The sequence below is a fragment of the Aythya ferina genome (genome assembly GCF_964211825.1).
Source record: "Aythya ferina genome assembly, chromosome: 1".
NCBI classification, from domain to species: Eukaryota; Metazoa; Chordata; class Aves; order Anseriformes; family Anatidae; genus Aythya; species Aythya ferina.
Window position 1 is genome coordinate 37,950,281 of NC_140296.1, and position 72,089 is coordinate 38,022,369.

Sequence of the window (72,089 nt, forward strand, 5' to 3'; positions counted from 1 at the left end):
TAACCTCAATCAAATGGAGATTTGATTCTGATTTTTATCAGAAGTACTGTGATCGGTGAGAATTTCAGATGCTCAATATTGTTCAAAATATGTCTCTGATTCAAGTTCCAGATTTTTCACATTCGAGCAGACTAAAAGGATTTTAATCTTCATTATCAGCTCATGAACGATATCTTACAGAAGCAGTACTGAAGTTAAAATTCAACCAATAATTCATCCTGGTGACATTTATAGGCCTTACCCATGATCAGACTTATTAAACCAGATGCTATACAAATTATAGAAAGACACATACTGTGCTTTGAAAAGCTTAATATTTTAAAGTTCAGTACATGCTTGGAGATTATCCAAAATGCTGGAGATACCTGTGATATTATATTTTCTCACATTTGGAAAAAATAAAATAAAAATAAAAACAGATAACAGGAAAATATTAAAGACAGCTACAGCTCATACAGAATCAGAGGCACAAGAAGATAGATAAAAAGAATTTACCCCAGCAGCGTCTCCCCAGTTAAGGACACTGCTTATGATCAACACTGATAATTTTAGGCTTGAAAATTCCAAGCCTAAGAATGATAAAGAAATATTTATAATATAATAATGTACAAAATATAAAGATATTATTTCCCCTCCCTCCCTCCCTCCCTCCCTCCCTCCCTCCCTCCCTCCCTCCCTCCCTCCCTCCCTCCCTCCCTCCCTCCCTCCCTCCCTCCCTTCCTTCCTTCCTTCCTTCCTTCCTTCCTTCCTTCCTTCCTTCCTTCCTTCCTTCCTTCCTTCCTTCCTTCCTTCCTTCCTTCCCCTCTAACCCTAAGAGCAACTCTATCCAGCTCTCAAGTCTGCATTACTATATGGAGTTTCTGATTACATGCCCATGGATTTCTGCTACCATCCAGTGCTTGTACTCTCAGGAACTCTGATAAAATAGAAAAATAGAATAAAGAAAAAATATTCAATATGGTCTTAACCATAGTGACCCTTAGAAGAGGTCCTGTAAGATGGATCTTTGTATTTTTGTCTTACAGAAAGTTAAATGGAATGGAACCATCCAGTGGTTAACTGGAATTTGAGTGGAGTTTAGGAGTAACCTAAAAATAAGTCATACATAGGACAGGGATAAGGATTGTGCTCTCTCTTTTGGTTAAAGGTGTACTTATATTCTTTATATTCTTTACATGTTCGCTCACATATACAAACAAATCAATAAAAAGTCATTGGAGACATGAAATCTGTTCAGGTGTTCTGTACTTTTGGAATTGATGGAACCATGCAACGGTCTATCACTTCTTAATCTTGTTAAGGTGTAAATAAAGAGGCAGTACTCAAGAAAAAAAAAAAAAAAAAAAAAAAAAAAGTAACCATAAATTGTTCATGTACAGACAGTCCTTAGAGAACAAACATAAAAACTTTTTTAAGTTTTTTTCTAACCTAGAATCATTGCTTACTCCTGTAACTACTCAGTTAAGCCTCTTTTTTTTTTTTTTTTTGTTGTTGTTGTTGTTGTTTGTTTGTTTTGTTTGTTTGTTTGTTTTCAAAGCTCCTCTGATGATTTTTGGACTTCACAATACTATGAAGGCTATGTAAGCAAAGACAGTCATTTATAACTTTTCTACATGGCTGGCTTCTCTAGATTTTTAGCATAAAATATAGCACATTGCTTATATTCCTTACACAAAAACGTAAGTCCAATATTTCCATAACAAGGAATAGTATATATGAGGTAAGTTTGTTCTGAAAATTTTTGGAAGTAATGGCTTGATATAATTAATAAAGCTGATGCAATTTACTAGCTGAATAGACTTTTTCTCCTTGTATCTTACTGAAACCAATGATTATTAGCTGATCTTTGTCTAATATTGAGCATGTCATTAGAAACAAAAGATTTTATTATCACTGGAATATCACCTGCCGTGTGGGTAGACTTAATATACCATAAAATTATGATTTGAATAGAAATGTAATGTCTGAAAATGGAAAATGACCTAATGGAAGAGAATGTCTCTGTGCCTCAAATGCTAGTGGCTGTTAAAATACTGTGTAAACATATTTATGGGAAGATTACCACTCATCTTTGACAAGCAGAGAACAATAGTCTTTTCTACAAGTATCCGTATCTTTTTCCATTACTTAGTGATAAAAGATTGGAGGAATGCAGTTAAGTGGACAATCAACTAATATCCACATTTTTAAGGAAAGTAAAAAACAAAACAAAACAAAACAAAACAAAAACACAGCATGCTGCAGAAGAAAGTTAATGTCTGTTAACTTAGATTGAGTAGTATTTCCACTGTAAATTTAAAAATACATCCTGAAAAAAAAAAAATCTATGAAAAAATATTCAAGAGAGACAAATATTTAGAATATTACCATCTCACCTAATTACAATTTCATTTTAAAATTGAATATGGGATTAGGTTTTACATTGTTAGTCTTTGCATTATGGTTAATTAAGTCAGTCACTGGACAAAAAGACTCAATAGGATTAAATTTTACAGCTGCTTTGGGGTAAAAGAGAGAACAAAACCACATTTCCTTCTTTTCAGGTCCTAATTACAATTTAGTAGTATTAGCAAGCAAAATCTATTTGGGGACAATCACAAACAATCAGAAAAATGGATTTTTATTCAAACTGCATTCCATAGTGTAAAATTTCTCATGTAGTTACAGGATTGCTTCTTAATAGGTCAGAACTATGTCCCCTCCCTACCCCACACCCCCAAAAACAAACAAACAAACAAAAAAAAAATGTTTTCAACAATTCTATAATAGACAACAAAACTGACAAATCTATATGGACAAACTTGAAAAAAGATGAGTTGACAGCCAGTGATAGTCAGCAAATCAAAATGATCCCAAAAAGTATTTACAAATCCACTACCCTCACATTTTTCAAAAGCTGAATAAAATAAATTAGGTAGTGTTATAAACTTTGCTTTTCATTACTATTATTTGCAGCATGAGCTGTATGTCTACAGTTGTTCTCACATACTGAGTTCTTAAAAATAGATCTCAACAAGGGCATTTCCTGATATAGCATTATGATTTGCAAATTCTTCTCTGCTTACAAGACTAAAGGAAGAAGTGGAGTACAATCCTGAAAATCTTGCTGGTTTCTTTCATTCATTCATGCAGACCAGAAGGGGAAGAAACACCATAGAAGGATAAACAGTAATATGTACAGCTTCTAAAAATACTTATTTTGCAAAGAGGTCAGGTCGGTGATGGCAATCTATGAGAACAGTTGTATATAAAAAGCAAAACAAGCAAACAACCAAAAACCCTCAACCACCAGCTAACCAAAAACCAAAACCAACAACCACCACAACAAAAGACAGTGTGTTGAATTATACCAAAGTTAAGGGAACATTATTGTGATTTCTATAATATCTAGATTAATACAAAACAGATCTTTAGGTACCTACACATGGACTGAAGCCTACACTGAAGCATTCATATGAATAATTTTTTTCTCTTAATATAAGAAGAAATATATAAATAAATTGCTTACAGAGTCAGACCAAAAACTCTCTTTGAAACACCAGTACATATTTCAAACTCAGTTACGTACAGAACACAATTTCATTTGATATTTATTGAAACTGAATGCAGAAACCATAAAATATTAAAGATTTACATTTAGAGATCCATATTATATTTTTTTCTTACATTGGGAAAGAAAACCTTTCTGAAGAATTGTACCTTTATAAAGAATTTTACTCTGAAAGTCCAGAAAAACAAACTATTCCACATGACTCAACCTATCAGCCTCATATTAAATCAGAAATAGTGAATCAGGTGTAGTTAGTGTAAGTGTCTGAGAACAGTAATCTGAGTTTTACTCATAGGTTAAATCCCATGCAACAATTTAACAGAAGAATTGTTGCTAAGTAAACAAACTTGTGTAAGTCAAAATCCATTATAATTTACAATATACAGGTTTAAAGACAATTTTCTGTTTCTATTTATGTGAACTCTGTAGATGAAAACTTGGCTGTGGCTCATACAGGATAACCAATTTTTCATCTAGCTACTCTGAATTTCATTACTATAATGAAATGTTCAGGTACTGAACATTTCTAAATAAGGTAATAAAATATAAATTTCTAAGTCTGAGATAATAATCATGGAATTATGTATTAGCCAGTGAGAAATAAGAACCTCCTGAAGTGATTTCAACATAATTTTTAATTTTATTGTGAGATAAATCAGTTACTGAGGACACCTGTTTCTTTCTGATGGCTGTAAAAAGACAAATCAGACTTTAACCTGATAAACTCAGGTTTAGATTTCTAATTTTTATATAGTTAGAGATGGTTTAATGAAAGTCAGTCTCATCCAACACCTTTGGCAGAAAAGGGAGAAGTAAGGGAAGGAATAAAACAGAGGACATAGTAAGGTCTCACTTGTGACTGTGGTCATACTGCTAAGATGATTACAAATACTACTTGAATATGGCTGTGGAAGCTATAATCACAATTCCTGACTATAATGTTAAGCCCTGCTTTATGTAATTAATGGTTAGTCAGAGAAATAAGTTCATGAGGTTCTGGAATATAGTTTCATAGTTGCATATTAAACTCCTTGAGATTTTCCAGTCTGAAACATTGGAATTTATATGTCATAATTCATCTTTCAGAAGACAAGAAGTAAAAAGGTGACACAGAATATCAGGAACAAAGACATTTGGAAAAAGTGCTTATACAACAGAATAGTTCTGTGACATTTTTCTCCAAATGTGAGCAATATGGACTCATATCCAAATCTACAGATGGGTACCAGACTAAAAAAGCTCTTAAATTCAAGGGAGATCTTACAAACACTGTCATATTCCTAAAAAATAAAGATTAACTAGTATAAATGTGTTAGATTTGTATCCAATAGATAAAATACACTAGATGAATTTAATAAATATATACAATCAAATTGCAAACTTATGTAAATAAATGTATCTCAATTGTACTTCTATAGATGCACACTGATTTGTTGTTGGTGAGATTTTATACCGTTGTCTGAAAGTCTTTATTAATACCTTGGCTAGAAAGCAGCCTAGTCGTTTCGCTTGTTCACCCTGGGCCAATATTCTGATAATAGAACTTCATGTAAACATAATCACTTTAAGAACTAAAATGACAGATATGTTAATAACAACATGACAGTAGTTTGCAGGCAATGCATGTTATGAATTGTTAATGAATTATTTTATATAGAAAAAACTAACTATTCTACTGAATTACTTTGAATGTTATTACCTTTTTTTAAATTAAAAAAAAAAAAAAAACTTGTATCTAATTCTAATATTTTGTGTATCAACCAGAAATAAACAGTATTTCTCTACTTCTCTTATTTTTCCATTCATTTACCTTCAATTTAATTGAATGAAAAGTATGGAAGCACTTTCAGAAATTACTAGAGGGATGGCTGATATCCAAAATTTTCCTATAAATTTAGAGACAATCAGAGTCAGATGGATATTTTGCAGTGCCCTCACATTGGACCAGACATATTCTGAAATAGTATTAAAAGCAAAGCTTCAGTGTGCCACTGGTGTTCTAATGTCAAGAAAAAAATGAGGGTATTATTTATTAGGATTCATTGTTCTACGCAAAGCTGGCAATAATTTCAGAAATTATTGGTCATTTTTCATAATAAGCTGTGATGGCTTAGGAACAAACCCTGAAACTGTAATACCTGTAAAAGAATTGCCAGGAGGCACTAAGCCAAAGGAGTAACAATATATCTTATCCTTTAGCATTTATTATTTAATGCTGTATTAGTTTTATGGTTATAATATGTGTTTGTAGGTGATATACACTAGTCTAAGAAGATAAAAGAGATGACAATCTAAAGGTAAAATAAAAACAGGAAGCAGCGATTTTACAAGAGTCTTTGTTAATTATAAATGTGCACAAATAAAAGCAAGCAAAAAAAAAATACTCAAAAACATTCTTCTATGAACATGGGAAAACCATAGAATTTGTACTTGTAATTTCAAGGATTGTATGCTCATTTAATTAATAATCAAATTATATGTGTAAAACTGCTAAAGTTAAATAAATAAAGCAACTTCCGTGTTATTTCATTTTATATATCTGTTTATAATTAAGAGAATAACTGCACATAAATGAGAGAAGACCAGAAGACTCTTGTAAATACTGCAATTGTTGCAGTATTTTGTGAAACTAAATGATTTTAACATAGTATTAATCATACATGCTGTTAAGAGACATATGAAGCAAACTTTAAAGGAACAAAAGTTTTTATTATTCTGTTTTCCACACCTCTGTTTCTCTCTGTTTCTATTATTTTGGTGAGAAATCATTAACTGAGTGAAATAATGTGTATTTTTTTGAATGATATCTGAAATATATACATGTATATATATATTTATGTATATATATACATATATACCTTTAAGTCTTTGTAACATATAATTACATAAAGTTCTGTAAGGCCCTTGTTATGTTTGTATCTGACCTAACACGGAAACCAAGTAAGTTGGTTTTCCTTATGTTTAAAGTGAGGTGAAATAAATACCTAATAATGGTTATGATGAATATCCCATTGCAAATCTCTCTCTATTTTTTTTTCCCATCAACATTATTGCCAATGGTATTTAAATATTTAAAATCACAACAAAATATCAAGAGTAACCTATGTTTTATTTTTTTCAGTGGGAAATGCTGCATAGAAATAGATTAAAAGCATCCTGTTAGATATATTTTTCTTCTATGCATTTATCTCTTTACTGACTTTTCTCTGACAGTCATCACCATAGCTGCATAATAGCTCACAGTCATTAATATTCTTATTCCCATAAAGATGTGCTAAGATTTTTTTTGTCTTTCTTGTTGCTGTTGTTGTTATTGTTAATAAGTCTAAATCACATGCAGTCTCTATTTAGCTTCTGAGGTTTGAGAACTTAATTCCCAGTTTAGATCTACAATTAGATTATATCAAAAATCCATATCAGAATGAGAACCTCCTTTTTTCATGTCTTTTTCTTGTGACACACGTAGCCAGTCTGTGTAGAAAAATAAGACTTTAACTGTTAAAGGGGCTTAAAAGGCTATAAGCAAAATTTGTAATGTCATTGTGAGGAGAACTAGTGTCTCTGAGCTACTGACCAGAACAATATCAAAGCATGAGCTCAAATACCAATCCATTATTGTTTGTTCTGTGTAAGTGTTAGTACTACTAGCAGTTAGTACTACTGCTGTCTGGCACCTAGACAATCCCCTGTTTTGAGAACACTATATGCCAGTGAACTGTTTTAATCTCTGACATGAAATTTGGTTGCAAGCAATATATGGGGCAGGAGAGCTGAGCTGTGTAAATGTAAGTCATGCTGTGCTCCAAGGCCTCTGGGACTGCTTCTGATTTCCTTTACTAAGTGATGTAGATATAATCCTCAAAGACTAGTCTACAGTAGTCTACATGCTTGTTGGTACTCATAGCATTGATGGATTGAGAAGATAATGGGTTGTATCCAGAGATTCCTTACAGTGTTTAACAAAGGAATAATTATATACCTAACCAGAAGGAAATCTATGATACTAACTAAAATTCTTAGGACTAGGTTCACCTCACTATTTTCATGAACCAACTTATACGGCTTAAAGACAGAAATCAGGGTGGGAAAATCATGCAATTAATAAGAATACATATATGAATGTATACAAGCACACTTCATCTATGACAAGTGTATGGTAACACATTCAAACCACTTGTAGATCATGCTAATAAGCTTAGAGTATAACACCAAATCTTTTTACATATACCATAGCTGGTTATCTAGACACATCTTATAATTTAATATATATATACATGTATATATATATAACTTAAAGGAAGGTCAAAAATATGGTTGAACCACCTACATGTGGCTTTGGAAAAAGACTAGAAACCTATATAGGGCAATTAAATTATATTGAACAGTACATAGGAAGCTGTTAAGACTTAGCCTAGGAATGCTACAGAATAATTTCACTATTTTATTGAAGTAAATAACTGCTTACATTAAAACTTATGTATTGCTAGATTTCCAGTATAGACAGTGGAGAAAAATGATTCCTTAAGATAGTGATATAAAGAAACTTTTACTGATCTGAATCATAGAATCATTAAGGTTGTAAAAGTCCTTCAAGATCATCACCTTCTACCAATGTCACCCACTAAACCATGTCCATAAGCACCAGGTCCAACCTTTCCTTGAGCACCCCCAGGGACGTTGACTTCACCACTTCCTTGGCAACCCATTCCAATGCCTGACTACTCTTTCTGAGAAAAAATGTCTCCTAATTTCCGATCTAAACTTTTCCCGGCGCAACGTGAGGCCATTCCCTCTAATCCTATCACCTGTTATCTGTGAGAAAAGGCTGATTCCTAGATCCCAACAACTTCCTTTCACGTAGTTGTAGAAAGCAATAAGGTCTTCCCTGAGCCTCCACTTCTCCAGAGTAAAGAACCCCAGTTCCCTCAACTGCTCCTCACAGGACTTGTGTTCCAGGCCCTTCACCAAATTCGTAGCTCTTCTCTGGACAGGTTCCAGGGCCTCATTGTCCTTCTTGAAGTGAGGGGCCCAAAACTGAACACAGTACTTGAGGTGTGGCCTCACCAGAGTGGAGTACAGGGGAACAATTACTTCCTGGTCCTGATGGCTACACTATTCCTGATACAGGCCAGGATGCCATTGGCCTTCTTGGCCACCTGGGCACACTGCTGGCTCACGTTCAGGTGACCATCAGTCAGCACCCCCAGATCCTGCACAGCTTTCAAGTCACTCTTCCGCAAACCTGTAGCGTTGCATGGGATTGCTGTGGCCAAAGTGCAGGACCCGGCACTTAGCCATGTTGAACCTCTTATTGGCCTCTGCCCATTGATCCATTCTGTCGAGGTCCTTCTTCAAGGCCTTCCTACCCTCTGGCAGATTGACACTTCCCTCCACCTTGTTGTCACCTGCAAACTTACTGAGACTGCACCTAATTACCTCCTCCAAATCATCAATAAAGATATTAAAGAGGATGGGTCCCAACAGCAACCCCTGAGGAACAACACTGGTGACAGCTGCATTTCACTCTGGTCACCACTATTCTCTGGGCAGTCATCCAGCCAGTTTATAACCCAGCAAAGAGAGTACCTGTCCAAGCCATGGGCTGCCAGCTTCTCCAGGAGAATACTGTGGGAGACCTTGTCAAAGGCCTTGCTGAAGTCTAGGTAGACTCTGTCAACAGCCTTCCCCTCATTCATTAGGTGGGTCTTCCTGTCATAGAAGGAGATAAGGTTGGTCAGGCAAGTCTTGCCTTTCATGAATCCATGCTGACTGAGCCTGATCCCTCAGCTGACCCACATATGTTGTGTGATTGCGTTCAAGATGACCTGTTCTATCGCCTTTCCTGGCACCCAGGTCAGGCTGACAGGCCTGTAGTTCCCCAGATCCTCCTTACGACCCTTCTTATAGATGGGTGTCACATTAGCAAGCCTCCAGTTATCTGGGACCTTTCCGGATGACCATGACTGCTGACAGATGATAGAAAGCTGCCCAGCAACCACATCTGCCAAGTCCCTCAGCACCCTTGGGTGGATTCCATTTGGCCCCATGGACTTGTGACAGTCCTGGTGGAGCAGCAGTTGTCTAACTGTTTCCACCTGAACTGTGGGGGGTTTCTTCTGCTCCATGTCCCACATGTCCAGGTCGGGAGGCTGAGTACCCCGAGGATAAGTGGTCTGGCAAGTAAAGACATGTGCAGAGAAGGCATTAAGAACCTCAGCCTTTTTCTTATCCTCAGTAGTCATGTTCCCCCCTGCATCCAGTAAAGCATGGAGATTCTCCTTGGCCCTTCTCTTGCAATTAATATATTTATAAAAACATTTATTTTTATCCTTAACCGTAGTAGCCAGGTTGAGCTTGTGCTGGGCTTTGGTCTTCGTGGTTTTTTTCTCTGCATAATCTGGCATCTTCCTTGTACTCTCCCTGAGTTTTCTGCCTTGTCTTCCACCTCTGTTTCTCCTGGACACTCAGCAAAAAATTCCCGTTCAGCCACATCGGTCTTCTTTCCCGCCGGCTCATCTTACGGCACATGGGGCAGCCTACTTCTGCACCATTAAGACTTCCTTCTTGAGGAGCATCCAGCCTTCCTGGACCCCTCTGCCCTTCAGGATGGACTCCCAACAACCCTCCCTACCAGTGCCCTGAACAATTCCAAGTCTGCCCTCTGGAAGTCCAAGATAGCAGTTTTACTGACCCCCTCCTGACTTCACCATAAATAGTGAACTCTACCATGTCAGGGTCAATCTGCCCAAGACAATTCCCTATCCCCACATCTCCCACCAGCCCTTCTCTGTTCATGAACAGCAGGTCTAGTGGGGCACCCCCTCTACTCACTAACCAGCTGAGTCAGGAAGCTATCCTCCATGTACTCCAGGAACCTTCTACACTGCTTCCACAGGGCTGTATTGTATTTCCAGCATATGTCTGTGAAGTTAATGTCCCCCATGAGCACAGGCGCTGGTGGTTGAGTGACTTCCACCAGCTGCTTATAGAATGCCTCATTCATCTCTTCATCCTGGTTTGGTGGTCTATAGCAGACCCCCACCACGATGTCTACATTGTTGGCCAATCCCCTGATCCTTATACACAAGGACTCCACTTTTTCATTCCTAAACCCAATCCCAACAACATCGAAACAGTATTATAAAAAGCCACGCTGCCACCCCTTCTGAAGAGCTCGCAGTCTAAGCTTTCCCTTTTACTTTGAATTAGGAAATGTGGAGAAGGTAGTTGTTTTTCAGGACTTTGAGTGCACCAAGAGACCTTTATTTCCCTGCCTGCTTCCTCATGGGGCCTGCCCCCACCACTGCCTGTGGGTCTATTTCAGCTCAGCCCATAGCTGTCAGTCCCAGTCTTGGTGATGCCACTATAAAAATTGCTTGTTCCCAGTTCAGTTCTGAATTGTTTGGATGTCCTGGGCTGATTTTAGACTTGAGCTATTATCTGCTTTCACCTGCTGATGAGGGGACCATTGATGTGAGCTACAGAATTCTGCTTAATTTCATAAACATAGCATCTAATGCCATCTGAGACTGAAGAATACCAGGACTTCCAAAATTAATGGGTATTTTCCACCCATGAAAAATGCACCCTTTGGAGGTACTGCAGGAGTAAGTTGTGAGATATAAGGATAAATATCAAGTGTGTGTTATAATTATGATACAGATGGTTATTAGGGCCATGCTGGTGTGCACAGCAAGTTCACTCAGATATTTTTTTATTTTTATTTTTCCCGGAGTGCTCCAGAAACTCCTCAGCTTTTCGTCCTATAGATGAGATAGTGGACCAACTGGAAATCTATCACCTGAACTTCTGCCACCTTTAAGTATTTGTCAGACAGAACCCAGATGGAAATATTGGAGAGTCCAAGAGATTTTCCTAACTCTTTCTATGACTAGACTTATAGAAAGGCAACTTTTTTATGCTTCATTTCATTGATACTATCTATGCAATGTCACAGATAAATCTTGACTATACAAGATACTATCTTGTGTAGTGAATGAGACCATCCTAGAGACTTTCCTAGGTTGCTCCTGCTACATAATTGATCAATCTGTACATATTTAAGATCCTTGCAAATAGTTAGCAAGTGAAAGAATGTTCCTGTACATAGTATTCTGTACATAGTTCAGTAAGGAGAGGCTTTGTTCAATGTTTAAGATAAAAAACTAACATGAAAAAACACATGCACACAACAAACAAGAAACAACCAAACAAAAAAGATTGACCTATTGGGCAGGAATTCACTAGAACAATGTTTCTGGGAAGTATCATTCACTTGGTCGAGGTGAAGATGTTATCGCAAGCAGAATACTATCACCATCACCACAATACTATCACCAGTTACTAATCATCCTGTCCAAAGAGAATTACTATGAGCTGCTACTACTACTATTATTATTATTATTATTAAAAAAAAAAAAAAAAAAAAAAAAAAAGTTACTCCAAGAGCTATGCAACAGAAGTAATAGCTAGAGGCTAGAAATTGTACTTACAGGCATCTCAAAAGACACTAGATAGCTGTGTTTTGGCAATAGAAAGTACTGCCTCTGGACAGGTGATTTATTGCATACTGGTTGACTTCACCCACTTGGAACTTAAAATACTAATATATTTTCTGAGGACATCATATCACTGAGAAAGTAGCAGCAACAGTATTTGTGTAACAACCTGTTGGATGAAGTACCTTCCCAGGATACAGGAGAGATCTGGGAATACAGAAATGTAAAATCAAATGGAGTTGAATTAGTTAGATGCCAAACCCAGCAGTCATGGGGCTGTTTTACAATATTTTTAATGAAGTCAGGCCATCATGCAAATAAATGGCTGAAAAGCTTTCAAGATGAAGAAAGGAACAAGGAAGAAGAACCTAACTACCCACTGAAGACATAAGTGTCTCTGGGAGTCCTCAGTTTAAAAAAAAAAAAAAAAGAAAGAAAAAAAAAGAAACAAACAAAAAATAAGAAAAACATTTGCATATTTTATTTAGTCTTTTTAATGCACAAATAGTCAGTTTAGAACAAGGACTTTACTGTCTCTCATAAACAATTATACGTATAGGGGAAAAAAAAAGTCTATATTCTACCAAAAATAGGCAATGGTTAACAGTGACCCACTGAATAAAAGGATTGTTTATGATCCATACTTTGGCTCATTACTTCTACTTTTATAATGAATTTAACTTATGTTCAATTATCTGAAATTGTATTTCTGTTTTCTTTTTTATTAGTATTATTAATTTATTATTTATTTTTATGATGATGATGATGATTATTATTATTATTTTTATTATTATTTTACTATCTAACCATTCCCCAGTAGTCCAGCTATGCAATGACAGTGGAAGAGTGAAAAATGACAGACCTCAGTTGTTGAGGGATTTTTGAAACAGCAAAGATCCCATGGCTTGCTGCAGCTGAGCAAACCAAGCTACCAGGGCAGCTATGAGAAGTTCCCGTGACAGTGTTCCCACATCGCCCAATTGAGGAATTTAGAAAAATATTGTTGCCAGTAGTTGGCTTCAAGGACAAGGTCTACGTGACTGCTAATCACAAGGGGGTTGTTTTCTTGTAGTTGTTTGTCTGAGTGCTTTTGACCAATAATCTTGTGTGAGACTCTATCCGCCCTTGTTATGTTCACTATAAAAGCTAGGCTATTCAGGAAATAAAATGGAGAATGATCTGACCATACTGGTGTCTGTCATGCTTTCAAACGTTCTTCCTGCAACACTCAGTGACTGCTGTTTACATGACAAATAATTGTCATTTTTGCACATTTTGTCTTTTAATAGCAGAGATGCCTAGTTCCCAGGAGGTTATGTATATAGGTAGTAAATATTAGCCATATTAGCCTTTAGGATTCTGTTTGTTTTCTATGTTTACATTTATTCTTGTTAAACTTTTGTTTTAGATGTATGTGGTCATGGTTTTGTTTGTGTCTAACGACTAGATAATTTATTCTTTGGATCTGTGATGTTAAAGAGTTTTTTTAAGTCCTACTGCAGAACTGACTGTATATTCCCTGTAGATTTGCATCAATGAATACTATTATTCACCCTTTATATACAGTTTTGGGATTTGTCAGAGTTTACAGTAAGTGATAAGGCGTAGGGTAAGGGGAAGCAGGAAGGAACAAAGAGACAGAGAGGCAGAAAGTGGTATGAAAGGGGCGAGGCAGTACACTCATCTGGTTGAGCCCTGTGCCTGATCACCATAGTCTGTTCCGCCTTCTTACTTTGTTATTAAATCTTTTCTAAATGCTCTCTGTTATCTCACTCCCTGCCCCATGTGTAGTACTGCACAGTGATGCCAGCTGTTGGAGTCAGGCCAGGGTCTGGGAGCCCCAGCCTGCTAGGGCGGGTGGAGGTCTGAATGTCTGCTCCTGGAGAGGGAAGAGCCCTCTCCAGGGGTGACCTTCAGGGTAACCTTCCTTCAGGGTAATCCTGGGCTAACCTTCAGCCCCCAGGACCAGAGCACTGTGTGATAACACACCAGCTGCTGGGGGATGGGAGTGAGTGAGGTGAGTGAAGGGCTCCATGCTGACAGCTGAGTGGGACCACGGCTCACAGCCCATGTGCCTGGTGCCAGCCAGCTGCTGGGCAGCGTGTCTGCCCCAAACATGGGGTGTGCATGTGCATTTGCTGTCAAACTCCACACTGGAGCAGCCATTGAGTAGGGGGCTCTTGGAGTAGGTGAGAGGGGCTGGGATATGAACAGGGGTGCAGGGTGGGGAGAGGGGCTGTGCTAGTGCTTGGGTCACCTGTGAGTGTGTGTGTGCTGGTGGGCCTGAAGGCGTGTGTGCGCGCGCCTGCATCAGGGAGCTGCTGTCTGTTGCCAGCTCAAAGGGAGGAGGGTACTGGGCTGTTTGTGCTGGTGTAGTGTGCAAGCCTGTGTGTGGGTCCCGCTGAAGGCAGCACCTAGTCTGTGGCAGACTCTGTGACTATTCATGTCAGTGTTCTTCCTGCGTGTCTCTGGGATATGTGCTCAGTTTTCTACTGGTTGAACCTGCAAAGATGAAAGTGGCAGATGCCAGAAAGTGGCCCCCTAGCCTGGGCGGAGACTAAGCTTCCCTGGGTATGGAGCTAGGCCCCAGCTAGCAGGAGCAGGAGTAGTCCTAGGCTACAGAAGCTGGAGAAGGTCACTACTTTTAGCTTTCCTTAACAATTTCACCTGGCAAGAAATTATTTTCCCCAAATTGAATCTGTTTTGCCAACAATGGTAAGTGACTCTGTCTTTATCTTGACCTATGAGCCTTTTTATCCTGTTTTCTGCCCTGCCCTATTGAAGAGGAGTGAGGAAGTGGCTGGGTGCACATATGGCAGCACATGGCTGTGAAGGAAGAACCTTGTAGTTAAGAACACAGAAGTAAAAAATGGAGCAGAAAGTGTCATGTATTTGAGAGCAGTAACCTGAAGTAAAAAAATCTCAAAATTGAGTTCTTGTGTACTTTGTGTTGCATATATGGCTAGGGTTACAGTCTGTTAGGAATAGCTAATATATGTAGAAGTGCTGTTTTTTTCCTTCCCTATGCAGTCTAAAGGATATTATAATTCCAAATAAGAGATGTTTTACAACAAAATTAAAAATTAAATGCACGTCATGTCACTGATTTTTCAGACATCATAAAACATTATAGTGTGTTGATTTTCATTTTTGAAAAACTGTTCCTTTATTTTCTAAAAAGAATCCAAAAGAAAACACCATCCTTCTATACTCTAAAGATGTTTTCTTTTACTGTGCACTGTCATCACATGAGAAACACACAGAAATATTACTTCTTAGAGAAAACATTAAACAGTTTTTCAGGACAGATAATAGTGGCATGTTTTTAATAGTTTAAAAAAAATGTTAAATATGAAATTTAGAGTAAATGACTTTGCAAAGTATCTAAAACATTGAGTTCTACTCTTTGTATTTCTGCTGTTCCAGGTATGTTTTCCATGAGTTATATTATTACACTGATATACAAATGAGCATGGATCTATCTAATCCTTCGGTTTTAAAAAAACATTTTTTTAATAAGCGAGACTTAAATACCTGTTCCACAATTAATAGGCTAGTGGAGAGATAAATAAATTCACTAAGGAAGGCATTAAAAAAATTCCAGGGCAGTAAAGCTATATACATACTAAATATACCATTTATTTTAGATAATAGCTTCAAAAATGGTATCACAATAAAGGAAATTCTCATTACAGGGGAAAGTGAGGCAAATGATCTGGTCATTTGGCTATGATCAGAAGATATAGCAGAACAGAAAAGAGAATATAATTCTTATAAACTCCTTACTTTGAACTACCCGCTAGACCAGGCTCTGAAGTGTTTCCATGAAGAGTGGACTTCACAGACTGTGAACAGACAGAACTTTAAATGATGAAAAATGAAGTCAAGACTCATAAGCTGTAAGAGCACTCAACACCCATTGCATGCAGAAATGCTAGATGTCTCATTTACCTTCAGAAATAACATGGTTTGTTGGTCATTTTTGCAGAGGGAAGAGTGCTAAAGGAGAGCAAGAATAAAAACATAATCACGAAAGGTAAATATATTTCCTAACAGTACTTCTTGCATTCCATATGAAGATGAAAACTCATGCCATCCATAACTCCAGAACTCAGACTATCATATTTGTCTCATTCTTGGCTTTTCAGTTAAAAAAGGAGTCAGGGAAATATTTTCTTTGGATTCAAAACCTGAAGTTTTTAATTTCATATATGAAATTGTGATTCACTTCAATCTTTTCTTTTCATCAAGGGCTAAGAAGGCAGCATGGCAGAGCTGCTGGCATGCAATATTTCTGTTTTCAGGGCAGAGAAGATGCCTCTGAGCAACTGAGTTTCATATCATACTTATTTTATCAATGTTGAATAGGTTCTACAATCTGTGGCTTGGCAGAAAATGAGCATGGGGGAATACCTGGACATAGAGCAGATGAATATTGCTATAGAGCAGATGAATATTGCTGTATTTTATTTAGAATGTTTTATTCTCACCAACTTAACCTCATGAATTTAATGAATAGGACAGGTGCATGCATGACTTAACATTTTGAAGAGTGAGATTTTTCTGCTTTCTTCTGGGACTCAATTTTTATTTGATTTGGGCTTGCTTCATAATCATTAAGTCTGTTGCCAGCTGAGTATTTGGATGAAAGCAAATTTCTATACCTTTGCTGATGTTCTAGAGAATATGTAAAAATGGTACCACAAATTATTGCCAATTTACAGAGGACTAAAAAGAAGGAAAATATGTTTTAAAAACACTACTTTACTGTAATAACTGCTGCATAAATCATGAAAGCAATTATTAAAGCTACAGCATTTTTTCCTTATTACTTGTAGAGCATATTGCAGGAAACAACCAGTAAAATGTTTAAATGAAAATGAAAACAGCAGTAATACTACTGCTCTATTTAAAAAATAAAAATAAATAAAAATAAATAATAATAATAAAAAAAAATCCAACCCTTGAATTTGCCCACAAACAAAAACAATTTAGCACAAAGAATTGTTTTCACTGTTGTGCAAAATCTGTTTAATGTTTTTTTACTAATGATTGTGTATTTATGAAAAGGCAATATATTGTTCAAGAATAAACTAAAACAAGCTTTGGCAATACATCAAGCTTCTGTGCTATTATTAATCTTCTGGATAAATGTTGTTCATTTTCATACTAGGACTTTTTTTTTTTTTGCATTCTGTGCCACCTATAGAGAAGAGGTTTTATACAAAATCCTCTCACAAATAAATGAATATTCATCTCTAACTTTATCATTGGGAAAGATTCCTGGTGGCAGTCCTTCTCGCTAAGAGAATGTTTAGTTTTCTGTCTTAAGAGCATTATTATACTTAGTTCCTTCTAGTTCAGGGCACTTTTGCATCATAACCTTCATGAAAGTTAAGGATGCAAAACAGTTACAAATATTTGTGAAGCCAATAGCAAGTATTATTTCTTTTCCTTGCAAGTTGCACATGCTAATATATTCACCAATTATAGTTCATAACAAAGGGAAAATTACACTTCTGTATCTTGAGACCATAGCTGTTTTATTATTGCTGCTGTTCATTTAGGATGGTCTAAAACAGTTTTTACTCTAATGAATTCCACAGGCCAAGTTTTCAACAACTTTAAGCCTGCTGGGCATATGGTGGCACTGCATTTCTTTATACAAATATGATCTTCAATTTTCTGTAGCTACCTGGGGCAGTATATGTGTGGAAGTAACACTGTAAGTGGAATGTCTGTCAGACAAAAAAAGTAAAAAGTCATTTGTAAGTTGATGATTTTCCAGCTTGTGAGTTCTGCATCTCTTCTCAAGTGCAAACTTTTTAGGAATATAATTGTCATTATGACAGTATTTGAGGACTTTTCCTGCATAGGATTTCCTAGTACTTACACAATTTAATTGTGCCTTCATTTTATTCAATTTACTTTTTTTTTTTTTTTTTTTTAGCATAAATGAAAACAAACAAAAAACCACTTCAGCCACCTTGTTAGGAAAATATTATTCATCTTCTTTATGCTGTTTTTATGAACAGCTTATTTAAAATGAATTATTTCAGCATTTCATTTTAAAGTGGAATTTCCCCTTTATTTTACTAAATATAATGATCAATTTGATTATGGTAAATTTCAGAAGTGCTGTTTTCTACTTCATTTGAATACATATTGAGAGAGACATTATTTTTATCGGCAAGTAGTTCAACAATTAAAATAAACTGATTCAAAAATAAACTGCACAACCTTTTAAAATAGACTGTTTGGAAAAAATGTCAGTCTTTTCATTAAGTGCATTCTTGACTGTAATGGGATAAATAATTTTAACAATCTGTTTACGTAGTTATATATTAGCCATATATCTCTACAGACCAAAAATGAAGACATTGGTAAAGTTAAAAACACAGCAACAACAAACTCAGCATTTTGTTAATGACTAAAACTTTGCATCTTAACCTTCAACCTATTCACAGAATCACAGAATCACAGAATGGCCAATGTTGGAAAGGACCTCTGAAGATCACTTAGTCCAACCGCCCTGCCAAGCAGGATCACCTAAAGCATGTTGCACAGGATGGCATCCAGGTAGGTTTTGAATCTCCACAGAAGGAGATTCCACAACCTCTCTGGGCAGTCTGTTCCAGTGCTCTGTCACCCTTACAGTAAATAAAGGCCTTCTCATACTCAGCCAGAATCTCCTGTGCTTCAGTTTGTGCTTGTTGTCTCTTGTGCCCATTGTCACTGGGAACAACTGAAGAGACTGGCTCCACCCTCTTGACTGCCCCACCCTCCCATGCCCCCATTATTTGTAAACATTGATGAGGTCTCCCCTCAGTCTTCACTTTTCCAGGCTAAACAGGCCCAGTTCTCTTGCCTGTCCTCATACATCAGGTGCTCCTGTCCTCTAATCATCTTCACAGCCCTCCTCTGGACTCACTCCAGTAGTTCTGTGTCTCTCTTGCACTGGGAGCCCAGAAGTAGACACAGTACTCCAGGTGTGACCTCACAAGGGCTGAGTAGAGGGGGAGGATCACCTCCCTCCAACTGCTGGCAACACTATTCCAAATGCAGCCCAGCACACCATTGGCCTTCTGTCCACCAGGACTCCCAGATCACTCTCTGCAGTGCTGCTCTCCACCAGGTCATCCCCCAGCCTGTAATGGTGCTTGGGGTTATTCCTTCCTAGGTGCAGGACCCTGCACTTGCCCCTGTTGAACTTCATGAGGTTGCTCTCAGCCCATCCCTCCAGCCTGTTGAGGTCCCTCTGAATGGCAACACAGCCCTCTCGCATATCAACCACTCCTCCGAGCTTTGTGTCATCAGCAAACTTGCTGAGGGTGCACTCTGTTCCATTGTCCAGGTTGTTGATGAGTATGTTGAACAAGACTGGACCTAGTATTGACCCCTGGGGGACACCACTAGGTATAGGCCTCCAACTAGATTCCGCACCACTGAGCACAACCCTCTGAGCTCTGCCATGCAGCCAATTAACAGTCCACTTCATTGTCCCCTCATCTAGGCCACACTTCATGAGCTTGTCCTTGAGAATGCTCATAAGACATATGTCATCATTTAAGTCATCATGTAAGTCATCATTCATCTATGTGTTTCAAAATGCATTATTATCATTTTACCCAGGTGCTGTATACATAATACAACCCAAATTTATAAAAATAATGAATAGTTAATGATCGATAATTTTGATATTTTAGTATTTGTTTAGGTAGTATGCACATTTTTACCCTTGAAGATACTGATTCAAGCCCAGTTCACATGATAGCTACTGTAAGTAATTATCTTTCAGTGATTAATGTGGAATGAATGGGTAATATCAGTCTATTTCTCTGTACAAATCATAAAACTGTCAAAACCACCATTAATTCATTATACCAGTAAAGAAAACCAAGGTTTAAATATTCTTGAGTGAACCACTATTTTAAGCTCTGGCATAACACTGCCAATTTATGACTGAGGCTCTGCTACTCAGTGGCTGCATTTACCTACTCCAGACAGATTTGTTTCTTAACCTTTGACTTCATATTCTACCCATTCTTCATTCTGAACAACAGCTTGCAGTTTTCTTTTCAAAATATTTACAGATGCCAGGGCAAAAAACATATGGGATATTGTCTACAAATAAGTCAGTGCTAAACAATTGTGACTGGTATCAGGCTATTTTATTCGTGTCAGTATGTATGCCCTTACATAGCAGGTGTACTACAGATGGAGACTACTTGCTGGTTCAAAAAATGGATTCAAGATTTAAGTTGAATTATCCATTCTTTGTAGACATTCAATGCAGATAATTCCTGGCTCTCTTTATAGCTCTGTTTTTTTTTTTTTTTTTGGTGTTTTTTTTTTTTTTTTATGCCAAAAAAGACTGAAAATAATCATTTGCTGAAATCTTACAAAGCTCTTTCAAACATCTTTCAAACAAGTCTTTCAATACATTTCAAGTATTCCAGAAGAAATGGATTACTTAAGAAGCAAAATGCTAAGTCTTCTAGATATAAATGTTTTTATCACAGATGCTTGGGCTTAAGCATGAAGGTGGAGGTTAGGGAAAGGTTATTGCAAATAAATTTTGTATAGTTAATGATACAAATATTGTAAACATATATTAGCATCTTTAGCTTTACAGATTAGTCTCTGTCGGTATGTTACTCTGGAATGCAAATTATAACTTGAAAAAGTGTAACGGTGTTTTGATCTTCTTTAGATTGAATTCCTAGCCTGAATTTCATATTTCCTACTTAGGTTACAGAACCCCCAGTGGAGAAAAAAAAAAAAAAAAAAGTACAACAAAACAAAACTGCTTTAATTTTCCCATCCAGCAATGGCTTTTATGCCTTAGGATAGGATAAAGGATGTGTAACTTGTTATTAGATTGCTAGAAGATTAAAAGAAAGCACTCTACTGAGAACCTGTATAATGATGACTCTAAGGACACTCAAGGAATTTGTTCCACATGTATGCATCAGGGTTTTTTAATTTTGCTGTCACCCACAGGGACTATTCTCTTTCAGTTACTATTTAAAAAAAAATCACAGACAAGTAGTCTGACTCTCATTTCTCATATTGTGGAGTACGTTAATAGCAAGTCTCCTGATGTTAATAGAATTACAGTAATGAGAAGAAGAAATCCAGTGCAGATTTGGGGTTTGGAATATAAAAATGGTGTTTTTATTTGCTTTTGTTTTGTTTTTCCCTTCAGGGAGTTCCATGCAACTCAGAAATTCCAATACTTTGTATGTGGAATCAAATGTCAAAGCAGATAAACAGCATCATAGGAATAGCAGTGTTGTAACTGAATAAAGTTTTCTGCTATATCATCCATGAGACGTGATTTTTTTAGAAGATTCTCAATACCATTTTTGAAACCAGAAATAGATTTAGGTGAGCTTTTTTGTTTAGATCTGTTTCCAGTGGGCTGCAATATTTATTTATTTATTTATTTCTGCCCGAGTGGAAGAGTGTAAATTGAAAGAGAACTTTGAGGTTTAACAGACATGCTGGAGAGCCAAAGGGAATGAGTTCAATTTATCACCACTGTGTGAAGGGTAAAATGTGTAGCAGGGAAGAGATAGAGGTCATAGGGGATTTTGGAGAAAGTGATCCTTCAGAGCAATTTCTAGCCTTATGGGGGGGGGAAAGTATATTTTATTTTATTGTTTTAGATCTATTTTCTCTCCTTTTGTTCAAATTCTGTTTAAAATTCAATTTCATTTAAGACATAATGAAAGGGTTGTCATAGGCTAATTCTTATGTCTAAGTGGTTTTTCCAGAGTGGTTTCTGTGTGAGACTCTATGAAAAAAATTAACTCTAGAGTTTCCTCAAGGTGCCACCATCTTGGCTACTGGGCTCACCTATGCCCTGCAGTGAGTCCATTGGAGCTGGCTGGAACACCTGTGCCTAACATGGGACAGCCCCTGCTTCTCCTCATCGAGGCTGTCCCTGCAGCCCCCCACCAACTCCTTTCCATGTAAACACAATACAAGCAAGAAGTCAACATGTTTTCAAAAGGAAAGTAAGCAAGAACAAAAATTACAGAAGAATCAGAAAACAATTTACCACCTTTACCATAAGGAATATAAAAATAGAACCATTCATGTGTATCAGTACCAGCAGACAGTGAGCCGGATCAAAAACTGTCAGAATAGCTGGGCCCAGAGCACAGTGGTCAGTGGTTCAAAGTCTAGCTGTAGGCCAGTAACAAGCAGAGTTCCCTTTGGGTCAGTAGTGTGGCTGGCCTTATTTAACGCCTTTATGAATGATCTGGATGATGAGAAGGGTGCACCCCAAGTAAATTCATAGATAGCATGAAACTGGGGGAAGTGGCTGACTCACCAGACAGTCATGCTGCCATTTGGAGGGACCTAGACAGGCTGTATTGGTGAGCTGATAGGAACCTCATGAAGTTCAAAAAGGGGAATAGGGAAAGTGCAAAGTCCTGCACTTGGGGAAGAACAACCAGTACATGCTGGGAGCTGCCCAGCTGGAAAGCAGCTCTGCAGAAAGACTTGGTAGACACCAAGTCTTGTCCTGGTAGACACCAAGTTGTAAACTTGCCACCAAGAAGGCTAATGGTATTCTTGGCTGTATTAAACAAGGTATTAACAGCAGGTTGAATGAGGTGATCCTTTTCCTCTACTCAGCATTGGGAAGCTCTGAGAGAGAGACTTGGGAGTCCTGGTGGACTGCAGGCTGATCATGAGTCAGCCATGTGCCCTTGTGGCCAAGAAGACCAATGGTGTATATCCTGAGGTGTATTTGGAAGAGTGTTGCCAGCAGGTGGGGGGAGGTGATCCTCCCCCTCTACTCAGCATTGGTGAGGCTGCACCTGTAGTACTGTGTCCAGTTCTGGGCTCAGAGTACAAGACAGACATACTGGAAAAAGTCCAATGGAGGGCCACCAAAATGATGAAGAGGCTGGAACACCTCTCTTATGAGGAGAGGCTGAGAAAGTTGAGACTCTTCAGTCTGGAGAAGAAAAGCTTCAGGGAGAATCTTACCTATCTATATATATATTATATTATATACTGTATAATTGTATATTGTATATTATACATTACATATTACATATTATATATAATATACTATATACTATATATTATATATTATATATTATATATATTTTAATAGAAATATCTCATGAGAAGACACAATTATAGTTTTCTCAGAATCATACTGATCCACGTGAAAATTCTTCCAACAGGCTTTTGATCCCACAAAGGAAGTAAATGAACCTTTTTGAATGTCCGTTTTCTTTTGGTGTTATCTATGATTATTTCCTCATCTGGACAAAAAACTTGAAGTGTTACAAAGGGCAGATCATTGACACTCTTTCCTTGAAGTGTCAAAAAAAAAAATGGAATGAAGTACTTCCAAAGCGATGATGATGTGCACACACACTGAACAAAAATCAATCAATCAATCAATCAATCAATAAAAGGTATCTTAATTGCAGGACATCTCCATGATAATAGTGATATTTTTTTATTGCAGGAGGTTATGTTTGAAAGGTTGGAAAATAAAAACCAAAACAAACAACCAAAAAATGCTGATGTTGATTTTGGCATCCTCCCTGCTTCTGGAGATGTCCTTCTCATTTCTGCTGCCCATCTCATGGTACAATTTCCTGAGGATGCAGCAGAACATAAAGAACAAGACCAGCTCTCCCTCCAGTCAAGGCTCAGAACTTCCAGTGCTGCAGCACATACAAGAGCAGGGCTCCTGCATGCACCCAGCTGTGGTCCTGGTCCCTCTGCTCCATTTCCAACAGGAGCTGCATCAAGTGCTCTTGCAGCTCCTCCACATGCTGCCACATGCGCTTGTGCATGGAAGATGTATAAGGAGCAGCTGAGGTCACTTGGCCTGTTCAGCCTGGAAAAGAGGAGGCTGAGGGGAGTCCTCATTATGGTCTACAGCTTCCTCATGAGGGGGAGTGGAGGGTCAGATGCTGGTCTGTTTTCTTTAGTGACCAGATAGGGGCTGAGGCAATGGAGTCAAGCTGTGACAGTGGAGGTTCAGGATGGATATTAGGAAAAGGTTCTTCACCAAGAATGGTCTCGCACTGGAACAGGCTCCCAGGGGACATAGTCATGGTACCAAACCTGTCAGAGTTCTTAAGAAGCGTTTGGACTGTGCTCTCAGTCACATGGTCTGAATTTTTGGTTGGTCCTGTGGGGAGCCAGGAGTTGGACTCTATGATCCTTGTGGTTCCCTTCCAGCTCGGGATATTCTAAAGTCCTGCTGATAAATCAACGAAGGTCTGCTTCTGCAGGCCAATATACAATGAAATGTTGTAATTAGTTTTTAGATCATGCTATAGAAAAGCTTATAGTGGATGAAAATTGAACTAGCAATTATAAGAAAATTAGTGGATAGGTACAAAAGACATATTTCTACAAACATGATCAGAAAAAGAGAACCTTGATAGATACACTGCATCTTTTCTTATATCTAAGTTTAATAAATCTGTTAAAAGTGACATTAAAATACTACTGAAGTTATGAAAAATGATAATGATAAACAGTGCTGAAAGTAATTTGTAGAGGTTATCTACTCCTTTATTTTAATATAAAGACAACTATATTTCACCTATTACTTTTGCTAGGTATTTATTTTGCTTTATTTATTAAAAACTCCCATTAATGGTGATTCTACAGCATGCCCCTCTCACCCCCCAATCTATTAAAATTGTTAAATTGCTTTTTGAACAGAAAGATTTTCCTTGTGGATTTTTTTTCTCTTTTCCAAAATTAGTTGTCTGCATATATGCATTCAATTTTTATTTATTTACTTTATTTTTTTTAGGACATGGTGAATAGATGTCAGTGTTAGCCAGTGAAATGGACACCAGCATCCTGGTACTTGAGATGTTTGAGTGTATTAGCACCTTGTCATCTGGTCCTTCTGCCTGTGGGTACATGTATAGTCAGAAAAACAAGTCTAATTTATTACCCTGTGTTTTAGGCTGTGGAGATCAAGAAGAAGGCTGCCCAGTGGGTACCCCTGGACAGCACCTATTACGTTATCCCTTTCTCATTTCTTGACCCTCCTTATTGTCCTCATGTCTCCTGTTTTGTTCTGCCTCCTCTCAAATATGCAACCCTCCCTGAATTACTTTTCCCCATTAGTCACAATTTTGCTATATCTGTACCCAAAATTGGTATTTCTAATGCCATTACAAAAGTAATTTCTGAAATATATGACATTACTGATACAGTTACTGAACTGCTATCAGTTTTTGAAAATTGTTTTCCTGTAGAGGTCCCCAACACCTCCTGCCAGCAATCTGTAATGTTTGGCCACTTCTCATAATTGCCCCTCAGCCACCTGTGAAATCTGACTGTCCTTCATGGTGTGATCATTAACATTTGCCAGCTGCTTGCACTGTTATCTATCACATCCCAAAATTTTTCATGTCACAACCAGTAGATTTCCACATCCTGTCCAATTAGCTTAACATCAGTCCAGGGCCTTGCTAGTGACCTAGCTATTTGCCTGTAGCTCTAACATTTATTTGGTGGTGTTGAGGGTGGGGATGTGGGGGGAGTTCATAACATTAATATTTATCCAGGAAGAATACAAAGCTTACGTGTTTCCTGACTGAAGTCTTTACAGATTCATCACAGCATAAAGCATTGTTGAATGCCAGTTTAGTGAAAAATACATTTTTTGCCTTTATAAGTTTAACAATGTTAAAATATACTCAGTAGCCAACTTGTTTGCCACCAAAAATACCTTGCTGTGGTTCATTAACTACAGCATAAAATAATATGTGCAAATTTCTCCAGCCACACTGTTTGGAATTTGTGGAAAATTACTACACTATCACACTGTTGATGATAAATGTGATACTACCACAATGACAGATTCTTTCTCGGTAAGCAGAACCAGAGATGTTATGTAGTGTGTGCAGCAAAATTGTTTTTGTTGATTAGTTAGCCCACACACTAAATAAAACCAAACCTCAGGCTGTGAAATTCACTTTACAGTTAAGTTCACAACTAAGCATTGCTAAAATACTTATGCTTCACTGTAAGTATTCTCTAACCACCCTATTTTTCCAACAGTTTTGTTCTAAAATGTTAACATGGAATATATCTAATTACTCATTAAACAGAAGATACATGCAGAATATATAAACAAGTTATTAAAGCATTGTTAAATATCTGCTATTTTGATTATGTAATTTTTAAAAAATAAAAAAATGGAGTATCCTGACTGTAAACGCAAAACTACATAATTTTAAATTGAAATCCCTTAGAGTGCTTTCTTCACATGTATATCTTCTGCAGTACCTAAATAGAACTTTGCTTAATACTTCTTTTGTTTTAGTGATGGTTAAAAAGCAAGTAGAAATAAAAAAGGTCCCACTAAGAGAACTGCCTTGTACAGCTGAATCTTGAGCAAAGATATATAAATGGATATTCAGGAAAGTCAGGTCATCTATATTCCAGATATACAAGAGGCTGAGAAAATGCCAACAGTTCTGAAAAAATCTGAAAGAACCAAGCATCAAAATAATACCATTATTAGATCAAGTGGACCACCAGACATCTATATACTAATCTGTGGGAAACCTTCAATTAGAGACACAGAATGGTCCAAGTCTTGAATTCCAGTCCAGTTATGCTAACATCTAGAATTCAAATTATATGTCAGTATGATAAAATCAATATAGTTCACTTAAAACCACTATTAGTTTATGCTTTTACTGCATAGAGGTTGTAAGAACAGTGGTTTCAGTGGGGGTGGGGGCAGGGGTAGGGGACGGTAACTATACAGTGAGTTGTCAGCATCCAGAGTTTTTCACTAGAAAACATATGGTGATATAGCTTACAGTTTTGCCTTCCATTTCAATAATCTGCTGAAATGATAAGAAGTCCCATTTATTGTAATAGGCTGTGGATTGTATCCAAGGCATACTTGCATGTATAATGTATCTATGTGTCATCAGATCTATTAACACTAAAAGGTTTCAATATTTTTTAAGTTAACTTCATAGATATTATCTACAAACAAAATAGCTTTTCAGAGCAGAAGCATTTTGGTTTAGCTGCAGAAACATGGAGTATTAAAAAAGGTATACTTATTCAGGAAGGAGGTGGGAGGTTCTAATTTCATTTTAGTATCTACTGTAATTCCTTCTTATTCATTAATGATAGAATTTGGTGTTTGGTGGGCGGGAGACTTTCAACAGGGACTATAGAGAGCATAGATTACAATAAACTCTGTTTACTTTTCTGTTTGACTTTCTTTTTTCTGTCCAGTTACTGTCCCGGTACTTATATCTTACAGTTGCTTTTACAGGTAACGCAAACCTAAGGCATCACTGTATTTTCAAACTCATTTCTCTTTGTCTCTCTTTACAAAAGAAAAGTACTAATTTATTTGTTCTGAATCATGAACCCCAAATATTATCCAAAGAGATAGATAGACCTCTAAAGGGTAGGAGTCAGACTTATGTCTGCAGATAACAGAAAACATAGTGATAATCTAGGGTAATTTCTTCCTAGAAGCACAAGATTTTCTGCAGTTACACGCTGAATAAATGGTTAATCATCTGTATAACTTAAAAAAACAAAACAAACAAACAAAGAAACTCTAAAAATTATCAAGTCTATTCTACATCAATTTCATTCATGCTAAATCATGCAAAAGAGAATATATCGTCCACAAGCCATAATCGGTTTCATTTACACATGCTGAATAGTCTCTCCAACTTGAGAATTCCTCCTAATTTTCACTTCTATCTTCTGTGAATAAAAGCATCATAATCTGCCTATAATAGCAAATCATTTATTACTTGATAGGCAGATATTATGCTCAGATGTGTCATTCGATACATGCCCTATCAAATAAGGATAAAAGCTGTCAGAAGTGTGCTAATATTTTATACATGAACCATTTAGTGTAGATGAAAATAATCTGATGGATAAAATCTTGTCTATTTATTTTTGTATCATTCCTTTGTGACCGTTTGTCTCTGCATAGGCTTCAGGATAAGCATGTTGGATTTCCCCAGGTCTGCACTTACATTTTTGAATAATCTGATGAAGACATACCAGGAAAAAAAGATACAATGTCCATGCTGAGACAGACTCTACACAGACAGAATGAAAACTCCACAGTCATGACAGGATATTTTTCTGTCTTTATTTATCAATTTTATTATTTATTTATTTATGCATATAATTCAAGGAAACAATATTGGTAGATAAAACCTTTTTTTCTTGTTCTTCTTATAGGTCTCTTTTTCCAGCTGAAGTAAACAGTTACTCACAAGACCTGCCTGTGCCAATTTGGCTGTAATTTCTATAACGTGGGAGATACATATATTTTTGTTTGCTTGCTTGTTTTGTTAAGATATTTTAATATCTTATTTTAAGGTATTTTAATCTTATAATTTATTAAAATGAAATGGAATGACATGGAATGAAATGGAATAAAATAAAATAAATAAATAAAATGAAAATAAAATAAAATAAAATAAAATAAAATAAAATAAAATAAAATAAAATAAAATAAAATAAAATAAAATAAAATAAAATAAAATAAAATTAAAATAAAATAAAATAAAATAAACATTTTAGTGGGACAGAAGTCAACCTGGTGAATCACCAAAGATCAATAGAAATATATTCAGCCTTCTCCATAGACCCATAGAATCATTAAGGTTGGAAGAGACTTTCAAGATCGTCTGATCCAATCATCATCCTACTACTAGTGATGGTGATGCCACCACTTCCCTGGGCAACCCGTTCCAATGACTAACGACTCTTTTTGGGAAGAAGTGTCTCCTAACTTCTAACCTAAATCTCCCCTGGTGCAACTTGAAGCCATTCCCTCAAGTCCTATCACCTGTTATCTGTGAGAAGAGGCTGATTCCTAGATCCCAACAACTTCCTTTCACATAGTGGTAGAAAGCAATAAGGTCTTCCCTGAGCCTCCACTTCTCCAGAGTAAAGAACCCAAGGTTCGTCAGCTGCTCTACATAGGACTTGTGTTTCAGACCTTTCACCAGCTTTGTGGCTTTTCTGTGGAGAGGTTCCAGGGCCTCATTGTCCTTCTTGAAGTGAGGGGCCCAAAACTGAACACAGTACTTGAGGTGTGGCCTCACCAGAGTGGAGTACAGGGGAACAATTACATCCCTGGTCCTCCTGAGTGCACTATTCCTGATACAAGCCAGGATGCCATTGGCCTTCTTGGCCACCTGGGCACACTCCTGGCTCATGTTCAGGTGACCATCAGTCAGCATCCCCAGATCCTGCACAGCTTTCAAGTCACTCTTCCGCAAGCCTGTAGCGTTGCATGGGATTGCTGTGGCCAAAGTGCAGGACCCGGCACTTAGCCATGTTGAACCTCTTATTGGCCTCTGCCCATTGATCCATTCTGTCGAGGTCCTTCTGCAAGGCCTTCGTACCCTCTGACAGAGCAACACTTTAATCCAGCAAAGAGTATACCTCTCCAAACCATGGACTACCATCTTCTCCAGGAGAAGCTCTCTATGGGAGACTGTGTCAAAGGGCTTTCTGAAGTCTAGGTAGACTATCTTAACAGCCTTTCCGTCATCCACCAGGCAGGTCACCCAGTCATAGAAGGAGATGAGGTTGGTCAGGCAGGACTTGCCTTTCATGAACCCATGCTGACTTGGTCTGATCCTGCAGTTCTCCCACATATGTTGTGTGATTGCATTCAAGATGACCTGTTCTGTCACATTTCTGGGTTGGAAGGGACCTTAAAGATCATCTAACTCCACCCCCCTCCCCACCATAGGCAGGAATGCCACGCTCTAGATCAGGTTGGCCAAGGCTCCATCCAGTGGGGCCTTGAACACTTCCAGGGATGGGGCATCCACAACTTCTCTTGGCAACCTGTTCCAATGCCTCACAACCCTTACAGTGAAGAAATTCCTCCTAATGTCTAGTCTAAATCTATCCTCTTTTAGTTTAAGACCATTTTCCTTTTTCCTATCTTTACCTACCTGAGTAAAGAATTCTTCTCCATCTTTTTTATTAGAACCCTTTAAGCACTGAAAATTCGCAATGAGGTCTCCCCGGAGCTTTCTCTTCTCCAGGCTGAACATCCCCAGCTCTCTCAGCCTTTCTTCATAGGAGAGGTACTCCAGAACTCTAATAATCTTTGTAGCCCTCCTCTGGACTCGATCTAACAGTTCCACATCCTTCTTTTGCTGTGGGCCCCAGACCTGGATGCAGTACTCCAAGTGGGGCTTCATGAGGGCAGAGTAGACGTGGACAATCACCTCCCTCGACCTGCTGGTCACACATCTTTTGATGCAGCCCAGTATGCAGTTGGCTTTCTGGGCTGCAAGTGTGCGCTGCTGGCTCATGTCTAGTTTTTAATCCACTAGAACTCCCAATTCTTTCTCTGCAGGGGTGCTCTCAAAAGTTCTTGTCCCAGTCTGTACTCCTGTGACCCAGGCGAAGCACCTTGGACTTGGACTTGTTGGCAGGGCTGAAGGTTGCACTTCACACAAGTGAATCTGTACAGATAGAGTAGTTACAATGCCTTTAAAGACTTCCTCTTTCCCTGTTCAGGATTTTAATTTGTGGAATCACTGACGTTTATCTTATGGTTAAGGAACAGCAGATCCACATTGAAGCTAGATTTACAGAGGAAAAGAGATAGTGTCCTATAGCAATAAAAACTGCTATCTGATAGGACTATGAAAACTGCTGAGGTTCTTAAAATACAAGGAACTCACTAAAGAGCTAACAAAATGACCAGAACTTTTGCTGTCATAACATTTAAGATATGCACTAAATAAAAGACGTGATCTCCAGTTTAAATTTTCTTCTGGTATGTTTCTTCATTGAATTCCAGCTATTTTGTGTCCCGACATAAACATATTCAGGAAAATATACTTATAAAAAATGTTGGTTATGTGCTCTTGAACATTTTTCCTTTATAAACTAATTACAGTACTTCCCATAGAATGTTGCTTCAAATGTAAGTTGGCAAAAAGTCAAAACTACATCTAGTTGTAGTTTTCACTTTTTGTAGTATGACCAGAGGACCTATATTCACTAAGCATTTTTGTTGTTCTTGAAGTATTGAAATTACAATAGCAACTGTTTATTAGTTTATTATTTTATTCCAAATGTATTAATTTATCATATCATCAACTCCCACATTTATCCTAAATTTGATGTTTATTTTATTTTATTCTAAGTAACAATATCCTCCCTTTTATTATGAACTTATTACAATACCAAGAAAGTAAATTTTTATTTAAAATCTTGGTGAATACATACAAGCTGAAAAAAAATCTTTAATTTATTAAAGGAATATTGTTATAAATGCAAAAATGTCATCTTGGATTTTTTTGTAATTTCTTATCTTCTCACCAGACTTAAAAATATCTATCCCAACTTTTCCCAGCTTTCCATCACAAAAATGTTTACTATACCACTGAGTTTTCCTCATCTGTCTCCTTCTCTCCTACCCTCCCTTATGACAGGCTAATTCAGTTTCAAGTTCTTTTTGAACAAAAATTTGACCTGAAACATCTCATGTCATATAAGAGACAGCTAATGTGTCTGGAAAGCTTAAATTTACTGTGGTTTATGCCTCCATAAACAAAAAAAAAAAAAAGCAATAAAAGTAGCTCCATAAAAATCATCCAAGTGTTTACTTTGAAAAAGCCTTTAAACAATACAAGTAGTTATAGTGACAAAATATATTCATCACTTGCAAAGGCTGTCTCTGTGTATAGTGCACAAGAATGTAATGTTGCACTACAGTGTACCATAGTTATTATTTCAACTGTCTTTGACTCATATTTAAAGTAAAGATCATTCATGTGCACACAAACTCAGCAAACAACAGAATGAAAGTGAATGATTCAGTTATTTCACTATTAAACATGCATAATGCTATACTGCAGAAAACAACTAAACCAATTGAGCAGCATTTTATTCAGGACTGTGGATCAGCCATTCTTCCCCAGGATCTTCCTTCTTGGGCCTCCTATTGATGTCCTCATAGTCAACTAATTAGTTTAGGAGCATTTCATTTTATGTTTGTTGTATTAGGAATGCCTACACCATCATCTAAATCTAGAAGGACAGTTCTTCATTAAATGTGAAATTAGATATTCAGTTAATGAAGCTTTATCTCGTATTTGATGACTGACAGTAAATTTGTGGTATGTTCTCTGTCTGAATCCCTTAATAGGTTTACACAGAGTTAAATCTGACTTTGGTCTTCCATTAAGAGCAAGACTTTACTGTTTGGAACGCTCTGCTTGTTTAGCTATTTAGTGGCTCAGTAGTACAGACAGCTTCTACAAAAGCCAAATGATCATATACAGCAACAAATGAACACCATAATCTTAACAAGATTATCATAATAAAGAGTCATCAGAGATATTAAAATTATCTGCTTTAATTATGAAATTATAACCCCATTAACTCCTCTGCATGAAAAACAGGAATTGGGGAATAGCAAAGAAAAAAAAAGCCAGAGATGGCTGTTATAAACTTCATAACAAATTAAAAAGGGGGTGAAAGAGATTTGCTGTGTGGACTAGGATATTTCAGGTAATTTATCTTTTAGCATATGTTTCCTATAGATTAGGCATTCTAAAATGAGAACTGTGAGGTATTTTTTCTTGCCTTTTTTTTTTTTTTCAAAAATTTTTTTCCCCAAGATTTTTGTGTTTACTAGCCTCACTCATACTCACTTGAAAGCTATGAACCTAAAAGCAGACCCTTATTTAAATACACCTAAACCTGTAATTTAATTATGCCCTAAATAAATTATTAGAACAAGATTGCCACTTATGGATACTTGTTGAAGTTTGTAACAGCAAAAGTACTGAAGTGAGGTTTTCAAAGACATTAACATGAAAATTAGGTGAATTTGAAGAGAACAAGCTTCAATTTGATGAACAATCTCTTTCCAAGGTAGTCTTCAAAAATGCATATACTAGCATATATTTTTTTTAAATTCTATTGTACATATGTAATATGCATAGGACTACTTAAAAAATTCTATTAGTTTTCATGATAAATAAATAAGTAAAACACAGATCTCCTCAGAATACATTTATACTTCAGGAAAAATACTTAATATAATTGTTATGTTATATTGTAAAGCATTTTAATAAGAAATTATAAGAAATTTAGGCAATTAATTAGTGAGTTATAAGTATTGTCCCTTAATTTTAAGTTTTACACAGTTCTCTACAATTTTACCAAATTAAATATCATCTGCACTTTGGGATATTAAATAAGTGAATATGCATTTTTTGCTAAAGTATATCACTTCACTTTCATACAGCTGAAACATCAGTTGTGGACAGAGCAGCACATTAAATTGTTATAAAATTTATTTTTATAGAAATTATTACTTAAAACAGTTATACTACACTTATTGTTGAATAGCTGACTTTCAGAAGAGACTGAAAATAGCCATGAGATAAAGTTACAGCTCAAAGAAGTGAAGGTAAAGTGCCAGAGCGTATTTGGAGGAAGTGTGGGATGGGGTTGGGAGGTGGGGATTGGGCTTCATACCAAGCATTTAGAAGAAGCAGAAGCATTCCAACCTCTCCTCTCCTCTCCTCTCCTCTCCTCTCCTCTCCTCTCCTCTCCTCTCCTCTCCTCTCCTCTCCTCTCCTCTCCTCTCCTCTCCTCTCCTCTCCTCTCCTCTCCTCTCCTCTCCTCTCCTCTCCTCTCCTCTCCTCTCCTCTCCTCTCCTCTCCTCTCCTCTCCTCTCCTCTCCTCTCCTCTCCTCTCCTCTCCTCTCCTCTCCTCTCCTCTCCTCTCCTCTCCTCTCCTCATTAGACCCTCTCTAAAAATTAATAGACACTCTAGATGCTGCAAAATATTTTAAAATATTCTGTTAATAAAATAAATACCAGAAAGTTAATGAACAGCATGTCTAAGAGACTTTGACAACTGTAACTATGAGAAGTAAATGCAGCGGCTGTGAAAAGCAAATGTGGATAGCATTTCAGAAACAAAATAGGGAGGTTATTGACAAGTACATCTACTGAACTGCCAGAAATAGTGATTATGTCATAATGATCAAAAGACAAGCTGGCAAACATAAGAAACAATACAGCACTGAAGTAAACAAAGTAAATGATCCTGATGTAAACTCAAAATCAGACCTTGGTCTCAGAGCAAATTGCAGCAATTGCAGAAGCAGCAGCTGTATTACATAAAAGTGTTCTTGCCAGTAGCAAGGATAGTGATTTACATAGCACACGAGTGGGAGATTAAAAGAAAATGGAATAGAAAATCCTTCAAACTTAGCCTATGGAAATCTAAGGGAATAATAAGGTAAAGAAATGAATGACTCATAACAACAAAATACATATGAGAGGTCATGGTGTGACTGACTGCTTCCTCACAATATTGCCTCAGCAATGACGATTTTCTAGTCTACAGCAATTAGATACAACTAATTAATTTCATTATAGTAGTGAAATGTTATCTGAGCTTTCAAATGGTCCATCATTATTCTTTCAAAAAACCCATCATGAAACAGGATTCCAAACAAAAGACTGTATTTATCTTCCATAAGCTTCATAGCATCTTACACAATTTATAATATTAGCAGTACAGGACCATCCAGATTGCTTAGATTATGTTTCCAACTAAAAGCCTAAGCACCAGTATAAAAATCCAGACTATGTAAAGTGTTTACAGTCCTTATAGGGTCAATGGAGAGAGAGAAACACTTTTACAGAGGAAATAAGAGAAATTATAGGAAGATAAATGGCTGCTTAAAGCTAACAAAAGGAAACCCTAACTATGACAGTATGTCTGATTCGTTGCTACTCCAAAGCCAAAACCCATGAGTCCATTTAGGATGCAAAATATGGTATCTTCCTCTGGAAGTATACAAGTTTCATTATTTTCAAGATAGAGAAATTAGAGCAGACTAGATTTTGTTACCAGCCCCTGTTTCTTACTGCTGTGCTCAGATCCTTCAGAACTATGCCCCATCAGTGGAGACATTCCTTGCACAAGTGTCGCTCTTGACTCACCCCATTTTTGCATCACCTAAGCTTTTGCTGATCCCTTATATCTAATCATATCATAATCATATGAAAGAACCTGAAAAATTAGTAATCTATCTCTTCTTGTAGAAGTCACAGCAAGAGCCTTGACCCACCACTGCCTGCACCGAGTGCATACTTTTTCTCCCTGGCTTTGTTCTGAAGACAATGTCTAGTTGTCTGTAGTGGTTTTACCCAGATGAGCAGCTGACCTCCACCACAACCACTCTCTCACTCCACCTTCTCAAAAGTCAGAGAAAATAGGATGAAAAAATAGGATGAAAATAGGATGAAAAGTGCTCAAGGGTTAAGATATGGAGAGGAAGATCACTCAACTATTTTTGTCATGGGCAAAACAGACTCGGCATAGGGAGTTTAATACATGTGTAATATGTATTACTTATAGCTAACAGTCTAGAAGAGTGAGAAACTCAAAACATACTAAAAACACCTTCCTGCCCATCCACCCTCTCCAGCATCCTCTCCCTGAGCAGCACAAGAAACAGGGAATGGGGGCTGCAGTCAGTCCCTAAGACTGTTTTCACTGCTCCTTCATGATCACTATCTGTCCCTGCTCCAGACTGGAGTCCCTCCCACAGGATGTCATCCTTCCCAAGGTGATCCTATGTGGGCTTCCTACAGGCAGCAGCTCTTCAAGAACTGCTCCAATGTGGGTCTGTACCATGGGGTCCATCTGTCAGGAGCAAACTGCTCTAGCACGGGTCCCTCACGGGCAGCAGCTCCCCCTAGACCCTCTGCTCCTGCGTGGGCTCCTCTCCATGGGCTGCAGCTCCGGCCCAGGGCCTACTCCCACGGAGGCTCTCCATGGGTCACAGCCTCCTCCAGGCCACATCCACCTGCTCCACCAGGGGCTCTTCCACGGGCTGCAGTGTGGAGATCTGCTCCATGTGGGACCCATGGGCTGCAGGGGGACAGTCTGCTCCACCAGGGGCCTCTCTACAGGCCGCAGAGGAACTGCTGCTGTGTGCCTGGAGCACCTCCTGCCCTCCTGCTGCACTGACCTTGGTGTCCCTTAGTGTCTGCAGGGCTGTTTCTCACTCCTTGCTCTCACAGATGCTGTTGTGAAGCACTGTTTTTCTGTTGTTGTTGTTTCTTTGCTTGTTTTTGTTTTGTTTTTTTTTTTTTTTTTTTTTTCCCCTTTCTTAAATCTGCTCCCACAGAGGAGCAAACAACATTGCTCACCAGCACGGCTCTGGGCAGCAGTGGGTCCTTTTGGAACTGTCTGAAACTGGCCCTTATCTTACATGGGGCAGCTTCTGGATTCTTCTCACAGAGGCCATCAGTGCATCCCTCTGCTACCAAAGTCTTGCTATGTGAAACGAAAACAATTCAAGAAAAAGTATGGCAGAGTCAACTGCACAAATTGCTACATTCTGTAGGATGCATCGACACAAGTCTTAGGTAGACTAGAGACTGAATGATAACATACAACATGTGTCAATTCTGCCCAGGCTTGTGTCCCCTCCTGGGCAAAGTAGGTGAATGAACATTCATGAACTTCTTCAAATTTCATATGCTGTAGTTTTTTGTTTGTTTGTTTGTTTGTTTTTTCCCTGAGCTAGATACCTTTATGGCCCTGCCATTATAGTAGTGGAAGGAAAGTAGACATTTTTAGATAACTGTTTAACTGCTTTTGTTGTTGTTGTTGTTGTTGTTTTTTGTTATTTATTTGTTTGTTTGTTTTTGGACAAAGCAAATCCTGTTTAAAAAACAAAACAAAACAAAACAAACAAATAAAAAAAAAAAACAAACACAGCTATTTCCTTCTATCACTAGGAAGAAGCCTAGAACAATCACATGAGTTGCAGATACTGACATTTGTAAAATGGATTCCACCCAAAAACTCACATTTCATGTGATCTTCAAGTTTGGTAAGACCTTAAACCTAATGACTAACACAACATGGTTATTAATGATGACCTGATCTTAGATATAATAAGACTTTGCAATGTCCATTGTATATAAAGAGTCAGTGAATTTCACTTTTCATCTGCAAGTCTAGCTAACAAAGCAATCCTCCACCAAATTTTCCAAACTTATATGCAAAATTATACAACTTTTTTGTCTGTTTGTTTTTCCTGAAAGAAAGTTTTGCCTCTTAAACATTTAATCTTGGATTTTATATGTAATAAAGACAGGTAAAATACCCAGTGTGTATATCTTTGATATGTGCATTTCTAGCCTTCTAGGTATCAGTCCTCATTTTGTACCCTGACCTGATTTAATCTATTCACTTTCTGCATTCAGGATGAATAATTGCTCAGATATTAGAATCAACCTGTAATTTACCATTTTCCTTTCTTAAATATTGTCTCTTTTTGGAAAACATGGCAAACCATTTCATTAGAAAAAAAAATCTAGAATTCTCTCCAGACATAAATTGCCATTTAGCGTGTAGACCCACAGAAGAATGGATTTGCTGACTATAAATTACACATCCAGAAGCCTTTAAGATTTTAAACAATCTTAAATGATCAAATAAACCTTCAAGTTTCCTAATAAGTAGTAAATATCTGTTCTTTCTTCTTTACTTCCACAGATAATGGAGGATACTGTAGTAGCTTTTGAATTAAAAAGACTATTGCCTCCAATGAAAGTAGAATTGTTATAGGGTTTATTAGACAATGTAGTTTGCAGTTTCTTAACACCTTTTAATTACAAGACTCATCCTGATTACGTATTAAAAGAGACTGTACTTTGGTTACACTCATGCTTTTTCAGTTCATTTTTGTTATATAAAGGGACTTACGTTGTCACAGAGGTTTGAAGGAACGCACCTGTAAAAAAAAAAAAAATACAAAAAAAAATCAACTAACTAAAAAATTACTAACTAATCACTGCTAACTCTAGTACTCCAAATAATACAGTGAGCTTCTTAAAGCCCTTCCCAAATCTTCACTTTTTTGTTTTGTTTTGTTTTGTTTTGTTTGTTAAACTGCTACTTTCTTTTTTTCATGTTTGAATACACTTTTAACTTATTTGATATCAGTCTTGGTTCATTCATTAATTTAGGTGGAAAAGAAAGTGCATGGCCACTGGAAGCAAGGTCGAGTGTCATGGGAGGACTACAGGGATGCTGCTTGCCTTTGTAGAGAGAGAATCCAGGCTGCCAAAGCTTGATTAGAGTTGAAGGTGGTCAGATTTTAGTTAGTTAGTTAGTTAGTTAAGTATTTTAATAGGAAAAGGAGGACCAGAGCAAACATTAGTCCTACACTTGATGGGGATGGTAACAGAGATAGCATAGATAGATGGTAGCAGAGATGTTTAATGCATTTTTTTGCCTGTCTTTAACACCAGTGATGTGCTCTGGGGCTCTAGCTGCCCTAAGTTGGAGTACCATGACTGCAGGATTGACAAAATCTCAGTTAACCTCAAACTTGTGTGGGATTTGCTGCTCCAACTAGATGCATACAAGCCCATGGGCCCTGATAGGATTCATCCCAGAACGCTCAGAGGGCTAGCTGATGTCATCATGAATGCCTTTTTTGCTTCAGTCTTTACTGCTAAGATCAGCCCTCAGGAATCTCAGACCCTGGAGACAAGAGAGGAATTCTGGGGAAAGGAGGACTTTCCTTTGGTTGAAAAGGATCAGGTCAGAAATCATGTAAGCAAACTTGACATGGGCCTACATAGAAGACACCCATGGGTGCTGAGGGAGCTGGCCGATGTTATTGCTAAGCCACTCTCCATCATCTCTGAAAGGCTGCAGAGAATAAGAGAGGTGGCAGAGGACTGAAAGAAAGCAAATGTCACACCAGTCTTCAGAAAGGGTAAGAAGGAGGACCCTTCTTCTATGGCAATGACAGGCCACTCAGGCTCATTTCCATGCCTGGAAATGTGATGGAACAGCTCATCCTGTGGGTCATCTCCAAGCATGTGGAGGATAAGAAGGTGATCAGGAGTAGTCAGCATGGATTCACCCAGGGGAAATCATACTTAACCGATTTGATAGCCTGCTTATGATGAGATAGCTAGCTGGGTAGATGAGGGGAGAGCGGTGGATGTGGCCTACCTTGACATCAGCAAGGATTTTGACAGTGTCTCCCATAACATCCTGTTGTGGTTAAACCCGGCTGGCAGCTAAACACCACACAGCTGTTTGCTCACCCTCCCCCCTCCCTCTCTGGGATGGGGAAGAGAAAATGGGAAAGTGAAGCCTGTGAGTTGAGATAAAGACAGTTTATTAAGACAGGAAAATAATAACAATAATAATAATAATACAATGATGATAATAGTACTACTAATAATAATGTGTACAAAACAAGTGATGCACGTTGCAATTGCTGACCACCTGCTGACCAATGCCCAGCCTAACCCTGAGCAGTCCAACCCTACCCCCCTCGCTAGCCACCCCTATATATTGTTTAGCATGACGTCAGATGGTATGGAATACCCCTTTGGCTAGTTTGGGTCAGCTGTTCTGGGTGTGTCCCCTCCCAGCTCCTGCTGCACCCCCAGCCTGCCTGTTGGCAGGACAGAGTGAGAAGTTGAAACATCCTTGGCTTGGTGTAAGCACTGCTCTGCAACAATTAAAACATCAGCACTCTTCTCATCCTAAGCCAAAACATAGCATTCTACCAGCTACTAGGAAGAAAATTAACTCTGTCCTAACTGAAACCAGGACACATCCTCATAGACAAGCTCAGGAAGTGTGGCCTAGATGAGGGGACAGTGAAGTGGACTGTTAATTGGCTGCATGGCAGAGCTCAGAGGGTTGTGCTCAGTGGTGCGGAATCTAGTTGGAGGCCTATACCTAGTGGTGTCCCCAAGGGGTCAATACTAGGTCCAGTCTTGTTCAACATACTCATCAACAACCTGGACAACGGAACAGAGTGCACCCTCAACAAGTTTGCTGATGACACAAAGCTCGGAGGAGTGGCTGATATGCGAGAGGGCTGTGTTGCCATTCAGAGGGACCTCAACAGGCTGGAGGGATGGGCTGAGAGATACCTCATGAAGTTCAACAGGGGCAAGTGCAGGGTCCTGCACCTAGGAAGGAATAACCCCAAGCACCATTACAGGCTGGGGGATGACCTGGTGGAGAGCAGCACTGCAGAGAGGGATCTGGGAGTCCTGGTGGACAGAAGGCCAATGGTGTGCTGGGCTTGTGGTGGTTTTACCGTGCTGGGCAGCTAAACCCCACAACCGCTCTCTCACTCCCCCTCCTTTAGATAAGGAGGGGGAGAAGTAAAGCAAAGAACAACTCACGGGTTGAGATAAGGATGATTTAATTAAAGGGAAATAATTATAATAATTAAATAAAGACTACCATGAACTAAACAATTTAACTAAGGGGAAATAAAAGGGAAAGGGGAAAAAGGGAGGAAAACAAACAAACAAAATAAATGAAAGCTATATGGAAGTGCAGAGGAAAGAAATTACTCTCTACTTCCCACAAATGAGCGATGATTGACCACGTCCTTGAAGCAAGGCCTCAACGCACGCAGCCGGTGTTCGAGAGGAGGACCGACGTCTTCTCAACGAGAGCCCACCCCTCCCCTCTTCTTCCTGTTTCCACCTTTTATTGCTGAGTGTGACACCACATGGTATGGAATATCCCTTTGATTGGTTTAGGTCAGCTGCCCTAGTGATGTTTCTCTCCTCACTTTTTTTGCCCACCCCCTAGGAGGGTTAGAGAAAGGCCCAATGCTGTGCCACCGCTGCTCAGCAGTAGACACAACACTGGTGTGATAACACTGCTGTTCCAGCTACAAGTACAGAGTACGGCACTGAATGGGCTGCTGCCGGGAAAGTTAACATTCCAGCCAGACCCAGTACAACCTCCACCCCTTATTCCATAACATTTGTGTCACACTCAGATCCCCATACTTTAGCATACAAGCATTCTCATCATTATCCCTTGTCCTTTAACAGGACAAGGATTTAACAGGACAGGATTAATAGGCAGATGTATCTTTTAATTCCATAGGTCTTTCTTGGAAAATGTTCATAAGAACTGTTGATGATTAGGTCTTCATCTGCCAAAGTGGCCACTCAAGGCAGGCGGAGTTGGATGTCTGGACACCAGCACCAGCTTAGTTCAAGTCCTTGTTGCACTGCCCGGCTCCTTGCAAAGTTGACCTGTCGTTGATCCTACAGCATCTTCCTACAACATACAACTTAGATTATAGATTAGTTTTCTCTCAATGTCAAATCTCTTTGAGGCACACACTTGATATCCCCATTCTTTTGCATGACCCATCAGGTATACCCTGGTCCTTGGGCGAAGACAATCCCACGAGTGGGTTTGCCTTTTCCCGAGGCAGGAGCAACCCACACTGCCTTCCCCATCCACCTTCCTATATGCACTACGGGAACCTTAGCTCCTTTCACAGTGTGTAGGGGTTTTGTTTCGGCAGGACCAGCACGGCTGTCAGACCCCCTATTGTTAACTAGCCAAGTGGCTTCTGGTAGATTTGTGTCCCATTGTTTCCACGTCCCAGCACCTAATGCTCGTAACATAGTCTTTAACAGTCCATTGTACCTCTCAACCTTCCCAGAGGCTTGTGGGTGGTAAGGGATGTGGTACACCCACTCAATACCATGCCTCTTTGCCCAGGAGGTAACAAGATTGTTTCGGAAATGACTCCCATTGTCAGACTCAATTCTCTCTGGTGTACCATGACGCCACAATACTTGTCTTTCCAGGCCCAAGATAGTGTTTTGGGCCGTGGCATGGTTTACAGGGTATGTTTCCAGCCACCCAGTAGTTGCTTCTACCATGGTGAGTATGTACCGTTTGCCTTGGCGAGTTTTTGGGAGTGGTCCGATATAGTCAATTTGCCAGGCCTCACCATATTGAAACCCTAGCCATCTCCCCCTGTTCCAGGGAGATTTTACCTTCATGGCTTTCTTGATTGCAGCACAGGTCTCACACTCATGGGTAACCTGCGTGATGGCCTCAATGGTCAAGTCCACCCCTCGATCACGAGCCCATCTGTAAGTGGCATCTCTCCCCAGATGTCCTGATGTTTCATGGGCCCATCGAGCTACAAACAGCTCACCGTTACATTCCCAGTCTAGGTCCACCTGAGCCACTTCAATTTTCGAAGCTCGATCCACTTCTTTGTTGTTCTGATATTCTTCAGTAGTGCAACTCTTGGGCATGTGGGCATCTACATGACGTACTTTAACATCCAGGTTTTCTACCCGGGCAGCAATATCTTGCCACAGGGTAGCAGCCCAGATAGGCTTACCTCTGCGCTGCCAGTTGCTCTCTTTCCATTGCTGCAGCCACCCCCACAGAGCATTTGCCACCATCCATGAGTCAGTATAAAGATACAATACTGGCCAATTTTCTCTTTCGGCGATATCTAGGGCTAGTTGTATGGCTTTTACTTCTGCATACTGACTCGACTCACCTTCCCCTTCCATGGCTTCCACAACTCGTCGTATGGGATTCCACACAGCAGCTTTCCATTTCCGATGGCTCCCTATCACACGGCAGGATCCGTCAGTAAACAACGCATACTGCTTTCTGTCTTCTGGCAACTCATTGTATGGTGGTGCCTCTTCAGCACGGGTTACCTCTTCTGTTGGCACTCCGAAATCTCTGCCTTCTGGCCAGTCCATAATCTCTTCCAGGATTCCTGGGCGATTGGGTTTTCCCATTCGAGCCCGCTGTGTAATTAACGCTATCCACTTACTCCATGTAGCATCAGTTGCATGGTGTGTAGTGGGGATTTTCTCTTTGAACATCCAATGTAACACAGGTAGCCGCGGTGCCAAGAGGAGCTGTGCCTCTGTACCCACAACTTCTGAAGCAGCTCGAACACCCTCATATGCTGTGAGTATTTCCTTTTCAGTTGGGGTGTAATTGGCTTCTGATCCTCGATAGCCCCGACTCCAGAAGCCCAGAGGTCGACCTCGAGTTTCTTCTGGGGTTTTCTGCCAAAGGCTCCAGGTGAGCCCATGCTCCCCAGCTGCAGTGTACAGTATATTTTGCACAGCTGGTCCAGTACGGACAGGCCCAAGGGCTACTGCACGAGCTATTTCTTGTTTGATTTGTTCAAATGCCTGTTGTTGCTCAGGGCCCACTCAAAATAGTTTCTCTTTCGAGTCACTCGATATAGAGGACTCACAAGCTGACTATAGCCTGGCACATGCATTCTCCAGAATCCCACGAGGCCTAGGAAAGCTTGCGTTTCCTTTTTGCTAGTTGGCGGAGACATTGCTGTTATTTTATTGATCACATCCATTGGAATATGGCGACGTCCATCCTGCCATTTTACCCCCAAGAACTGGATTTCCTGTGTAGGCCCCTTGACCTTGCTCTTTTTAATGGCAAAACCAGCTTTCAGGAGAATTTGGATTATTTTCTTCCCTTTCTCAAAAACTTCTTCTGCTGTGTTGCCCCACACGAGGATGTCGTCAATGTACTGAAGATGCTCAGGAGCTCCCCCTTGCTCCAGTGCAGACTGGATCAGTCCATGGCAAATGGTAGGGCTGTGTTTCCACCCCTGGGGCAGCCGATTCCAGGTGTATTGGATGCCCCTCCAAGTGAAAGCAAACTGCGGCCTGCATGCTGCTGCTAAAGGGATGGAGAAAAATGCATTAGCAATATCAATTGTGGCATACCACTTGGCTGCCTTTGACTCTAGTTCATACTGAAGTTCTAGCATGTCCGGCACTGCAGCACTCAGTGGTGGCGTGACTTCATTCAGGCCTCGATAGTCCACTGTTAGCCTCCACTCGCCATTAGACTTTCGTACTGGCCATATAGGACTATTAAAGGGTGAGCGAGTCTTGCTGATTACTCCCTGACTCTCCAGTCGGTGAACCAACTCATGGATGGGAATCAGGGAGTCTCGGTTGGTGCGATATTGCCGTCGGTGCACCGTTGTGGTAGCAATTGGTACCTGTTGTTCTTCAACCTTCAGCAATCCTACAACAGAAGGGTCTTCTGAAAGGCCAGGCAGGGTAGACAGCTGCCTAATCTTCTCTGTGCTCAAAGCAGCTATGCCAAAAGCCCACCGGTATCCTTTTGGATCCTTGAAGTACCCTCTCTTGAGATAGTCTATGCCAAGGATGCACGGAGCCTCTGGGCCAGTCACAATGGGATGCTTTTGCCACTCATTCCCAGTTAGACTCACTTCAGCTTCCAGTACAGATAGTTGTTGGGATCCCCCTGTCACTCCAGAGATACAGGTGAGTTCTGTCCCTTGGTAGCCTGATGGCATTATGGTACATTGTGCGCCAGTGTCCACTAAAGCTTTGTATTCCTGTGGTTCTGATGTTCCAGGCCATCGGATCCACACAGTCCAATAAATCCGGTTATCCCTCTCCTCTACCTGGCCAGAGGCAGGGCCCCTCTAGTCCTGGCTGGAGCGTCTGCCACTTAATTCTTGCAAATGCACAAATTCTGGCAAATGAGAGGTAGAGGTCCCTTCATCGTGGTCAAGAATAACATCATCTCTTCTACTGCCTCTGGGGTACTGCCCAATAGAAACTGGAGCAGCATTTCTCTTAGGAGCCCCTCTTCTTGCTGCTGTATTTCCTTTCAGTTCACGTACTCGAGCAGCTAGGGTTGAAGTAGGTACACCATCCCATTTCCTCATATCTTCCCCATGGTCACGCAGATAAAACCACAAGGTGCCACGTGGTGTACGTCTTGGGTACTCTCTCTCTTGAGCAGGCGAATGCTGATTCTTAGTGGCTGAAGTATCACTCTGTCTAGATGAGGGGGAATATACTTTCTCCACAAGCTTGTCAAGTCCTTTAGACAATTTCTCCACAGCTGAGACACAGGACTGTAGCGGAGCAGAGAGATTGTCTTCATATTTTTGAAGTTGGCAGGAGACATCATACATTGTTGGTCCCATCCCCTCATCCCAGTGAATTGCTGCCAGGGTACTGGCATGTGCTGCTGGTGCACTCCGCACAAATTTACGCCACATGGATGTTGTGCACTGGACTTCATCGGGGTCTTGAGGTGTCTGGGCATTGTCCAAATCACTATAAATCATCTCCCGCACAGCTAATTCCCGCAGATGTTGGAGACCTTTATCCACAGTGGTCCACTTGCCTATGTGATATACAATATCTTCCTTATGGGGATATCTTTCTTTGATAGCTGCCAGGAGTCGTCTCCAGAGGCTGAGGGCCTGTGCTCCTCTCCCGATTACCCTTTCTCTAGAGAGGGATCCCAGCTGCTTGGCTTCATTGCCTTCTAATTGTAGGCTACTGGCCCCAGCATCCCAGCATCGGAGCAGCCAAGTGAGGATGTGTTCACCTGGGCGTCAACCATAATCCTTTCGTATTTCTCGCATCTCACTCAGGGATAAGGATTGAGTGATTTCTGATTCCTTTATGATTTCCGTCTCGTCTTCCTGCTGTTTTTGTGATGGCTCTGCTTTAGAGGTGCCTGCCAATTCCCCTTCTCCCTCCTTCTTAGGAGAGCCTTCTTCCCTTACTAAACGAGCTGACCTCCGTTTCCATTGTTTTGACTTGACTATGGGGGCGACTGATACCATAGTCAGTTGGTCCTCTGGGTCAGCCACAGCATGTGTTACTTGGTCATCAGATTCAGAGACTTCCTCCCTCTCTTCAAGTTGCTGGATGATGTTAAACAGTGTTTGATAGGAATAAACCAGGACCCAGCACAATGCTGCAAGCTGTTGTTCTCCGGCATTATCAGGATCAGGACATACAACTCTCAAACATTCTACCAAGTTTTTAGGATTTAGCACTTGCTCAGGGGTGAAGTTCAAAACTATTGGAGGAGACACTCGTGACAGGTATCTGCTAACATCATCCCACACACCGTGCCACTCACCACGAGACTGTTTCGGGACAGATTCCCAAATAAGTTTTCTTAACAATCGACTAATCTTAGAGAGAAAATGAAACCTGTTATTCAGAATTAGAAATAGCAATACATGGGTTACAGATGGATCTTCAAAATACTCCCAAACTGTTGTAATTAGCCCACTGTGAAAGAAGGGAAAGGTACCATTCCTGATGTTATTAATAAACTGGTGTCCAGATGAGAAAAGGAAGGCAGTGTAGTTCTGAATATTCTCTGAAAGATAGTTTCCATGGGACCCAAATGATAACAGCGCAGAGCCTGAATTCCAGAGTAAAACCAAGGTCAGTGCTTGGCAGCACAACGAATTAAAAAAAGTGAACACAGATTGTAGCACTTTGTCGGATCGGATATATAGGAGAAAGGAGAATATGACACGAATTGCATGACATATGAACAAAGCCATTATTATTAACAGGGCAAGGAACATGGTTACTAGCAAGCAAGTGTGTTAGTTGTATGCGTTTAATCAATTCTAGTGTTATCTCAACCCTTCGAGCCCCACGTTGGGCGCCAAAAAGGACTGTGGTGGTTTTACCGTGCTGGGCAGCTAAACCCCACAACCGCTCTCTCACTCCCCCTCCTTTAGATAAGGAGGGGGAGAAGTAAAGCAAAGAACAACTCACGGGTTGAGATAAGGATGATTTAATTAAAGGGAAATAATTATAATAATTAAATAAAGACTACCATGAACTAAACAATTTAACTAAGGGGAAATAAAAGGGAAAGGGGAAAAAGGGAGGAAAACAAACAAACAAAATAAATGAAAGCTATATGGAAGTGCAGAGGAAAGAAATTACTCTCTACTTCCCACAAATGAGCGATGATTGACCACGTCCTTGAAGCAAGGCCTCAACGCACGCAGCCGGTGTTCGAGAGGAGGACCGACGTCTTCTCAACGAGAGCCCACCCCTCCCCTCTTCTTCCTGTTTCCACCTTTTATTGCTGAGTGTGACACCACATGGTATGGAATATCCCTTTGATTGGTTTAGGTCAGCTGCCCTAGTGATGTTTCTCTCCTCACTTTTTTTGCCCACCCCCTAGGAGGGTTAGAGAAAGACCCAGTGCTGTGCCACCGCTGCTCAGCAGTAGACACAACACTGGTGTGATAACACTGCTGTTCCAGCTACAAGTACAGAGTACGGCACTGAATGGGCTGCTGCCGGGAAAGTTAACATTCCAGCCAGACCCAGTACAGGGCTGCATTCAGAATAGTGTTGCCAGCAGTTGGAGGGAGGTGATCCTCCCCCTCTACTCAGCCCTTGTGAGGTCACACCTGGAGTACTGTGTCTAGTTCTGGGCTCCCAGTGCAAGAGAGATATAGAACTACTGGAGTGAGTCCAGAGGAGGGCTGTGAAGATGATTAGAGGACAGGAGCACCTGATGTATGAGGACAGGCAAGAGAACTGGGCCTGTTTAGCCTGGAAAAGTGAAGACTGAGGGGAGACCTCATCAATGTTTACAAATAATGGGGGGGTGGGAGGGTGGGGCAGTCAAGAGGGTGGAACCAGTCTCTTTTCAGTTGCGCCCCGTGACAATGGGTACAAGAGACAACAAGCACAAACTGAAGCACAGGAGATTCTGGCTGAGTATGAGAAGGCCTTTATTTACTGTAAGGGTGACAGAGCACTGGAACAGACTGCCCAGAGAGGTTGTGGAATCTCCTTCTGTGGAGATTCAAAACCTACCTGGATGCCATCCTGTGCACAATGTGCTCTAGGTGGTCCTGCTCAGCGGGGAGATTGGACTAGACGATCGTCAGAGGTTCCTTCCGACCTCGGCCATTCAGCGAGTCTATGACCTCTCTCTATTATTGGGACTCCAGAGAGGTCCCAGTTGACTGGAAGCTGGAAAATGTGATCCCAGTTTTCAAGAAGTGCAAGAAAGAGGATCCTGGCGATTACAGGCCTGTCAGTCTCACTTCAGTGCCTGGTAAAATTATGGAGAAGGTTATTCAGTGACTTTCCAAAAAACATCTAAAGGACAACACAGTCATTGCTGAGAGATAACATGGGTTCACTAGGGAAAGTTCATGTCTAACAAACTCATTTCCTTCTATGACAAGACCAACCAGCTAGTTGACCAAAGGAAGCCAGATGATGTAATCTTTTTGGATTTCAGTAAAGCTTTCAATACGGTCTCTCACGGTATCCTTCTGGAGAAAATGACCAGAATACAGTTAGATAAAAGTGTAATAAGATGTGTGAACAATTGGCTGACAGGTCGGGCACAGACAATTCATGTATATGGGGTTACATCAGGCTGGTGACCTGTCACTAGTGGGATTCCCCAGGGCTTCATTTTAGGACCAATGCTCTTCAGTGTTTTCATAAGTGATTTGGATGAAGGACTTTAATTTTTTTTTGAGCAAGTTCACAGGCAATACCAAATTGGGTGGAGCTGTTGACTCTGTTGAGGGTGGTGAGGCCTTGCGGAGCAATCTGGACAGATTGGAGATCTGGGCAATCACCAACAATATGAAGTTTAACAAGAGCAAGTGCCAGATTCTGCACCTGGGAAGTGGCAACCCTGGATATACATACAAACTGAGGGACAAGATGTTGGAGAGCAGCCCCGCAGAAAGAGATCTGAGTTTTTTTTTGTCAACAGTAAGCTCAACATGAGCCAGTAGTATGCCATGTCATTAAAAAGGACCGACAGTATCCTGGGGTGCATGAAGAACAGCATTGCTAGCTGGCTGAGGGAAGTGATTGTCCCGCTCTACTCTGCACTGGTGTGGCCTCACCTTGAGTACTGTGTGCAGTTTTGGGCACCAGAGTATAAGAAAGAAGGAGAGTGTCCAAAGGAGGGCAACAAAGTTTGTAAATGGTCTAGAGGGGAAGACGTATGAGGAATGTCTGAAGTCACTTCGATTGTTCAACCTGGAGAAGACTGAGGAGAGAACTAGTTGTGGTCTACAGCTACCTAATGAGGGGTAGTGGAGGGGCAGGCACTGATCTCTCTTTTTTTTTTTTTTTTTTTACTGGTGACCAGTGATAGGACCCAAGTGAATAGAATCACAGAATCACAGAATTTCTAGGTTGGAAGAGACCTAAAGATCATCGAGTCCAACCTCTGACCTAACACTAACAGTGCTCCACTAAACCATATCCCTAAACTCTACATCTAAATGTCTTTTAAAGACCTCCAGGGATGGTGACTCCACCACTTCCCTGGGCAGCCCATTCCAATGTCTAACAACCCTTTCGGTAAAGAAGTTCTTCCTAACATCCAACCTAAAACTCCCCTGGCGCAACGCCTTGAAGCTGAGACAGAGATGGTTCAGGCTGGATATCAGGAAAAGGTTCTTCACTGAGAAGGTGGTCGGGCACTTTAACAGCTTCCCCAGGGAAGTGGTCATGGCACTGAGCCTGCAGGAGTTCAAGAAGCATTTGGACAATGCTCTCATACACATGGTCTGATTTTTTTGGGTGGTGCTTTGGGGACCCAGGAGTTGAATTTGATTCTTGTGGGTCCCTTCCAACTTGGATATTCTATGATTCTACGATTAACATTATTAGTATATAATTAGAAAATCCAAAGAAATACTGTGAGATGCTATGAACATTTAGGAAAACCTGTCTTTGAAACTGACTTTTTCCTTTGGCTTTTAAGTAATATGTTATTCATCATTTTTATTTGTAATGTAATATCACAAAATAAATTTATTTTTAGTTAATACTTCCAACAGACAAATATACATGTACATATACAAATCCGTCAGCATTTACCAGTTACATCAAATAACACAAATCAGGACAATGTATTTATCTGCTAGTACAAGTCTGGTAATTTTTATGTGTCAGTATATCCTGCCATTCATGCATAAAACTGTGCTTCTAACCAACTAACATCTCAATGAAATATTCTGTAGTGATATCCATTAAGCCAGAAGCAAAGTTCATTTACAAGCTCAGTAAACATATGTTGTTAACTGAAATTCTCTATTCTCTAATAATTTCAGAAGGAATTATAACATTTATAAAAGATGTTTAGAGCATTGATAAACAGATTAACAATATACTATAAACAAATATATTTTCTGAACTGAAAATGTGAACTACTTAGGATATATGAGCAGGTATTTTTCTTGCTTTTACACCCAACATCTTGAAAAGTTACAGGATCTGTTCATTTCTGCTTGTATAGGCTGAGCAACAGATAGCTAAATCCTGTTACACATCATTTTAGCTCAGATACAAACTCTTTTTTTTACCTTTTTTTTTTTTCTGCTCAGTCCTATCTTCTGTGTACCGTAGAGAAAAAGCAAAAAATACTTAATAGGCGATAGAAACTTGCAATATAATAAAGGTCTAATGGGGAAATTACAGCATAAATCTATAATCCTGTTATAACAGGATTATATAATATAATCCTGTTATATTTATATAATTATAATTTAATTATATATATATAAATATATATATGTCTCTCTCTCTCTCTATAAATATATATAAATAATTATAATTATAATCCTGTTATAATTATATAATCCTGTTATAACAGGATTATGTATTTATTATGCATTTATATGGAGTACTGCACATATGTGCAGAGAACATAGGACATCCTCCACTGTTGAAAAGAAGGCCTGATTTTCACTCTGTTCTGAAATCAGTCATCACAAATTGAAACTGAGAAACTTTTCTGAATTTCTTAATTTTGATTTAGCCTTAAAAGAGAAGGTTCCAGATTCTCTTCTGAGTTGAACTTCACATCTTCTTTAATGTCTACATTTGGCTTTTACTTTATTGGGATTGGTACATTCATTTGAAAATTAAGCTAAAAGATTTTTGAAGTTTCTAAATTTTTAATACAACATTTATTTATTTATTTTTTAAATCAGTCCTGGTACAAAGCACTCTTATTCAGAGAAATTGAGAACATGCATCTACAGAAATAATTTAATAAATTTCTATGGTAATTTATTCTTGAAATGTCATAGAAATATTAAGTAACTGTTCAATGCTGATTGTGTAGACTTCTGTAGATAAAGCTATTTCTGTCTTGTAACGAACAACCTACTTCTGTACTTTTTAAATATGAAAAACAAAGGGACCCTTATAGAGTTAATGCCAGCTGAAGAATAGCTTATTCGGTGCTATAGGAATCAGATCTAGTAGCAGAACTGCAGAACATTGTGAAGAGAACAAGACTGTAAGAACTTCAGACATATTTAAGCAGATAAGAAGAGAAGTGTCACCTTTATATCATCTGCAAAGAACTACCTGTCTCACAGGACTATCAAGATTATACTGAAAAAGGAGATTTTATATGAGAGTCTACAATTCAGCAGGGTAGAGCTGCTTGTTTGGGTGGGTGAGTTGCCACCTTAAAATAACTACTTGATGTTTCCCATATATATATACATACATAAAATTAATTAATATGTAAACCATCCTCTTCTACCTCTGCTGAAAAAAATGATGTAAATCAAATAGAATGATCACTACAGTAAGTAACTGGTCTTTTTTCTACAAGTGGAGACATAAAAAAATGTCATTTCTGTTTCCACATTCATCAAGGCTTCTGTGGACGCCAAATGAAACACTGAAAGATGGTTCTCCTCCTTACCAACACCAGGAATAAATTTCCTTTCTTCTGACACTTTTTTTTTTTTCCTTCATTCCCTCTTATCTCACCAAGACTAAGAAAAATGAGTATATCTGTGAAGATACTGAATAAGATGAGTTGTTAGGGACACAAGGACCTTGTCCAGAAATCAAAATTGGAGAGAATTTACTACTTAACATGATGAAAAAGAAAATACAGAAATCAGAGAGAGATAAGGATATCACTACCAGTTAAAAAATAAATGGTGTAAGAGGCAGAAATGTCCTCAAGATATCCATGTTACAACATTAATTTCAATCTACACTCCTACAACCCACTGAGAAACTGAAAAGCTGGGATTCTTCTAGGCATCCTATCATTCTTCAAATTAGTTAGCAGGTACAACTCCTTGATGTTTCTGAAGCTCACATCATCATAAAACAAGTGGAAATACTACAAGGTTGTTATTGTCTGACAGGTTTTTTACATATTTTATATGCTGTTTGAAGCTCCTTAGAGAACTGGAATGTTAGAGTATATCCTAGCAGGCAGGGTTCAGCAGGTACAGAGCAGGTGATTTAGTCACAGGTGTATGGTAAATGTAGTTTGTCACATTGTTCTGCAGTTTAACACATGGATGGTTTTACAATGTATGTAGTACAAATGCAGACACACATACAAATCACTAGCTTATGCTAGCCTAGTACTTAATTAATTTTTCCTATATGAGTATGAAACGCTAAATTTACTTAACATACAGAAATATTTAAACACAACTAAAGACTACATATGCAAAAAACACTGGGCAGAGTAGGAAAGGCTTCAAATTCATTTAAGAAAATATATCACCAACTGTTCACGAGAACATTCATCTCATCTATAATGAATGTAGATTTACTACTGTAAATGAAATCCTAACCATCTATATGATTTTTATAACTATTAAATAAATAAGATCACTATAAATTTTTACCACAGATGTATAATTAATTAAAATACTGTTGCTTACACCATTGGAGTGTGTTCCTTTGAATACGATCTGTTCAAGCTCCTATACATGGCTTAGCTAATAATATCTTTATCTTTCTATAAGCATAGTCTTGTAATCATATCAAATTCACACTTCATCTCTTTTACTCTTTAAGCTCATAAGCTTAGCAGTGTATATCATGGATGACTTAACGTTTTGAAAGTATTCAGTTTGCTAAAAATATTCAAACAGCTAGCCTGTAACTCAAGAAAAAATAACAACAGCATTTTAGTTCAAAGCTGCCAGTGTGATAAAAATGCAGGTAATATATTTTCAGGCTCACAACTACTGATTTAATTTTTTTTTTTCCAGAACTGGCCTCATGTGCAGTCACTTTTTTTTTTTTTTTTTTTTTTTTTTTAAAGCAATATGCTTTTCAGAACAGTTTTTGATTGATTTACTATCATTTACTCAGCACTTTTTAAGAGTGAAAGATATTAATGAAAAGATCATATATCCCCGAAACTGCAGAACTGATGAGCATGTTCCTGAAATTCTTGAAGTGACCAACGCTTCTTGATGAAAACATGACAAATGTAAATTTTCCTAATTATATGTTGAGATTAATCTACTGTATTGAAAATAATCACTGCAAGTGCCCAGAAATCTGAATGAAACTACAAAGCAATTTATAGTATCTGCTGAAAATAGAAATATTTTTGAAGCTTATTTATCTATAAAAATGTTAATCAATTTTATGAGCTCCATCTAACAGGAACAAAGTAAACATGATACTAAATATCCTTCCCTGGATGAGCTTGACACTGACTATATAATTTGCAAAATCAGCATGTACACAATAAAGGCCATCTTAAAGCAATATTGTTATTCAGAATGAAAATGATAGATGCTGATTCATAACAGAAGGGTGACTTTGCTTTAGACCATCAATCAGCATTGTAAATTTACAAAAGATATTGATCTTGTAGTTGTACTGATACTATTATGCATAGAGGACAAATTGTAGCTTGTATAGTAATACAATTTATTAGAAATTTCTAATGACAGATTTGTGTATTTCTGTATTTTCATTTCCCTTAAAAATGGTACTGCTTGCTACAAAGGCAACATTTCGAATATAGTGAATACTTTTTATGCAATTTATGTATTGCATATGCACATGTTGAGTTGTACAGAGATCCTTTGTTTTGTTTTTTAAGCGTTGCTTTGTGAGTAAATTCATTAAGGAAAAATGAATTAAGCTAAGTTTAATGAGGTATGCTAATATGCAGTGATTCTAAACTGCCACAGGGTGGTAGGAGATGCACTTTCCACAACATTTATCTAATTTGCAGAACTAACTGCTTTGCCACACTTCCACTTTATTTAAATACCTTATTGGAAAGTGTATTAGCCCTATAGCTCAAAAGTGTAAATAAAAGTTTAAGGACAAAATTACACTTTTTACACCAACACAAGAATGTTCAGAGAACCATTTTGAATATTTCCAACAAATGTGTATGTTTATTTTATACTATCACGTAGAATATAATATTATTTGTTGGTTTATATTCGACAGTGCTACCTGAATGCTGCAGATTGCTTTGAAGATACCCTTTAGATCTCAGCTAAAGTATATTTGTGTTAAAATACACTCAGTATATTATAGGAAATTATGAATGTCACACAGAATCACAGACTGGTTCAGATAGGAAGGGACCTCTGAAGATCATCTAGTTTAATCTGCCTGCCAAGCAGGGTCACTTAGAGCACATTACAAAGGATCATGTCCAGGTGGGTTTTGAATATCCCCAGAGAAGGAGATTCCACAGTCTCTCTGGGCAACCTGTTCCAGTGCTCTGTCACCCTCACAGTAAAGAAGGTTTTCCTCATATTCAGACAGAACTTCCTTTGTTTCTGTTTGTGCCCTTTGCTTCTCATCCTATCACTGGGCACCACAATAGACAATTAGCCATTTGCTATTTTGTGTTGTTCATTCCTATGTCAATAATAAATGACTATCCCTTTAATCTTAGGTCTCTTTTGTGCTCTGACTTTAAAAAAAAAAAAAAAATAAAATAAAATAAAAAAAATGAGGCCACGGGGAATTCATCATCTTAATACAAAGCTTTAGGTGAATTTTGCTTTTATAATTTAATTTCCATCATCATTAGCACTTAATTTTCTCATCGTTTTGGAATTGTGATTTTTTTTTTTCCTTTGGGTTCTTCTAATTAAGTAAGTCTAGTTACAGAGTCACAAGTAATTGTAACTACATCAGAGCAAAGATAGGTCAGGTAAGTTTATCCTTACATTTAGACCTATACACTGTTGTGAATTTAATTTGGTTGAACATTAAATAGCAAGATGTATCTTTGCAGCCAGAGCAGTTTGAGGACAGCGTACCATCTAAGAAAAGCTATATTTAATATATATATATATATGTTCAATGACATATGTTAAAAGACAATAAAAAATTTGAAATAAAAAAATGAAATTTAGTGAGCTTGTGGTAGATCACAGAATCACAAAATTGTATGGGTTGGAAGGGACCTCAAGAGATCATCATGTCCAACCCCTCCTGCCAAAGAAGGTTCCCTAGAGCAGGTTGCACAGGTCAGCATCCAGATGGGTCTTGAATATCTCCAGAGAAGGAGACTCCACAACCTCCCTGGGCAGCCTGTTCCAGTGCTCCGTCACCCTCAGTGAGTGTGTTCTTTCACATATTGATGCGGAACTTCCTATGCTCCGTTTTGTGGCCAATGCCCCTTGTCCTGTCCCCATAGACCACTGAAAAGAGGTTGACCATATCCCTTTGTCTCCCACACTTAAGATATTTATAAATATTGATAAGGTCCCCTCTCAATCTTCTTTTCTCAAGGCTGAACAGACCTAGGTCTCTCAGCCTTTCCTTATAGGGGAGATGCTCCAGGCCTCATTTGAACTTTGTTGTCCTCCGCTGGACTCTTTCCAGGAGATCCCTGTCTTTTTTTTTTTTGTGCTGGGGAGCCTAGAACTGGACACAGTACTCCAGGTGAGGCCTGACCAGGGCAGAGTAGAGAGGGAGGATCACCTTCCTTCACCTGCTGGCCACGCTCCTTTTAATGCACGCCAGAATCCCATTGGCCTTCTTGGCCACCAGGGCACACCAATGTCTCATGGCCAACCTGTCATCCACCAGGACCCCCAGTTCGTCTCTCCAGCAGGTTGTCCCCCAGCCTGTACTGATACATGTGGTAGTTCCTTCCCAGGTGCAGGACTCTACACTTGCTCTTACTAAACCTCATCTGGTTTCTTACTGCCCAGCTCTCCAGCCTGCCCAGGTCTTGCTGAATGGCAGCACAGCCTTCTGGTGTGTTGGCCACTCCTCCCAGCTTTGTATCATCGGCATACTTGCTGAGGGCAGGCACTATTTCCTCATTGTGGTCATCACTGAAGATGCTGAATAAGACCAAACCCAGCACCGACCCCTGGGTAACATTGTTAGTCACAGGTCTCCAGCGGGACTCTGCACTGCCAATCACCACTCTCTGATCTCGTCCAGTCAGCCACTTCTCAACCCACCTTACTGTCCACTCATCTATCCCACACTTTCTCAGCTTTGCTAGCAGGGTGTTGTAGGAGACAGTATCAAAAGCCTTGCTGAAGTCAAGGTAGATGACATCCACTGCTCTCCCCTCATCCACCCAGCTGGTGATGCCATCATAGAAGGCAACAAGGTTGGTCGAGCACAATTTCCCATTGGTGAATCCATGATGACTACTCCTCATAACCTTCTTCTCTTCCAATTACTTGGAGATGGCATCCAGAACAGGCTGTTCCAACACCTTGGAACAGAGTTGAGGGGTGGGCTCTCGTTGAGAAGACGTCGGTCCTCCTCTCGAACACCGGCTGCGTGCGTTGAGGCCTTGCTTCAAGGACGTGGTCAATCATCGCTCATTTGTGGGAAGTAGAGAGTAATTTCTTTCCTCTGCACTTCCATATAGCTTTCATTTATTTTGTTTGTTTGTTTTCCTCCCTTTTTCCCCTTTCCCTTTTATTTTCCCCTTAGTTAAATTGTTTAGTTCATGGTAGTCTTTATTTAATTATTATAATTATTTCCCTTTAATTAAATTATCCTTATCTCAACCCGTGAGTTGTTCTTTGCTTTACTTCTCCCCCTCCTTATCTAAAGGAGGGGGAGTGAGAGAGCGGTTGTGGGGTTTAGCTGCCCAGCACGGTAAAACCACCACAGTCCTTTTTGGTTTGGATGTTCATCTGTTATGAAGGTGCTCAAGGTGTTTTTTTCATTTTGTAGCAATTAAAAAAAAAAAAAACAAAAAAAAACATTTTTTTTCATGTAATTTCAAGGTTTCTTTGAATAAAACTGGTTATTCAAGGCAAACTGTATGCTTTTAAACTATTATCTGCTCACATATTTTTAGGTTCCTTCTTTGTTTATTGTGTTCCAAAGGTAGCCTCCATATTATCTTGTATGATGTTCCCCATTTATACTTATATATCCACATAACCACATTTTTGAATATCAAAGTACTCTGGAAACTACAGACTTTTGAGGAAAATTACTTCAGACACTATTATTATTGTTACTTATTCTTTCAACAACTTATCGCCAAGGAAACCATGGTATGATGAAAAAGAAACTGTATTTCTTTAGAAAAGGAAAGAGAGCACTCCCATGAAATGTAGTATTTATAAAGATTAAATGTTTGTTCTGTTTATTGCAGTATGAAAAGTGAAGGACAAAAATGACTTGAAAGTGCAACTCAATTCTGCCCAAAGATTTCTTCTCAAATCAAGGGTCACAAACATTATTTCTATAAATACATGTTATGTGCTATAACTCAACCCTGAGGAAAAAAAAAAAAAAAAATTAAAATGTGAATAATAGATCTTATGTACAAGCAAGAAGATTAAAATCCTTTAACTTGTATAACACATTTCATTTTTAAAGTATTTCTAGATGAATACCAATTATGTCTGTTTTCAGCAATGATTGTAAGACAAGAGAAGTTAAATTATATAGAAGTAACTGAAATAGAAATACTTCCAACTGAGTAAATAGTAAGAAGATCAAAGAATTTGGAAATGCTGTGAGAAAGCTGACAGTAGCTTTTATTACATTGAGTGTTAATGTTACGGTTCTGTGACAAAAAAAAAAAAAAATAATTAAAAAAAAAAAAATAAGGTAAAGAAAGACTGTTTCTAAGGAAATAATTCCAAGTGCTCAGCTGGGAAGATTATTTTCAGCTTGGAGATGACTCTTGTGCTACTCATGGAATGCCCAGTTCTGGCTCATGCCTGTCAAATAGGTATTATTCTGTCTGACTGCCTTCCAGATCCTTAGATAAGTACTGAAGCAACAAAAATGTGTATTCCCAGATATTTGGTATGGTGATTACCAAACATCCAGTCATCTTGGTTCTCTTACTCCTATTTGCTCAGAAATAATTAAACTTTACTAGAATAATTTTCTACGTTTAGTCAGATGGAATTCAGAGTACTGATTTAATTGTCAGTGGGAAATATATATATATTTTCTTCTATATGCTTAAATAGAAACAAAACAAAACAAAAACAAAAACCCAAAAGGATTGTCTGTAGTTGTTTTACTTTTCAAGTATGAATGTGACTATGCTTTCACTAACAATCTATCCCACAATGATCCTGCCACATTCTCCTGTAGGAGGCCTACCAGTAAGAAATGCCAGTCTGATTGATGCTTGCTCTTCTCTTTCTAGGTCCTCACATACATTGTGTCCATTGTTTTTCAGAAAAACAAGAACAGCAACAAAAAAAAACACCAAGATATATGGTTCTGTGCATTAGCCCTTGTCACGAGACATGGTTGTTGCTGCTGTTAACTCATTTTTCTTGTCACAAGACCCAGTGCTGCAGCATCTGCAGCTTTGTTTGGATGTGAAAGGAATAGTAATTTGTATTAGGTAGCCTTAATGTGTAGTAGATCATTCTTCTACATTTTGATCATAGCTGTAGATTTAAACTTTGATAGTTTGGGTTGGCTAAAGTAGATAAGACATTATTAAATACTAGTTGTGTTGGCATGTTACTGAATGCTGTTTATGATATCTATTGAAAAACAGGAGAAAACAGGAGTTTTAAGGAGTTCATATAGTTTTTTTCTTTTCCCAACTCAGACTTCGGCTTTTGCAGACAGACTATCCAATCTTTTCTTTTTCTCCTCTCCTCTCCTCTCCTCTCCTCTCCTCTCCTCTCCTCTCCTCTCCTCTCCTCTCCTCTCCTCTCCTCTCCTCTCCTCTCCTCTCCTCTCCTCTCCTCTCCTCTCCTCTCCTCTCCTCTCCTCTCCTCTCCTCTCCTCTCCTCTCCTCTCCTCTCCTCTCCTCTTCTCTCCTCTCCTCCAGATAATTTCACCTTTTTATATGTCTCTTCTATACAGATTATATTCTTGATTATATACATATATTTAGAACAGTTCAGGGAGTGTTCCTTACCAAGTTCCTAAGGCATTGTTCTAGCCTCATTTTGTTTGTTTGTTTGCTTCTTTTGTTTTTCATGTTTTGTGTAAGATTGCTTTCAATTCCTTCTTTACAGAGATTTTACTTTTAAGAGAACGTAAATGCTGAGCAGGATTTAGGCTACCGAACTATTTAAAAGGTGGAAAATGTATTGTTCAAATTCCTCTCTGTTACAAGATCTGTGTTTGCTAATTTGGGGGGTCTAATTTACCCCCTGTAAATAAGTAATTCTCATTTACAGTGGCCTGATAATATTTTCCAGCAGGAAGCTGTCACAAGGGATGAGTTGGTTTATTCATAAGAGTATAGGATAATTATTTGTGATATAATAATAACAATGCTGCATGCACATCTGTTACTTAGACATTCACATATAGATTTTTTTTTCTTTTCCTAGATTTCCTATGTTTGTTCATAAAGAATAAAAAAATAATTAAGAGACAAACTGCAGAATTTCACAGAAAAGAGAAAAACACAGGTGTTTATGTAGTATGTATATCTGAGCATTTGAAGGAAAAAAAAAAAAAAAAAAAAAAGAAGCATTTCATTGGCTTAATTGTCCTAATCTGAAGGTTAAAGTGTTATACAAATGTAGACCTACATGAATGAGAAAGTGCAAGGAAACAAGAGATACTAAGAGTATTGTTCCCCATAGCAACAGATTCCAGTTCATTTCTAGGAGTGTTCATCCGTCTGCTATGAATCTAGGATTTTTACTACCTGAGAAAAAGACTAGATTCTGTATCCACAGGCCATAATATTCTCCTATGGATTGGTCTTGAAAAGTTGCTACATATTTCTAACAGTCTTTGAATTGATTGATTCACAAATGAGGTGGAATTAGACTTTCATTACTTATTTGAATCAATGGGTTAGGGGAGTTTTGATGTGCAAAAAATATACCCTTCTACAGTCTCAAGACCACAGGCCAAGGCTGAAAATGAAACCGTTTGTAGGATGCAAACGTGAATAATTTACCACGTTTGATAGCACCTTTTTCAATAATTGTACTTTGTCTCTCTGGGATGGAGTTCCATTTCTGTGCAGGGGCCCATACAGTGCAGTGCTATCCACTTTTAGCTAGAACAGCACTAGAACAGCACTGGTATCACACCAGTGTTTTGTCTGTTGCTGAACTGTGCTGACACAGCATCAAGACTCTCTCCAAACTCCCTAGCACCAAACCCCCCCAACCCCAACAGGCAGCAGGCTGGGGGTAGGCAAGTGATGGGGAGGGAACATCACCAGGGCAGCTGACCTAAAACAACCAAATGGATATCCCATACTATATGTCACACTCAGCAATAAAAGATGGGAAAGGGAAAGGAGAGGGGGGCTCATGTTATGGGGTATTGGTGTATTAAAAGCTAGACATGAGCCAGATGTGCACACTTGCAGCCCAGAAGGCCATCAGCATACTGGGCTGCATCAAAACATGTGTGACTAGCAGATCAAAGGAGGTGATTGTCCCCCTCTACTCTGCCCTTGTGAGGCCCCACTTGGAGTAGTGCACCCAGGTCTGGGGCTGCCAGCACAAGAAGGATGTGGACCTATTAGAACAGGTACAGAGGAGGGTTACAGAGATGACTAGAGTACTGGAGCACCTCTCCTATGAAGAAAGGCTGAGAGAGCTGGGGATGTTAAGCCTACAGAAAAGAAAGCTCTGTGGAGACCTTATTGTGGCCTTTCAATACTTAAAAGGATTCTTATAGAAAGGATGGAGGACTCTTTACTCATGTAGATAATGATAGGACAAGGGGGAATGGTTTTAAACTGAAAGAAGGGATGTTTAGATTGGATGTTAGGAGGAAATTTTTCACTGTAAGGGTAGTGAGACACTGCAACAGGTTTCCAAGAGAAGTTGTGGATGTCTCATCTGTACTGGGTCTGGCTGGAATGTTAACTTTCCCTGCAGCAGCCCATAGAGTGCTGTGCTCTGCACCTGTAGCTGGAACAGCAGTGTTATCACACGAGTGTTGTTTTTACTGCTAAGCAGTGCTGGCACAGAATCAGGACTCTCTCTAACCCTCCTAGGGGGTGGGCAAAAAGTGAGAAGAGAAACATCACCAGGGCAGCTGACCTAAACCAACCAAAGGGATATTCCATACCATGTGGTGTCACACTCAGCAATGAAAAGTGGAAACAGGAAGAAGAGGGGAGGGGTGGGCTCTCGTTGGGAAAATGTCGGTCCTCCTCCCAAACACCGGCTACGTGCGTTGAGGCTCTGCTTCAAGGATGTGGTCAAGCATTGCTCATTTGTGGGAAGGAGAGAGTAATTTCTTTCCTCTGCACTTCCACATAGCCTTCATTTGTTTTATTTGTTTGTTTTCCTCCCTTTTTCTTCCTTTCCCTCTCCCTTTTCCCCTTTAGTTAAATTGTTTAGTTCATAATAATCTTTCTTTAATTATTATTATTATTTCCCTTTAACTAAATTATCCTTATCTCAATCCGTGAGTTGTTCTTTGCTTTACTTCTTCCCTTCCTCATCTAAGGAGAGGGAGTGAGAGAGCAGTTGTGGTGTTTAGCTGCCCAGCACGGTAAAACCACTGCACCATCCCTGGAGGTATTCAAGGCCAGGCTGAACTGGGGCCTTAGATAACCTGATCCAGTGGGGGGGGGGGGGGGAGGGGGGTGTTAGTTGATATTTAAGACCCCTTCCAACCCAAACCATTCTATGTTTCTATGATTCTATGATTAAGAATTAATGACAGTTCTGGTGGTGCTAGCAAAATACCTTCAAATTCATGCATCTAACCACAAGACTAAAGAATTTGTCTTCTCTGGCTATTTTGTACTTCTTCACTGAAGTGAAGTAAAATAGAAAACCACAGGGCTTAAAATTATGACTAATTAGCCTTAGAGTTTTCTTTATTTACATTTTCACTTCAGGCCTACTTTACAGAAAGCATTGAGTTATCATTCAGATTTTTATCTGTAATGAAGTCTTTTCAGTATAGAGATGATTCAGTGCCATGTTTACATTGTCAACTAGCCTGTATTCCACAAATACCATTGGAACATGATTGGCAAGTGAAATGAAGAAGAATTGCTTCCAGTTTCCAGCAATATCTTAATCCAGTAAAAATCAGTAGGAGGAAGGATATAAGTTTTTCAGAGATATTTCTCTTTAAGTTTATGTATGTATTATAACTTTTCAAAGATATTTCCAGTGGTTTTTTTTTTTTTTGTTTGTTTGTTTGTTTGTTTTTCAAAATTCCAGTAAATTTTAAAAATACAGAGTAATAAGAAATCAGTGTCAAATGGCAAGAACCATTCTTGACTGGTTACAACCGATAAAAATAGATCATAATTTTAGGGTTTTGTTTTGTTTTGTTCCTTTTAATAGCCATTTCTCCTTAACACAGAATGTCTGGTGCAGAGTGATTGGCAAGTTTAAAGCTATATATTTTATTTCACCTTTCTCCATCACCCTCATTATCTCTCATCCTGAAACTGTGCATATTGTCAGATAAAGTTAAGACCTCATTGAAAAAACATACTTTTAATTTTTGGATTAAAAGTAGTTATGAATAGAACAGGGAAGGCATATCGTACTTTGAGACCACAGGTTATAGTTCCTAAATACTACTTGCAAAAGTCTGTCATCAAAACTGATAAGCTGGGTAATTTAGTGAAATATGATCATGTCACTATTTTTTTCAGTCAATAATTACATGTTCTATTCATTTTAAGATTTTTCTTATAGGACCAGAGCCAAAAAGTGAATACTGGCTTGTTTATTTCAGAACAAAGAACTGAGAGAACACAGCTCTTTGATATGTATTTAATGTATTTTTGTTTGTTTTTAATAATAGTTATTATTGTTATACATTATCTTCTGTTTTATTTCTAAATTGCAGCAATTTTCCAGAAGTGTCTGAACAGACTGGATCCCTCAGAGAAAGATATGAGATCATTTCTGAGCATCTCCAGTTTATGAACAATAAATTCAGTGGGATTTAATAGATCTCTGCATCATCTATTCCTGTTAGGGTAAACAGATGCTAATAAGAAATATATGGAATAACTTGATTTTGTTCAATTTTGCCTTTCATTCCTTCTAAGAATCACAAAGACTGAAAACAAACAAACAAACCAAGACCCATTTCCTACCAAAATGACTCTTGTGTCATAATATTGTGGTTTTTATTTCCATTCTATTCAATGTTCAATGTTTCTGTTATTAAAGTGAATAGTACTCAGAAGTGTTAAACAATCTAAGAACACAAATTTTAAGATTCTTACATTCACAGAAGAAACTTATATCATGAAAAGAAATATTGTTGTGCATTTCTGTCATGTATTGTAGATTAAAGATGTCCATGATGTGTGAGAGAAGTTTCAGCCTGTACAGTGGTTCTCCAAAAAGAAAAACTTTACGTATTAGTAATAATATTATTTTTTTGAGTTCTTTTCTAGATACGCCTTTTATGATGGTGACTATTAGTTTGTGTTTTGAAGAACGAAACCTTAAGGATTCACAGTAGTTTTCCAGACTCATTTTTAGTTTCTGTATTTCCAAAGTTGTATGTAAGCTAACAAAGAATAAAAAGGATGGATACTTCATCATAACTCATGTTTTATCTGTATGATCAGTATAGTTCAGTTTTAATTATTAATTATAATCCTTCATTGTTTGTTAAATGTTCTGTAGTACATTGTACAAATATACTGTAATTAAATCTTGTCAATAAAAAATGCAATTAAATATTTATTTATTTATTTTATTTATTTATTTATGTTGGAAATGTGGTATATGGATTAGGATATCAGGAATTATAAATGTGTATCTCTCAAAACCTCGATATTCTTTAGAAACATGAGTACATTCAGTTTAATAACCTAGGTTGTGATACCACATAATATTTACAGTGATTAAATTCAATGAAACCTGAATTTATTATCTCCTGCTCTCTATGGGATCACTACTTGTGCAGAATTAAGAATATATACATATCTATTTCTTCTCAGAAACCTTTGCATTAATATATTAAATATATTCAATATGTTTAATGAATAGGGACCTAAAAGTTGTTGATTGTGGGAATATAGATGCAATCATAGATTAGATCAAAGAGACCATGCATAAATAGCAGGGCCTTTGTCATAGACCTTTTAATCTTTGTTAGCTTCAAAGAGCTAAATGCTGATCTGAATACTATGCTCCAGCTGGTCAAACTAAACTAACAGAAGACAATAGTAATTAAATATGCTTTAGAAACCATTGCCTAAGATAACTTTCTTGACATTACTAAATGGCTGAGATGGCATTAATTTGAATTTGTCTGAAGGTACTGTCACAGATCCCACATCATACACACCTTATAGCCAACAGCAAAACAAAGAAAACAAACAAAACCATGTTTTAGACAATATCAGAAAGAACCCAACTTGTTTCCCCAATCAAACAGCAAATCAGATGCCACAATAACATCCATGACTCCATAACACATTTCTCTGCTCGAATCATCTGCACCTGCTGCAAGCAGGTCCCGCACTGACTTATAATACTGAGTTAGATGGAAAAATCAAAGGACCAGAGCCAGGAAAAAAAGCAGCAGCTGCTGCAGAAGGTGAGTGAACAGCTAGTAATCATATTGATGACATTACTAATTTATGTAGTTGATAGAATTTAAAATAGGAGTGAGGACTCATCTGTCATCATTGTATCATCCATCATCTCAATGGTGCTCTAAGTAATGTTCAGGCTGTTAATAATTTTAGCTTGTGTTGTTACTTTATGTTACTTTGTTTGGGGATTGTTATTTATTTACTTATTTAAGGCTCAGGGAAAATAAACATATCATGGTGGCAAATAATGAATGCTGAGGTATTTACTTGTTTTTTTTTTGTTTGTTTGTTTGTTTGTTTTTTTCCTATGTTAAAGAAGCAAATACAGTAGACAGAAAATTTCTTATTTTCTTAAAAATCATATTAAAGAAATGTTCTACTTTTTCCTACAGTCATGTAGTTAATATTCTATCCAGTCTATAGGTGCACTAAAATTAAAACTTGGCATGTTTCCAAAGTGACATACTTGAAGAACAGATGCCTGTGGAACTATTGCTTCCAGCTTTGCAGCAAAAGATGCCAGTTCCACTCTAGACATTCCCATCAGATTGGAATATAATTTTCTGTTGTCTTTTGAATCTTGGAAGTACCTATTCACTCAGTCTTGAGTTCTTGATCTGCTTGAGGTTTTTTGTTTGTTTGTTTGTTTTGTTTTGTTTTGTTTTGTTTTGTTTTGTTTTCATAGCAAACTCAGGACTAGTATTGAAAAATCTGCCTTAGATGCACAAGATTTTTAGAAAATTTATGGAAGTCGTATGTGAGATGGACTAAATCTATGCTTCCACTATAATCTCTGCAGATCTAGTCAACATAGTTAATGGCACATGGAGCTATTGATTTTAGCCTAATACAAACATTACAGTTTGATCTACTGTGTACCTTACTTGTCTGTTAAATATATTATCCTGAGCTTCTTGGACTATAGATACAGGTATAGACTATATAGTCTCACATAGATATAGACTATAGAAACAGGTGATCAGGCTTATGAGATGAGACTGCTGATAAACATTTTTGCCAAGGTTGAGGAAGGTTCAACAGCATAGATTTCACCTTCAAGTTTCATAGGGTTTCTGCATGATAGTTGATTCTGGTTGGTGGATTTTGGTTACTGGTAGCACAAGAACACGAGTGCTTCAATGCATGGATCAGAGCTCTTGTCTCAGATACCTGCTGAGACATGCTGTCGTTTCTGTATAGTCTTTGTAGAGAGATTATTTTTCCATTGCTTCTTTTTTCTTTTCTTTTCTTTTTTTTTTTTTTTTTCTTTTTTCTTCTGTGTAGATTTAACAGTATAGGCCAAGGGCTTGCCTCCCATGTTATAAAGATGTGATTGAACCTGGAAGTGGAAGCTATGAAAAGCTATTGATTCAGTGACAGCAGCATGGTTTTGTAAGTGAAACAAAAGAGAGAGAAAAAGGTTTCTCCAAACCTTAAATTACCTATTTTTGCAGTAACTTGTTCTTTCACTGTTCCCTATTTTTTTTTTTTAAGTTCATTTAATATAGTTGAATAGATTATATAGCAGTTGTTCAAGAGGGGTTTTTTTTTCCTGGGATAAGGAAGGAACACATACACAGTCAAACAATGTAGTACTTTGATTGATGAGTACATGTGGAAAATAAGAGATTTTCATGAAACCTATTTTTCTGTGGTGTGATTCCCTGTCATCATTGTTGATCCTCATTACTGAGGAGAAGTGTCAAGATGTACTTTTGACACTATCATTCTCAAAGTCATAACAAGTAATTGTTTTTCTGTATGAATATTTATTTTTCCTGAAATATGTCCATTCCTTCTCCAGTCTTGGACCAGATTATACATTAACCTACACATAAAAATAAGCATGAAAAAGAAACACCTTCTTCTGTGTGAACTATGTTGCCATGGGCTTGGGGGAAAAAAAATAAAAAAAATAAAAAATGCACTTCTCTCAGAAAGTATAAGCAGCAATATGATTTACTGATTACAAAACTTATAACATAAAATAAATATAGATAATTATAATTATATAATTATTATATAACTACACAATTTATATAATAATATGATACAATATTACATAATGTATTATATAAAATGTATTAATGATAATATAATAGTTATGTAATAATTATAATAATTAATATATATTAATTAAATATACTACATAGAGACTGTATATGAAACTGTTTTAGGTGACATTACATCAAGGAAATCCTCCCATTGAGTTTCCAGCAGGTCTAGGGAAGTGATTGTCCCCCTGTACTCTGCTCTGGTGAGGCCACACCTCGAGTACTGTGTTCAGTTTTGGGCCCCTCACTACAAGAAGGACATCGAGGTGCTTGAAAGAGTCCAGAGAAGGGCAATGAAGCTGGTGAGGGGTCTGGAGAACAAGTCCTACTAGGAGCGGCTGAGGGAGCTGGGTTTGTTCAGCCTGGAGAAAAGGAGGCTCAGGGGCGACCTTATCGCTCTTTATAAGTACATTAAAGGAGGCTGTAGCGAGGTGGGGGTTGGTCTATGTTCTATGGTCCTGTCACGTGCCTGGTGACAGGACAAGGGAGAATGGGCTAAAGTTGTGCCAGGGGTGTTTTAGGTTGGATATTAGGAAGAACTTCTTTACCAAGAGGGTTGTTAGGCATTGGAATGGGCTGCCCAGGGAAGTGGTTGAGTCACCATCCCTGGAGGTCTTTAAAAGATGTTTAAATGTTGAACCTAGTGATATGGTTTAGTGGAGGACTTGTTAGTGTTAGGGTCAGAGGTTGGACTCAATGATCTTGAGGTCTCTTCCAACCTAGACAGTTCTGTGATTCTGTGTAATTCTGAGGTTAAGAGTGGACCTCCTTGCTTTCTAATCTCCTTGAACTGAAGAAGTAAGGAGCCTAGATGTGACTGAATTCATTCCTAGTCCTAGATTTGGTTGAGAGATTATGTCTAAAGGATTGTATGCATTACACAAACCCTTTATGCAGTTTACTTCACATCAACATGATGTTAGTTCCCAATCCACTTCCTGAGTATCAGTAGCAACAGGGTCATCTCAATCTGCAGAAGCAACCTTGGGAGACATCCTTGCCTAAGCCAATGTCCTGGTGTGCAGCTTGCTGTCATGTCAGGAGAGCTCAAGCAGCTCTTCGTCTGCCCACTGTATATGGGGTAAGATGATTTACTCATGGTCACATTTATATACAGATGATAGTTTTCTTTCAAATTTATCTTGAGTCAGACTTTCTTTTGGCCAGCAATGCTATTGTGTAGGTCCTCTGTGGGCTGCAGTATGGAGATTGGCTCTGCCGTTATACACCATGGTCTGTAGGGTAAGAGCCTGCTCCACCATGGGAATCTCCACAGACCATGGGGGACATTATGATCCAGCTCCTGGATCACCTCCTTCTTTTCATCTTCACTGACCCTAGTGTCTACAGGGTTCTTTCACTCTACATCTTCTCATTCTGCTCTCCCAGTTGTTCTCTCAGCTATTGCAGAGCAGTTTTTTTCCCTTTCCGAATTCTGCTCTCACAGAGGCACAACCAGCATTGCTCATTGGCTCAGCTCCGGTCAGCAGAGGGTTCCTTTTGGAGACAGCAGGAACTGGCTCTTAGAATCATAGAATCATTAAGGTTGGAAAAGACCTTCAAGATCATCTGGTCCAACCATCACCCTACTACCAATACCAACCACTAAAACAATGTCTATAAGTGCCACGTACAACATTTTCTTAACCAACCCCAGGGACGGTGACTCCACCACTTCCCTGGGCAACACATTCCAATGCCTGACTACTCTTTCTGAGAACAAATGTTTCCTAATTTCCAACGTTAATCTCCCCTGGCACAGTTTGAGGCCATTCCCTCTAATATTATCACTAGTTAGCTGTGAGAAAAGGCCAATCTTCGGATCCTAAAAACTTCCTTTCAGGTTGTCGTGGTTTAACCCGGCCGGCAGCTAAACACCACACAGCCGTTTGCTCACCCTCCCCCCTCCCTCTCTGGGATGGGGGAGAGAAACGGAAAGTGAACCCCGTGAGTTGAGATAAAGGCAGTTTAATAAGACGGGAAAATAATAATAACAATAACAATAACAATAATAATAATAATAATACAATGATGATAATAGTACTACTACTAATAATGTGTACAAACAAGTGATGCACAATGCAATTGCTCACCACCCGCTGACCGATGCCCAGCCTAACCCCGAGCAGTCCGGCCCCCCTCCCCCGGCTAGCCACCCCTATATATTGTGTAGCATGTCATCAGATGGTATGGAATACCCCTCTGGCCAGTTTGGGTCAGCTGTCCTGGGTCTGTCCCCTCCCAGCTCTTGCTGCACCCCCAGCCTGCCTGTTGGCAGGACAGAGCAAGAAGCTGAGATGTCCTTGGCTTGGTATAAGCACTGCTCTGCAGCAATTAAAACATCAGGGTGTTATCAGCACTCTTCTCATCCTAAGCCAAAACATAGCATTCTACCAGCTACTAGGAAGAAAATTAACTCTGTTCTAACTGAAACCAGGACACAGGTAGTTGTAGAGAGCAATAAGGTCTCCCCTGAGCCTCCTCTTCTCCAGATTAAACAACCCTAGCTCCCTCAGCTGCTCCTCACAGGACTTGTGTTCCAGGCCCTTCACCAGCATTGTAGCCCTTCTCTGGACATGTTCCAGAGCCTCAATATTCTTCTTGTAGTGAGGGGCCCAACACAGAACGCAGTACTCGAAGTGTGGTCTCACCAGAGCGGAGTACAAGGGAACAATCATTTCCTTGGTCCTGCTGGCTACACTATTCCTGACACAAGCCAAGATGCCATTGGCCTTCTTGGCCACTTGGACACACTGCTGGCTCATGTTCAAGTGAGCATTAATCAGCATCCCCAGGTCCTTTTCCTCTGCACAGCTTTCCAGCCACTCTCCCCCAAGCCTGTAGCGTAGCATGGGGTTGCTGTGGCTACAGTGTAACACCTGGTACTTAGCCATGTTGAACCTCATCTCACTCACCTCGGCACCTTTACCCATCCTGTTCAGGTCCATCTACAGGGCCTTCCTACTTTTGGGCAGATTGACACTTCTTCCCAACTTGGTGTCATCTGCAAACTTACTGGGGATTCACTCAGTTCCCTCATCCAAATCATCAGTAAAGATAGTAAAGAAGATAGGCCCCAACAGTGAGCCCTGGGGAACACCACTAGTGACAGGTTGCCAGCTGAATTTCACTCTGGTCACCACTATTCTCTGGGCAGTTACCCAGCCAGTTTATAACCCAGCAAAGAGAGTACCTGTCCAAGCCATGGGCTGCCAGCTTCTCCAGGAGAATACTGTGGGAGACCTTGTCAAAGGCCTTGCTGAAGTCTAGGTAGACTCTGTCAACAGCCTTTCCTTCATTCATTAGGTGGGTCTTCCGGTCATAGAAGGAGATAAAGTTGGTCAGGCAAGTCTTGCCTTTCATGAATCCATGCTGACTGTGCCTGATCCCTCAGCTGACCCGCATATGTTGCGTGATTGCGTTCAAGATGACCTGTTCTATCGCCTTTCCTGGCACCCAGGTCAGGCTGACAGGCCTGTAGTTCCCCAGATCCTCCTTATGACCCTTCTTATAGATGGGTGTCACATTAGCAAGCCTCCAGTTATCTGGGACCTTTCCGGATGACCATGACTGCTGACAGATGATAGAAAGCTGCCCAGCAACCACATCTGCCAACTCCCTCAGCACCCTTGGGTGGATCCCATTTGGCCCCATGGACTTGTGACAGTCCTGGTGGAGCAGCAGTTGTCTAACTGTTTCCACCTGAACTGTGGGGGGTTTCTTCTGCTCCATGTCCCACACGTCCAGGTCGGGAGGCTGAGTACCCCGAGGATAAGTGGTCTGGCAAGTAAAGACATGTGCAGAGAAGGCATTAAGAACCTCAGCCTTTTTCTTATCCTCAGCAGTCATGTTCCCCCCTGCATCAAGTAAAGCATGGAGATTCTCCTTGGCCCTCCTCTTGCAATTAATATATTTATAAAAACATTTATTTTTATCCTTAACCATAGTAGCCAGGTTGAGCTTGTGCTGGGCTTTGGTCTTCGTGTTTTTTTTCTCTGCATAATCTGGCACCTTCCTTGTACTCTCCCTGAGTTTTCTGTCTTGTCTTCCACCTCTGTTTCTCCTGGACACTCAGCAAAAAATTCCCGTTCAGCCACATCGGTCTTCTTCCCCGCCGGCTCATCTTACGGCACATGGGGCAGCCTACTTCTGCACCATTAAGACTTCCTTCTTGAGGAGCATCCAGCCTTCCTGGACCCCTCTGCCCTTCAGGATGGACTCCCAACAACCCTCCCTACCAGTGCCCTGAACAATTCCAAGTCTGCCCTCTGGAAGTCCAAGATAGCAGTTTTACTGACCCCCTCCTGACTTCACCATAAATAGTGAACTCTACCATGTCAGGGTCAATCTGCCCAAGACAATTCCCTATCCCCACATCTCCCACCAGCCCTTCTCTGTTCATGAACAGCAGGTCTAGTGGGGCACCCCCTCTACTCACTAACCAGCTGAGTCAGGAAGCTATCCTCCATGTACTCCAGGAACCTTCTACACTGCTTCCACAGGGCTGTATTGTATTTCCAGCATATGTCTGTGAAGTTAATGTCCCCCATGAGCACAGGCGCTGGTGATTGAGTGACTTCCACCAGCTGCTTATAGAATGCCTCATTCATCTCTTCATCCTGGTTTGGTGGTCTATAGCAGACCCCCACCACGATGTCTACATTGTTGGCCAATCCCCTGATCCTTATACACAAGGACTCCATGTTTTCATTCCTAAACCCAATTCCAACAGCATCGAAACACTCTCTAATATAAAGAGCCACACCACCTCCCCTCCTTAGTTGCCTGTTCCTTCTGAAGAGCTTATAGACATCCATTAGAACACTTCAGTTGTGGAAGTGGTCCTACCACATTTCATTGACAGTGACTAGGTCATAGTTTGCCTGCCGCACAATGGTTTCCAGCTCCTCCTGTTTGTTGTGCATGCTGTGTGCGTTGGTGTAGATGCATTGCAGTTGCACCACTGCCCTTACCTTCAAACCTGGTACTGCTCCCCCAGGCTCATCTCTATTAAGCGTCATTTCCCCCCTTTCACCTCATCAGTCTTCATACCTAGTTTAAAGCCCTCTCAATGAGCCCTGCCAGAACCTGGGCTAGAATCTATTTCCCCCTTTGAGACAGGTGGGGCCCATTGGCAACCCTCAGGCCAGGTGCCAACTAAATATTCCTGTTATCAAAAGAAAAAAAAAAAAACACAAACTAATATACCTGTGATGGCACCAGCCTTTCAGCCGTGTATTGATCAGCCAAGCCTTCCAGGTCTGCTCAATATCCCTCCCCACCAGTGAAGGAAAGGAAAACACCACCTGCACATCCATTCCATCCCGTAACTGCCCCAATCCCCTGAAGTCCCTTTTCATAGCCTTCAGGCTTCTCTCAGCAATTTCAACACTTCCAGCCTGAGTTATCACTAAGAGGTACTAATCAGAGGGGTAAACAAGGTCAGGAAGTTTCCTGGTAATGTTGCTGACCTGGACCCCAGGTAGGCAAGAGACCTCCCTATAGGTATGGTCTGGCTGACATATGAGGCCCTCTGTT

The 72,089-nt window shown here is 39.1% G+C and overlaps 1 long non-coding RNA gene across 1 annotated transcript; it reads left to right on the forward strand.

The window, feature by feature from the left end:
* The first annotated feature begins 13,842 nt into the window (after window positions 1-13,842).
* LOC311424637 lies at window positions 13,843-26,279 on the forward strand. The gene is made up of 4 exons (XR_014686140.1): window positions 13,843-14,065; window positions 16,037-16,084; window positions 18,516-18,627; window positions 24,860-26,279. It is a non-coding gene; the product is annotated as an uncharacterized lncRNA (long non-coding RNA).
* Window positions 26,280-72,089: the final 45,810 nt, after the last annotated feature.